Here is a 72,089-nt window from a genome sequence, read left to right as displayed (position 1 = left end):
TTAATTGGTTCAGCGATGTGAGACAGTTGACATTGTTTGACAAAAACCCTTGGTTGGTGTTCCGCCTTGACATTGCTGGAATATTGCTAAACCTAAACTCATTTATTTACTCATTGTACGGTAGATGTTTTAAAGGATGACTTTAAACAATGACCAGTGATTGTAACGAGTGATAATGACATGTGACTTGAGATACTTGTAATGAGGTAAAATGACCTGTATTGGGGTAATGTGTAGTGTCAACACTTCCGCTATTTAACATATGTTATATTTGGGATTACACTTCAGGTAGTGTACTTCAAGAAGTGTAATCCCCAAATATAACATATGTTACATTTCACCACTTTCTAAATGGCATTGTGTACTTCCGCTATTAAATATTGTTACTTAGTTTGCCGATGAATACGTTCAAGGGACATCAATTAGTGTCATGGAAATTAGTGCTCATTTGTCAATTATTTTTATGCAAGATGTCTAAACTGTTGTTATATTCTGTATTGTTATGATGAATGCTAACCTGAACACAATAAAGACGACAAAGATTTACGTTTTCTGTCTTTTATCAAGTTCTCAAAAGTAGACATGGTCAGACTGAAATGCGTCATTATAATAATGCGAGAAGAGTACAGACGCATTTTTCGCATTAATAATATGCTCGCATTAATGTCATGATCTACAGTATTTAGAGCGTTATGGCAGCTGTCTGAAACAAACGATTACGTGACACCATGAACATCCACGCAATTGGGATGATATTGCAATGAAATCATGCCACCGACACCCGCTCCATGTAGTGGGCATTTACAAGCATTGTTTGTTGAGTTCAAGGTTCTTCTCGCGTTCTTTGCATTTTCCATACCCGTGAAGGTCCCGGTTAGAACATTGGTCTTCAGTAACCCATGGTGGTCGTAAGAGGCGACTAATGGGATCGGGTGGTCAGGCCCGCTGACTTGGTTGACACATGCCATTGGTTCCCAATTCCGCAGATCGATGCTCATGCTGTTGATCACTGGATTGTCTGGTCCAGACTCGATTATTTACAGACCGACGCCATATAGTTGGAATATTGCTGAGTGCAGCGTAAAACTAAACTCACTCACCCACTCACTCACTCCATTTTCCATATGTCATTTTAGTTAATACGAGTACGTTTGAAGAAGCAGGGTATTCATTTGACAAAATATAAAATATCTTCTCCGAAAGTAGCCTCAGCTTAAGGCCTCTATTTGTTACAAAACATACTTTACAAGATATCTTACATGTCCTGCAATTAAATTAAACTATGTTTTGGGGGTAAAACCTGAGTCAACGGGGTTTTTTTTCAAATTAATTTTTGTAATCCAAAGCGTCCACGCGTGCCAAATGATCGTCCACAAAAGACAATATTCTCGTCGGAAACCTCTGGTGTTGTCTGCGTATCATGTTCAAGCTCTCCACAGGGTACAGTTCAGACCGCCCCAACAGTGATAATATAAATTTCAATGCTATTGGCGTAAACTGAGAGTTTCAACACGTCCTGTATATTTCCTGACATGACATAACAAGGACACGAACACATGTTCTTGTGTTCATGGAATAATTGTCCATGACTCATATATAACTGTGATGGTATCTCCTCACAAACAACTGCACTTTCTATACGTATGCTATCTCAACCTGCAATCTATAAGGTATCTTACGTATATAGTTGTATGTCGCTCCATGTAAATAAGTGTAGAAAATGAGCTATTCGTTGGCTGCATTCGAAATTGCACTACTATCACTCGTGATCAGAAAGAACGTTATTCTCATGCGGCATGTTTACTAAGTTTTTTAAGTACATATCTTTACGAGTTTTTTTTATAAAATTGGGTGGCATGCTTTGCTACCGGATTTGAAAGTTTCGCCAACAAGTAAAACCTTAAGTTGCATTCCAAGTAGGCACTTAAACGTATTGCTCAAAGAACATGAAGAGAGCAAGAGCAAGCTGCTTGCACTGGACTTGTGCAAATTGACTTCAGACATGCGAGACTGTATGCAGGCGCGTGTTCTCTTATACATTCGAAGCACTTTGTTACCATTGAATCGTGCATGTATGTAAAGCAATTTGCAGTTTGATCATTAGGGGGTATATAGCCTGCTAATTAAAGATGGTGAAAGTAAGAGGGGCTACTGAAATGTTGTCCTTAGATAGCAAACAGTCTCATTTGTGGAATACACATTTATCCATTGGATTCGCTGGTCGAGATTACATTTGATTTAGACCAGGTCTCAGCAGTGCTACTATTTATGTATACCGCGTAGAGTGGTTCGGTTTCCCCGCATACACGAACAATACACTTACCATAAAAGGAAAACTTTTCAGCGAAGATGATGAACCCACATGTGCTGTATTGATATCGATAGTCTATTGAAATTGAAGAACTCGGCGAACAGCTCTACTGCCTGAACTTGAAGTATGTCCATATCGATCGATGTCGGGTTTAGGAAAAAAAACTTTGCAGCTTGAAATATTAACTGTGTCATGTCAGATATCTCAAAGTGGAACCACCTGTGAAGATCCGGGATAGAATATTGATCTTCAGTAACCCATGCTTGTCGTAAGAGGCGACTAACGGGATCGGGTGGTCAGGCTCGCTGACTTGGTTGACACATGTCATCGGTTCCCAACGTCGTAGATCGATGCTCATGCTGTTGATCACTGGATTGTCTGGTCCAGACCCGATTATTTACAGACCGCCGCCATATAGCTGGACTATTGCTGAGTGCGGCGTAAAACTAAACTCACTCACTCAAAGTCGAACAACGTTCCGTGGTCTGGTACGTTATTTTCTGGACTAATACCTCATACATAGCGCCATTGTGTAACTTAAACATTGCCCTTGGGGATAATGACATTCATTAGTATGATAGTCATCAAGTTGGACCTTAAGGCTGGCAGACCTAAGTTATTGAGCTGTCTAAAGACATCAAAATAGAACCCCCTTTCTACTCCAGGGCCTCGTTCCTCAAAGCGATCGTAGCGCTACGGCAGTCGTAAGTGTATGTTAAAGTATGGGAGTTACGATCATCTTAGCGCTAAGATCGCTCTGCGGAACGGGTTCCAGGATTGTACATTTGATACAAAACAATTGAGTAAGGTTTGATGCTGCGTAGCAATATTTCATCAATATCGCGTCAGAAAAAGGCTTCATGCGTTGTATCCATTTGGGTATTCGAAGTTACCCAAACGCAACTGAAGCAATATTGTCGAGTAACTCTATAGTGTCCAGTGTTGTTACACGAAGCCAAAGTCGCAGCTGCAAACGGGCTACCGTAACACACATGCGTGCGTAGCATGTTTTAAATCAAACACGCTGCATTACCAAATCTCGTGATCCTATGGCCATTTATTTATTTGACAGGATTCTTCATTGATTTTAACCCGCGGGGCTTCCGGATCAGAATAAGTCTGCAGCAGCATAAATAAGAGCCGACTTGTTACAGACGAGTGTCAGACTCCTTGACTTGGTTGACGATTGTCATCGTTTCCCACTGGCGTTCATCGCTGCCCCCAATATCAATCTCCATACTCTGTTGTCCAGCCTTGATATTTAGAAGTCATTTACTGCTGCGTTAACAAACAGAATTAGCTGAGTTAATCTACTTTCCAGCCTAAATATCACTAGCCTGGAGACAGCAGGCAGGCTCTTTTCGAATAATGGTATAAATTTATTTCATGTAGGAAACGTACTGGAATGAAAACAGCTCTTTGTCTCATCCCTGTAGAATTAATTTAATGCACAGACAAGCTGCTATATATATCCTCAAACAGCATGGATTAAATGACTTTTTTCTAAGAAGAGCTCTTAAGAAACATGCCCAGGGCAGAGATTTATTACATACGCATCCTTTTTCCATACAAACTAAATTACCATATGACGGAAACACACGAAAACATACCCCCAGCGATGTCTCGTGTCATTTGGTACAACACTCACGTGACAAAAAAGCGGTTTAGCTGCCTTGACCTTTTCAGAAGTTATGGCGGTAATTAAGTTACCTTTGACCTTAATCGACCTAACGGCTCAAGGTCAAACTGAGCAAATGTCAAACAGTTATCGGTGTTGTCACATAGACACGAGCATTAATACAATGCGTTCGTGACGTCTGGACGAGGTTCCGTGACGTCAGAACGGCTGTGGGGTTCAAGAACTCGGATGCGTTAGGCCGAACTTTTCTTTGCTGAGGAAGCCGTGTAAATAGGCTTCATCGCGGGGTTAATTTCAACGTTACATGAACGGTTACGCGGATTGACATTGTAAAATTGCCATCACATGTATAAATATTTGGCCAGACTGCACCGTGTGCCCTTGTCTGTCTGGGGCAGCGTGGCTGAAGCCAGTGTTGTATTGACTTCGAGAGTAAACTCATTATAACATAAAGACAGGCTGAGACACAATTTCAACACGTCAAAACGTCGAATATGGAATTTTGCGTGAACCTTCACATATAATGAATCTGCGTTATAGTCCGTTTGGCTCAAAAGCGGACAGATGAACTGCAATCTAACTCGAAAACTAATAACCATAAAATACTCAATGAAACGCTGCTCATAATCAAAACATCATACCCACTCTGTGAGGTTTTTGCAGAATTTTTGTCCTAAAAATAAAAAAAGTTGTTTAACAATCTATCATTAAGATATTGACACAGTTCACTATTTGTTACGAGGGAGGAGTGCAGAGAAAGGGACAGCCAGGTGTTCGAGATTGCAATTCATCGGTCCGCTTTTGAGCCAAACGGACTGTAGATTCCGATGACAAAACCTAACATCAAATGTGTCCTTATATGTGAGCAAGGTACTTCCATGAAAATGCCAAAACTTTCACTCCCCACCAGATAAGGCTGCGTGAAATAATAATGAAAATATAAACAAAAGAAAATGGGAATATGATTTAAGAACGTCAGACATGCGGAAAGAGGATATACTGTAAATCATAATATGAAACGTGTTAAATTCTACTAAGCGTCAGTGACTTTAGTTTTACGCCGCATTTAGCAATATTCCAGCAATATGTTGTATAAGGGAAAAATATGTTGTATAAGGGAAAAAAGGGAAGTAAAATATTCTATACTACACTATCTAAATTATATACTTCGCAAGGAAAATTACGTAATCAAATCAAATGGGTACGAGACATAAACAAAATTATACCAGAAAGCCAGACTGAGTGGAAAATGTATAACCACATACCTTTTAGAGCAACACTTATACACAACTTCCATGGCTACAATTTAAAATTATCCAGAGAATTCTGCCAACAAATAAAGACATATTGAACTTAATATTATATCACATTTAATTGTGTTCTTTCTGTGATAAGGAATCAGAAACCATTATTCACATGTTTTATGAGCGCAAACATATTAAAACGTCGTGGAAGCAATTAACAAATTGGATAGACATTGTAGCTGGCACACAATTAGAATTGAATGTAAAACACATTTTTATGGACATAAAGAAAGAAGAAATGACGTCTTAAATCTAATTTTAATGTCCACAAAACAATTCATCTATTCAAACAGACGTTTAAAATCTATCTAAAACGGACTAAAGTGCCATCTAAATATTTGATATCAGGTAGATAAATGTGCAGCATACTGAAGATGGCAATACACGAGTTTTTGGTCTTTTTGGTCATAACCTCTTCATATGATAAATTCAAATTACTCTTCAATCCTTGGTTGCCATGTGAAAAACTTGACATTAAAGAAATTACTTATTGTTTGTTTTTGTGTTTTTGTCATTCGATGTTCGCCAAATGTACAAATGAAATTATATCATATACAATATATTATATTATATTATATTATATTATATTATATTATATTATATTATTCACTTGATTGTGCCTATAATACCCTCTACCTTTCGAAAAGAAATAAAGTGACCCAAAAAACAAAGGAATTCCAGAAATATGACGGAGTTGGACACCAGAAATGGGCTTCACACATGGTACCCATGTTGGGAATGAAACCCGGGTCTTCGGCGTGACGAGCAAACGCTTCAACCATTAGACTACCCCACCGCCCCTACCAAATGTAATCCCCGAATGGCCCTTTTTGTAAAAAAATAATAGAACTACTCTGATGCACAGAACGATTGTTTTACTGAAATGTTCCTAGAACCAATGGGATATTTGAATCAATTAATTCGCTCGGAATTATATTCGTACATTCATAAGCCGTAAGACATCAAAACTATTCATATTTCTCCATGGCCATGTGTTCGAACATGTTCCTATATTTGGTATACACTAACATGTTTTCGAGGTGACATTGGTCTAGTTGTCCATGTGGTGCAATTCACCGTATAAAGTCGAGTCCTTTAGTCGCTCCAGGACTCACTGTCGCGGGTTCGAATCCCAGATTTGTTAGGTTCTGGCTGAGTTCAGGTTAACAGCTTACAACTGTATTTCTTCTTGAGAAAAGGACAGTTCTCACTAATATTTAGTCAGTTTCAAAACACACTGGAGAAGAACTACGAGCACTCCGTCCATCAGAATAGTTCATTGACACCACGAGATGAGGTAATTTTACGGCGATGTCGTATTGGCCACAGTCGGTTTACTCATGACTATCTGCTGAAAACGGATGGGGATAGACCTCCCATGTGTGTCTCTTGCGATGAAGTGATCACCATCAAGCATATTCTGCTTGACTGTGCGGACTTTTCAACTGCAAGAAATCTGAAAGATCTGTCTTCCTGCGTGAGCGGACATCTCATTGTTAACTACATGAAGGAAGTTGACCTTTATCACAAATTGTAGTTATGTAATGTGAATAACGAATTGCTTGCGTTTGATCTTGGTGCTATGACATTTTCTGTTTTTAAATAACAATCTAATGAATATATATGCTTTTAAAAGAAAAGTCATCTGGACTTTGCACTTAAAATGTTTACTAATTCAGACTTGATCTCGTCCCTATATGGCTGGAATTATGCCGATGTGACGTAAAACCCAAATCAACTCAACTCAGTAATTTAACTGTTATTAGATATTTGTAGTAGTTATTGGGAATTTGAGTTCAATTTCACGTGAATCGTTGTTAATCCACCAGCATAGGACAGCAACCCAAACGAACTTCATGATTGGTAACTAGGATACAAGAAAGTATTCAGATTGGTTTAGTGAATCTTGAGTTAAGCATAGTTGCGTGTAGTTTAGGAAAGACAGAATATAATTTTTGTCAAACATAACTTCAGTTTAATATTATAACATTCATTTTCATAAATTCGTTTATTTTCATTGCATGAATAAATGTGTCAAATAATACATCAATGAAAATGATGCAATAACATCTATCACAGGGGCAAATATATCACAGTGACATATCACAGAACCTTCAGAGGTTATAACACCAACCGTAAATAGTCTATAAACAAACATCTCCTAACACCACACCAAACACAAGGGTATTTGAACATTTGGAGAAAGAAATAACTACTATGGTGGTAAAAACACAAATAGGAACGAAGGAACCTCAACAATATCTCAATACCTCAAAATATAGTTGGGTATGGATATGGCCATAGATTTGTATTGCAAAGTAAAGCCCTGGAATCCTGGAATCTTTTAACAAGGAATTAATCAAGGCGCCTTCATTCTACGCTCCCTAGACGGCAACGGCTGCCGTCACCTTTCGTTGGCCTGTCCGAGGAAGTCAAGGCCGCTTGTGACGTTTCCTGAAACAAATTGTTGTGAGACATCAAACTGCAGAGTGGTGATGTACAATAATATTTACACACTGAGTTCATTCGTATTTTATTTCATGAAAATATCTCACATGATATCTATACTGCTCACCCAGTAATCACTGATATCGTTTTTCTTTTGCAAGGGCGCAAGTGTATGCACAGGGAAGGGTTCAATAACACGTTTTGCCTTGAGGCCAGATGAAAACGATGTCAAGTGTCCGAGGCCAGTATATGGGTCATCCGTACAAGGCTGTAGCCCGTCGATAACACTCCGTGAAGATGTCCGTATCGGGATTCCATACTTGAGGTGTATTAATGCTGCTTTTTTACACATAACGCACGGTGACTTGTTTTCACGGGATAGCTCAGAAATAGGCTGATCAGTTAGCTATCTGCTAACCGAACGTCTCTCGCCTTTGGTGGCGTTCTTGAACTTAATCAAGATGAGGGGAGCATCATAGCGATGAATCTAATGTTTACACATCAATATCAATAATCATACATCGTCACGACGACGGAAAAATGACGCTTTTGAAGGTTTTATTGTATTTCTTGTGTACTAAAGGTGTTAAGACTTAGAATCATAGACCTGTCAACTAACATGTCAATAACTGGGAGAAAAATATACAAGTGCATTTACACAAACAGAATAGCTAAATATAGCTTATATAGAAAGGTTGGTGGCTTTGGAATGTGTTGTTCAAACCAATAACTTACTGTTTCAGACTTATGGCTCTGTAAACAGTGTGCGACGCTGGCGTTATCAGTACTTGTGACGATGTTGTTATGTCATAATACCATTATCGGAGTACATGCGCCCTGGTGGTGGTGGTGAGAGTTCACAGGCCAAGGGGAACCCGCCTTGGGTCGGTTCGAGGTTATAGTGCAAGGGTACTAATAGTGCTGGAATAGTTCGGGTACTACTGGTGTTCGCAGTGTAATGGTAATACACAGTTATCCTGGGCTGGCGGGAGATCACGGTATAAGGATGGTATTAATTGTGGGTAGACGTTAGATCACAGCCCATGATGTATTAGTTCTGGGTTGGCGTTAGATCACAGTCGAAAGGTGTACTAGTTCTGGGCTTATATTAGATCACAGTGCCATTAACGGTGTACTAGTTCTAGGTTGTCGTCAGATCACAGTACAAGGACGGTACTAATGTGGGTTGACGTCAGATCGCAGAGCAACGGTGGTACTAGCCATGAGACGGTGTGAACATTCACACTGTACTACCCCATACCAAGAGTCGCCTCTTGAGCCAAACATTGAGCTGCTGAAAACTGATATTCTAACCCAGATGTTTATGTTGCAGCGGACTCCTCGTCCCACTTTGTTATTATTGTGTAATCACATATATTATGAGAAATTACTGATCGCCACATACAGGCATGTGGATTGCAAGAAACCCAGCCAGGAATCCTTGATGGGAAAACTTCGCTGTAAAGAGTTCATTCGACAACAGATTAGTATTATCCAGGAATGCCACGGATATGTCACAATGGCTTAAAGAGGCATGCAAATACCGTATTACCTTAAGTGTGTGTACAGCGTTGCCTGTAGCGGCTGCTGATGCGCGGACACAGATCATCTCTTCGTGGTATGTTTGTAATCAGCAAAGGTAACGCGGTGGAGGACTGACATCTCCGAGATTATTGTTGTAAACTGTGAGTGAGTGAGTGAGTTTAGTTTTACGCCGCACTCAGCAATAGTCCAGCTATATGGCGGCGGTGTGTAAATAATCGAGTCTGGACCAGACAATCCAGTGATCAACAGCATTATATATATCGATCTACGCAATTGGGATACGATGACATGTGTCAACCAAGTCAGCGAGCCTGACCACCCGATCCCGTTAGTCGCCTCTTACGACAAGCATGGGTTACTGAAGATCAGTTCTAACCCGGACCTTCACGGGTCTGAAACTAGGATATGAGTACTAAATGTAATCATTAAGGTCAACAGGCTTGAAAAATAACACCTCGTGTACATTATATCTGCATGTAGTCATATACCTACAGCTGTTCTGTTGCCATGTACTGGACTGTAATCAAGAACAGACACGTTGTTATGAACGTACACAATCCGTAAAGATCTGGGTTAGAATTGGTCTTCAGCAACCCATGCTTGTCGTAAGAGGCGTCTAACGGGATCGAGTGGCCAGGCTCGTTGATTTGGTTGCCGCCTGTCATCGTATCCCAATTGCGTAGATCGATGCTCATGTTTTTTTATCACTGGATTGTCTGGTCCAGACTCGATTATTTACAGACCTCCGTCATATAGCTGAAATATTGCTGGGTGCTCACTCACTCACTCATGAACGCTTGTGTTGTGTACTTGTGCATGTAAGTATAAGCCAGTAGAACAATTTACAGTAGCCATCAACTGGATTGTAGGTATGAATACATGCATAGCCGTGCACCTTCAGAGCACTTGTACTTGATTGCAGGTGTAAATCGTGTAGACGTGAATACAGATGCAGTCATGTACCTTAAGAGCTCCTGCAATGTTTCTATAAAGCTGATAGTAGCCGAGAATACACTTGCAGTCATGTACTTATACACACGTATTAAACACCTTCACAGCTCTTGTATTGTAGCCTTTGAAAACACTATTAGTCACGTACCCATAAAATACATCAACTGTTGCACTGTGAGATAAGGACAAAGTTTATGGATGAACAACTTCTTTATTCAGGTGATGCGACGTTTCAATACAGATTCTTGTATCGTTGTCAAGCAGGTTGCACTGTGCTGGATTGTAGTCGTGAATACACACACTGACATGTACCTAAAGAGAACGTGTTATGTTGCTGTGTACTAATACTGAAAGCAGCGTCAAAGTGAACACCCTCACTGACTCACTACAATGGTTGCGTTCAAATACACAGATACAGTTGGAAGCAGCGTCAAAGTGAACACCCTCACTGACTCACCAGAATGGTTGCGTTCAAATACACAGATACAGTTGGAAGCAGCGTCAAAGTGAACACCCTCACTGACTCACTACAATGGTTGCGTTCAAATACACAGATACAGTTGGAAGCAGCGTCAAAGTGAACACCCTCACTGACTCACCAGAATGGTTGCGTTCAAATACACAGATACAGTTACAGTTGATACAGTTGGAAGCAGCGTCAGTGCGACTCACCAGAATGGTTGCGTTCAAATACACAGATACAGTTGGAAGCAGCGTCAAAGTGAACACCCTCACTGACTCACTACAATTGTTGCGTTCAAATACACAGATACAGTTGGAAGCAGCGTCAAAGTGAACACCCTCACTGACTCACCAGAATGGTTGCGTTCAAATACACAGATACAGTTGGAAGCAGCGTCAAAGTGAACACCCTCACTGACTCACTACAATGGTTGCGTTCAAATACACAGATACAGTTGGAAGCAGCGTCAAAGTGAACACCCTCACTGACTCACCAGAATGGTTGCGTTCAAATACACAGATACAGTTGGAAGCAGCGTCAAAGTGAACACCCTCACTGACTCACTACAATTGTTGCGTTCAAATACACAGATACAGTTGGAAGCAGCGTCAAAGTGAACACCCTCACTGACTCACCAGAATGGTTGCGTTCAAATACACAGATACAGTTGGAAGCAGCGTCAAAGTGAACACCCTCACTGACTCACTACAATTGTTGCGTTCAAATACACAGATACAGTTGGAAGCAGCGTCAAAGTGAACACCCTCACTAACTCACTACAATGGTTGCGTTCAAATACACAGATACAGTTGGAAGCAGCGTCAAAGTGAACACCCTCACTAACTCACTACAATGGTTGCGTTCAAATACACAGATACAGTTGGAAGCAGCGTCAAAGTGAACACCCTCACTGACTCACCAGAATGGTTGCGTTCAAATACACAGATACAGTTGGAAGCAGCGTCAAAGTGAACACCCTCACTGACTCACTACAATGGTTGCGTTCAAATACACATATACAGTTGGAAGCAGCGTCAAAGTGAACACCCTCACTGACTCACCAGAATGGTTGCGTTCAAATACACAGATACAGTTGGAAGCAGCGACGACATACTAAATAGTGCATGGAAATCAAACTAAATCGTCACATATTCATTGTCAAAACATGACTTCGTGTTACTCTTAATCATATTTAGGCTGAGTCAACTCATACTTAAGCCAAGTGGTTATTCAGAATACATTCAACATAAGTCAGCATACTTATCATTAGAACGCATGTATGCATAAACATGTAGATAGTCTTGAAATAGATCTCCTCTGGCTATGGATATGTAAATCTGCATGCACGTATGTTTGATGGCACGTACTCATATTGACATGTGATAATGATCGCATATAATTAAGTTTATGGATCGCATTTAATATAGTTCATGTTAGTCACATAAGGCAGTACTATAAGGCGACATGGTATGAAGGTTCACATGTTTGAAATGTTCTGTTACATGGTTTATAGGTCGAATTTCTGTTTGGTGATGAGATATTTCATATGCAGTTATCAGTTTGCTTCTTTATTGTTAAACGCTACCCCCAGCAATAGGCAGCTATATATCTGTGGTCTGTAATTAATCGAGTCTGGACCAGACAACCCAGTGATTGACATCATGAGCATCGATCTACGCCGTTGGCATAAGATACTCTGCATCAAAAGCAAGTCAGCGAATCTGACTTCTTGATCTCGCTAGTCGCCTCTAAGGACATCCGTCGGTTGCTTGAAGAGAGTGGTTAAAGCGTTGGCTCGAAGACCCGGGTTCGAATCCCCACATGGGTACAATGTGTGAAGCCCATTTCTGGTGTCCCCCGCCGTGATGTTGCTGGAATATTGCTAAAAGCGGCGTAAAACCAAACTCAGTCAGTCAGTCTTAGGACATTCGTCGGTTGCTTGAAGAGCATTCGACCTTGCTGAAGACCACTGGTATAGTCACTCCTAAGGTAGCTCGCATTCAACACAACTGCATCACGCATTACCAAATATATGTGATATTGTCATCCTACTCTCATCACCTCTGTCCACACATCCAACGCCGCATCACTCTCCACATCCCCATGAACTCTCAAGACCACAACCTCATCAACCCTAACACCTGACATTCCGCTCTCCATAAATCCTCTCCACACGCTACCCTACACATACGAAGCCTGATGATTGACATCCTCTTTTCACATTATCCACATCCCACTAAACCACCACTTGGCATCCAACTCGCCACATCCCTTGAACTCACTCGCTTATACAAACACCCTAACTCACACTATATGCCATCATCCAAGCCACACCCCACTCCTTCCACCAGTACATCTTTCTCCACAACCCTACCTCTCGCTCTACCACACACTCCAACCTCTAAACCCCCTACCACACACTCAACCCACACCCCGCTCCTTCCACCAGTACATCTTTCTCCACAACCCTACCTTTCGCTCTACCACACGCTCCAAGGTCTAAACCCGTACCACACACTCAACCCACACCCCGCTCCTTCCACCAGTACATCTTTCTCCACAACCCTACCTCTCGCTCTACCACACGCTCTAAGCTCTAAACCCTCTACCACACGCTCTAAGCTCTAAACCCCCTACCATACACTCATAACCAACACACCACTCCTTCCACCATTACATCTTTCTCCACAACCCTACCTCTCGCTCTACCACACGCTCCAAGGTCTAAACCCGTACCACACACTCAACCCACACCCCGCTCCTTCCACCAGTACATCTTTCTCCACAACCCTACCTTTCGCTCTACCGCACGCTCCAAGGTCTAAACCCGTACCACACACTCAACCCACACCCCGCTCCTTCCACCAGTACATCTTTCTCCACAACCCTGCCACTTGCTCTACCACACACTCCAAGGTCTAAACCCGTACCACACACTCATAACCCACACACCATTCCTTCCACCAGTACATCTTTCTCCACAACCCTGCCACTTGCTCTACCACACACTCCAAGGTCTAAACCCGTACCACACACTCATAACCCACACACCACTCCTTCCACCAGTGCATCTTTCTCCACAACCCTACCTCTCGCTCTACCACCACACACAACACATCACAACCCGTCACGAAGTCATCGACCCTACACCCTCGACCCGAAGTCATCGAAAACAAACCCAAACAGTTATATCTAGATACCACACTAACACACAGCCCATGAAACAAACTTGAAATCTCATATTTTTTTAAGAATGCTGATTCAGCTAGACCTACCTAATTATATCATCGGTTTAGGTTCTAAATATTTTAATGCAGATAGTCCGCCATGCCATGAATCGCTAGCTGCAGCACACATTCATAACACACACAGTTGCACCTTGAGCATAAAGTGAACACATTAAGAATAACACAAACATGACGTTATACACGTAGTCTTGAGAGTGTCCTTCTCAGAGTGTCATGAATGGAACGGTGTAGGTAACTGGAACCATGTGAGATGACACAGTGTCACCAGATGTAGGTTATCGGACCAGGCACCTGATACACCGTGTCAATACATGTGTACGTGTGACAGGTGCTCCTACTCTACACACGTTCACACCTCGTGCTTCCTGTATGTTCATTCACAGGCTGACTCTCACATTTCAAAATAACAAACAAAGGCTTACACAATTCGGCTAGGAGTGTCGAGCGAAAGTACTTCACACAAATTATAAATTATCAACCACTGTTTCAAGTTTCTCTTACTAATTTAAAAAATATTTAAAAAACTGAACACGTGCCAATTTTTATATTCAAATACTAGTATCATGTTGCACTGAGTGGTATACATAACTAAAAAAGCTGTATGCATATGTTACGATGGACATTTCACGTGTGTGAGATATGTGGCTGAAAACAGGGCGGAAAATACCATGAATGAATATCAAATATCATCTCCAACCCTCCTCCCCCAATTCTATCTTTGACAGACCATGAGGGATCAAGACAGGGACTCTGCCATGTTAACTGACCATCACCAGATTCTGTTACTGCTAAAGGACGTATCAGAAATACCCTCGAACCCTCACACTCCCATACCATCTCCCCATTTGAATCGAAAATAGACCTTTTTAGGACATGGCAATAACTCCGGTAAGAAACAAGAAACAGGCATTAAGCACCCCAACCCTTACTCTACTTTCATACTGCAGCCTGGAATTCAAATTGTCACAATACACCCTCTCATATACCATTATTCAGGAATACCTCTTCCCATATATTCAACAATACTCACTGCAATCATTTGCAAAATCAACAATCTGCCTCTGTTAGGAGCACACAAAAACACCTCTGGTATTATACACTTTTTCATGACCTACGTGAGAGTTTCTTTAGTGGCTCCGTTGGACGTTCTAATTATCTGTAATATACACAGACTCCCCACTCAGCCACAGTACAGACAACGTAACGTCAGGTTACTCGGGTCAAAGATCGCCAGCGTGAACTAGGTTTGCTAGGATACTGTCGTAGCTGGCACACCTTGCGATCCAGAGTCACCAGTCCAGACAATCTGTATATCTAAAATACCGTTACACTCACACGGTCAAGTATGGACAAAACAATACCATTTTAGATTATTAGTAATTCGACGGGGCCATATGCCATGTCTACAATGATTTCACAATCCAAAGAAATATGAATTTTGTGATAATGTTTTTGATGTTTCAACATATTGGTATCTTACAAAAGTCGTTTTGCTATCAACCACGGAACAGAGACTAAATTATTCATAGAACGACGTTCTCGAATGTTGCTGACGTAGAACAAATAACAAAGAGCCGTTACACCGTAAAAATATCAGTGTGCACACGAAGACCGCTAAAATTGAAAATAGTGTCGTCTATCCGGATTTAAAAAAGTAACTGTATTTTAGAACAATTCTTGTCATATTTCTTTCGGCAGGCTTGAGATTGGCCCAATTCCTTGTGTACGTATCGCATTTATCGGTGTCAACATATCAACGTTTTTCGTCAAGGATAAAAATGCATTATACTGATGAGGTGAGGTGAGGTGAAATGGGGTTTACTTGAGAATATTTCGCTAATATGACGATGTGCATGCGTGTGTATGTGTGGCTGCTTGTACTAGCCCAGACTTAAGCTGGTTTTATAGTGCTAGCCCACTGAGATACCATGCCGCAGTTAAGCATGAATACCCCACTCAGACACATTATACTGACTCCGAGCCGACCAGTCCTTGTTGTACCCATTAATGCCGAGAGCCAGGCAGGGACCAACAAGTACCATATTTTAACGTCTTTTGGTATGACGCGGCCGGGGATCGAACCCGCGAACTTCCGCTCTCCGGGCGGACTCTCTTACCACTACACCACGGAGGCGGTCGGAACGTGTTTGACAGTATACTGGACTTTCCACAATGATGAATTGAGTAACAGTTACAGATAATTGCAAATCCTGCAGTATTTGGATTTTACAAACGTCTTTTATCAATTAACTTTTCAAACTCAAACTCAAACTCTGTATTATCGAGAAACCACCAACGACGGCACATGAGATAAACGCATATACATTTACATCATACGCAAGATAGCAGCTTATAAATAACAGCAATACTTCATTTTTGAAATGCATTAAATACGTGATTCATTAATTTAGAAAGGCCATTAAGATCGCTTATGTTGGTAGTTGATAAAGATGGACACATTTGGAAATTCTCTAAGTATTTTGCGTTCAGAGACTGATGTCGCAGATGGAGGAAACCTTCACATCTAAACAAGTTGTGAAACTCGTCTCCAACAGCGTTTGAAACACAAAATGGACATTGTCGTAAGGCAGGGGTAACCATGGCTTAGTCTATGCTATATTCTTGTTTGGACGGGATTATCTGCACACAACGAAAATAGGATGTCGTGACTGAAGTAATCTCCTGCAACACCAGGAGGCGTGTTGTAAGACATAGAGAGTCTGGTCCTAACTAAATATTGTCATTAAATCTAAGAGTGAGTGAATGTCACGCCGCTTTGGACAATTTCATATTTATAATGGCGTGCAGTGGGTGTGCAGCTGTGCTAAATGAGGGATCATGATAAGGGCCATGTTAACTGACCAACACCGGAATCCGATTTTTTTACTGCTAAAAGACGTGTTGGAACTGAAAAAAATCTACATTTAAGAAAATGTTATCCATCGTAAAGGACATCGAAAGACTATCAACCTGTGCCACTAGAACGGGGTTTGAGCTTCAGCGGAAATGCGTGTCCATACCTATCTATTCTATTTGCACGATCTTCTCCTTGTACGTAATTACACACTCCCCCTTTAGAAGAAATGTTATTCAATTAGATACTACTTAGCATATGCTAGGGACATATACTATATGTTTTGCCTACCAATGGCAACCACAGAGATTCATAAGGTTTCTCCAAATGGTTTCACATCACCGATGTTTTTGTGAAATATTTTTGAGAACTGAACATACAGCGATGACAAAGAACAAACATAAATCACATATATATGCGGCGGAAAATAACACATCTCCTAATTCCGTTACATACGTGCTTCATGTTACATCAAGCTTCAAAACCTTATCCCATCAAGAGTTAGTTAATACACTTACTCTCCACCTACCCTTTTCCTGTATATAATCCAGTCTGGACTCTGGAGTAACCAGAAAACCAATGGTTGACAATATGAGCAAGTGCCTACGCCACAGGGCACGATGACACAGGTCACCCAATGTAATCAGCTGATCCTCGTTAAGGAACAGTTCAATCTTGAGAACAAACAAACCCCGAACTAATTCTTCAGGTTTGTGTTTCGGATTTGATATACAAATACAGACATCGGGAAGAAAGACGGGCTGAAGCACTCAGAGGAGTGCTTGCCTTACTTAGGATATTGTGATCTCCTGAAAGATGGGGAGGCGTGTTGGTGGACTTTCAGTGTCTGAGCCAAACTAAACATTGCCTATATTTGGCAATCCGTTTAACGCCTCTTTGAACTCAGCTCACAATGTTTCAGTTATATCATGGCTTCTAAGATTGTGGAAACATTCTTCAGGTTTTACAATATTCCATGAACGATCGATATCGACTTTTGAGCTGAACACTAACAAGTTGGTCCAATTTATCCAAACATGTCATGACAAGCTTAATGACTGTTTGTTTGCAGGTTTGTGCTACATCTTCATTTGTCGACAAGAAGGAATCGATCAATCACTGGCTGACAGATATGTCCACGTAATTGCTGAGCAAGACACAACCTTTACATACACAAATAGAAATCAACATGGCTTGGTCTCTTTGTCGTCAAAAACAATTTTGTTAAATACAATGAGGATTTTGAGGAATTGTGCATGTGATGAGTGAGTGAGTTTGGTTTTACGCCGCACTCAACATTATTCCAACTATATGGCGGCGGTATGTAAATAATTTAGTCTGGACCAGACAATCCAGTGATCAACAGAATGAGCATCGATCTGCGCAATTGGGAACCGATGACATGTGTCAACCAAGCCAGCGAGCCTGACCACCCGATCCCGTTAGTCGCCTCTTACGACAAGCATGGGTTACTGAAGGTTCATTCTAACCAGGACCTTCACAAGAACGGACATGGTGAAGAAATGACGGTGTTGGTGGATGTCTTAACGGGAGTAATATAGTACTGGTGCATTTGACAGGAATTTGTAGTCGTCAAAATCAGTTTTGTTAAAGAGAACGAGGATTTTGAAAAACTGTAAACGTAACAAGAACGAACATGGTGTAGAAATGGTGGTCTTGGTACATGACGAGCTTGACCATCCAATCCTCAAAGAAGGGTTACTGGAGACACTTTTCCCCCTTGGTTGGAATGGGATAGTTTAGTTGTTACAGCGTTCACGTGTCGCACCGGACGCTCAGGCTCAATTCGATACATTGATATTATATAATCTGTGACACCAATTTCTTTCGTCATCCGTCTCTACGCCTAGCTGGCATTAATCTAAAGCGGCGTAAACCCAACTAACTCACTCACTGTAGGTACGGTAATAGTATGAGTAATTTTGGTAGAAGTACTATCAGCAGCAGAAGGTATATCAATAGCAAGCGATAGTGACCCCGCTGCAGTCACTCCCTTATTTATCTAATACATTTATGGAACAGTGGGTTAGCCTAGCGGTTAAAACGTCACACCAAAGCCCCGGGTTCGATTCCCCACAAGGCGTAAAGCCAATTTCTGGTGTCCCCGCCATGGTATTGCTGGAATATTGCTAATATATATAAAACGAATATAAAACGTTGTAAAACCTAACTCACTCACTAACACGAGTGGAACGAACCCTACCGTGTACCAACCTGTTTCAACTTCAATGTACTCGGACACCCTGTCTTACCACCATCGCAGGCTGTTATGAATAATTCATGTACTGAGCCATCTAACGCGTCAAAGAGTGCTTCCGTCACTTGGCACGTCAGCCTCCATGAATAACATCGGGTCAATGTATACAGATGGATCACAGGAAGTGTTTTGTCGTCTTTCGTAACTTTCTCGTTACGGACAAGACACAAGGAGGCAATATCTTACTGGTGGCGGAAATTGGTAGCAATTATTCACTCGTAGATAAATCATTCCACCATTTCTGATGAATGGTTTCTGGGTTAAAGAGGGATCTTAATGTGCTCTCCGCTTCAATGTTCCTCCAATACTGTGTGACAGGCGGATTAATGTTACATTTACAGTGGACTGTCATGGTTTTAATTAACATACGTGCAAGTTTGACATAAAGAGACCGGCGTGAAAGGGTTAAAGTTTTACGATTTTGTATGCATCGGTAAGGCCGATGACAGTAAATCTGTGAAGTGTGTGAAAATAGAGTTTATGAAATGTTATGAAACGAAATGCTGAATCGGCGAAAATGCAAAACGTGATTGCAGGTGTTTAGCTTGTGGCATGAACATGAGTGACGGGAGCGGGACATGGTGTGTTTCTGCTGCATTGATGTCTCCAATTGTTCTGGCTTAGTCACCTGGGGTAATGAAGGAGGTTAGACGAGGGGTAGCGCCCAGGGTGGGGGATGAGGCCGTGTGAACGATAAACAGGCCCGGGGATACACGTGCAGCCTTTGAACAAGGGTCAATAACCTTCACCTCGTGATCAGAAGCCACTGAAGTGGATTTGATTTGCGAAATATTGGTTTTTCGTTAATACTCTTTGCATACATCCGCACTATGATTACATAAAACTACGATCCCGTAGATACGCGTATTGCTAAGTCCATTTGCACTTAAATTCGGGGACCGGCTGGCGACCAAGGGAGCGATTTTGTTGGAACAAAGGGTCAATAACCTTTTCTTGGAACAAAATGCGGAAATGCGGACGAAATCGCATTACCGGTGGTCCATATTGGGAAAAGGGGGTCACTCTAATTACAGTTTGGAGCTGACTCCGATGCTTTTGTATTTGCGAAGATGGCGTCAGTCACGTCGCACGTTGTGGTTGGTCAAAATATTTATTCTCCATTTACTTCCTCACGGAAACAATATTTTTAATAAAATGAGTAATATATTGTAATTCCATCTTTCCACCGTCATTTGCAGTTAATTAAACCATTTTTCAGTGCAGTATACGTGAATATTGTCCCTAAATGTCGTTGGACTGATATTTTCTGAAAAGTGATTCCTGCATGTTGGCCATTAGGTGTTGTTAGTCAGTTGTTGTAGTGTTGTTGAGATACGCTCATTATCTTTCAGTGCTGATTATCATGTGAACCAGCATTTGCCCGTGATATGTGGCGATGGATACCAGTGGGATCTTCATGGGCTGATGTGAGAAGAAATGGAGTTTAACCTGGCGTTCAAGCTTACTGCACTTTGATCCAGACATACGTACGTGCCGGCGTGCGAGCGTATACGGATACCAGGACCAATGACGATATTACAGTGCTAACTCAGATACCATGACGCTGTTCAGCATGGAACCTTCAGACACTCTATACTGACTCCTTGTTTTATCCCCTTAATATTAGCAGAGTATTAGGTAGGGCACCACGTTCTATATTTAAACGATTGGGTATGATGCTGAGTATGGAACCTCCGCCCTTCCGCTCGGGGCAAACACTCTATCCGCTGGAACACGGGGATGACGCTTCCTTTGGTTGGTTTAGTGCTGAAAATCGATACCTAAACATCGACTGAAAATTATATTGAATCAATATGCCCCATATTTTCTTCATTTCATCATATTTTAAGCTCCTTCTTTACTTCAGCTTAGGCAGAGGCTGAAGTAGCTTCCTTATTGAATCCAAAATAAACCTCGACGAAATATTATCTTTCTACAATAGATGCCAAAATCTGACATTTAGGAACATTAAGTATGTTTACAAGAAGTTTCTTCGTTTCTTAAAAGCTTCTAACAATTTTGAAATATTACACACATATGGCCTTAAGTTATTAAGAGCAGTAACTATGTTCTCAAAATAATACTTTCCTTTAGATGCGTACTATAAATAGTCCAACTTAACTGCAGAACGGAGAGAAAATTATTCGCATTTAAAGCAGAGCATAAACGTATGATTGAGTGTATAAAATGTGTCTCTGTGCACAGCCACATTACGACAAGTCACGCTCTCCCACAGCATGTGTTGTATTCTGTCTCCGAACCACATTATTTTCCCTACTGCCTTGCTCTCCCTGCAATGCAAAAGCTCTAAATGAAGCAAGTCTAGATTTCCCCAGGTTCAGGAATCCCCCAGCTCACTAAAGCTCCTTTTCAATTTAAATGGGCTTATTTGTTACTATCAAAATTACATATTTTCAGGGACAAGCGTTAGTCTACATGTGTGGTAGAAAACTGCCTATGTGACAGCCTCAGCCATGTCTGTTTTACACTGCAAGTGTAACAGCTGAACCCTGCATGCAACCCAACTTGTGATAAGGCTCTCTTTGTCACCGGGCGGAAATTAGCTATCTGTCTGACCTTGCCGCAAACCACCTGGATATAGAAAGGTCACGACCTGAAATGACCTTGCAGCGCTGGAGAATCCACCGATGGGTATGGAGTTGTCACATTATTCTCTAGGGAAATCACACAAATACCTGACCCCTGAGAACTGTTACTGGCAATATCGGAATTACGTAAAGAGCTTGATAGCTTATTCAGGGCCGTTGGCGTTTCAATGGACGCCTACAAATGAATTTCTGTCTTTTCTAAATATTAACAAATCCTCCAGTACACATACATCAACCTATAACTGAATCGGCGGATTTCGACTTATCGGCATTCTATATCAAATCTAGACTAATGTTTAGTTTCTGAATATATATAATTTTGATAGTAACAAATAAACCCATTTAAAGGGTTAAAGAAAGGAGCCCCAGTGAGCTGGGAGATTCCTGAACCTGATGAAATCTAGACTTGCTTCATTTAGGACTTTACCATTGCAGGGAGGGCAAGGCAGTAGGGAAATAATGTGGTTGAGGGACCGTGAATATATCAGACCAGAAAAGGTCGTATAGATGACGGTAGGTTGTTAGAATAGCTAATAAGCGCGTTAGGTTTTAGTTTTGTTTGAGTTTTACTCAATTATATGTTAATGGGAGTGACATAGCGTTTGTTTGTTGTTTTCTGCCGCAGTGTTTCAATTACACGACGGCTGCTAGTGCATATCTGAGTGTGGACCAAACGTTTGGACTAACATTTAGTCCAAGATATAAAGTAATCTTATTTGAAAATATATTTATTTTAAAAATTACCGACAAAACAAATCCAAATTGTGCCAAGAACAGTCCTTAAATTCCTACAGCTGAGGCCGTCTAGACTTGCCAAATCATTCTCGGCTCGAGTAGCACTCCTATTTAATCTATCTCTAGAGTGTGGAAGACAGACTACGAGACAATCAGTGGTGGATGTTGTGAGCACTGATACACGCTGGCGGGGAACGATGGCACGCCGTCGACAAAGACGCCACCGGATCCTTTTGGTCGCCTATTACGACTAATTGCTCGGTACCTCTTCTATCCAGGAATCACCCTGTGGGGTGTGGGCGCCCGGGGATCAGGGGCCTCGTGAGTATGCATCTGCGTTTCAGTGCTACAGTTTCTACCAACGCTCTTTTACTCTGCGAGATTCAGAACCTGGGGAAATTTAGACTTCATTAAGAGCTTTTGAACTGCAGACTGAGCGGAAGGGAACATATTGTGGATCAGTGAGTGTGAGACTAATATGCTTGTCGTAAGTGGCGAGTAACGGAATCGAGTGGTCAGGCTCGCTGACTTTGTAGATGCATGTCATCGCATCACAGTGGCGTAGATCGATGCTCATGACCAGTCAAAGAATTGTCTGGACCAGACTCAACTATTTACAGACCGCAGTGTAATGGCTGGGGCATTCAATTGATTAAACAAGTAACAGCAATGATGCAGGACTTCGACCAGACTTGATCAGCAACATACAAAACACACACACACACACACACAGATATATATATAAAATATATATATATATATATATATATATATATATATATATATATAAATGTCTTATACAAATGCTCTGAAACGCGGCCTTAAACGATTGGTTATATAGTACTCCATGGTTTGGGTGATGTTTAACGTCGGACCCAGCAATATTCCAGCTATATGGCGGCGGTGTGTATATAATCGAGTCTGGACGCAATTGAGATACGATATGTGTCAACCAAGTCAGCGAGCCTGACCCCCGATCCCGTTAGTCGCCTCTTACGACAAGCATGGGTTGCTGATGATCCATTCAAACCCGGATCTTCACGTCCTTAAAACATTAGCTCAATAATATTCCGTGGAGATGGATAAATGTGTGTTGGGACACAACGTATGTTGACGGTCACAACTTCCACCCAAACAAATATTTTTCTCACTTAGAATCATGAAAATATCCTAATAACATTTATCTCTGATAAATCATTGCATTATCGTTGTGCTGGAGTGTCCAAGGCGTAATTATAACACTCAGAAATTCAATCAAACATGTTACAACTGTCACAAGGATTCCCAAATACGTCATTAATACGGTTCCGTGTCCACCTGTCGATAGTGAAACGAGGTCATGTTATGATGGTGTTTACAATGTATAACAGGCCAGCTGTTTCCACACACAGCGGCCATGACTAGTCATATGCAGCATGAGGGTTTCATGCTACTGCTTTATAGCCGACAGACCAAGGACACAAGCAGACTGTCAACGGGAGACTTGCAATTACTGTAAATCATAACGCGCTGATGTAGGTAAAACAGTGTTCCACGCTCTAGAGATTTTATAATGAAGTTAGATATGACTATTAGGCAGAACACACACTTTTCTGTTTATTAAATCAAACAGGCCTTGGGTAGGTTTGATTTCGTTCTTTATTTGATTTTCAATAATTATTATTGTTATAGGTAGTATAGTCATTACAAGCTACGGGTCCACAGACCTCACCAAGGATGAAATTGGTAAAAAAACTCAAATACAGAGATTTTTGGTGTTCCTAGGTTTCGTTGGCGCAGAGACCCGTGAAGATCCGGGGTAGAATAGGTCTTCAGCAATCCATGCTTGCCACAAAAGGCGACGCGACAATGTTTGTCGTAAGAGGCGACTAACGGGATCGTGTGGTCAGGTTCGCTGACTTGGTTGACACATGTCATCGGTTCCAAATTGCGCAGATCATGCTGTTGATCAATGGATTGTTTGGTCCAGACTCGATTATTTACAGACCGCCGCCATATAGTTGGAATATTGCTGAGTGTGGCGTAAAACTAAACTCACTCACTCGTTGGTGCAAAGGACAACAAAAGTGTGATTGCTGCGTATTATAAATGCATATCATCATCATCATCATCATCATCATCATAAGTGGGCTTTTACACATCGAGTCCACATTGCGTTTAGTCTATGTCTATAGCAGTAGCAGCGCAGGTATAAACCCATTGTTCGGAACAGAGCAAAACTAACGAGCAGTCACTAGTAACTATCACCAGCTTCACGAGGACCTTCAACATCCATCAGAACCACGTGATCGGCAATACCTTGGTGCAGAAACATGCATTCTTTTCTATTTTATGTTTTCACATGACTATTACTAGTGCAGTTCTTTAAGGTGATATCCGTGTTTCAGATCCAACGCATTACGTTACAAAAGCCCCTCGATCAAAAGCCCCACAGGACAAAAGCCACTTGGTACAAGAGCCCCTCGATCAAAAGCCCCTCAGGACAATAGCCCCTCGAAAAATGGACCAAAGCCCCTCACTTGACGTATTAATGGGAAAATAAGATTAAAGACAAGATATGATTAACAACATGAACCATTTTATTGCTTGATAACATAATGACCCTAAATACTATATAACTTATTATGTAATTAGCCAATATTTTTAGAGAATAAGAAATATATATAATCAAACAAATGAAAAAACAAATCAACAAGAATTATAAATGACATGACATAATAAGTCTGGAGCTAAACCTGACATGATTAACCATATACCCATTTCCTCCTTGGGAAAGCCTGAGATTGGCTATGAGAAATGTTTGTTTGTCAAGTATTATTATGAAATATTTGAAACAAGTGTTTTATTATGAAGTACATGAATCGAGGGGCTTTTGACAGGGGTGCTCAAATTAGCGAGGGGCTATTATCCAGAAGGCTTTTGGTCGAGGGCTTTTGTACCAAGGGGCTTTTGTCCTGAGGGGCTTTTGGCCGTTCCCCCGTTAGAACATGTCTAGTTGACCATGATAAACCAAGTCGGACTACAATAACTACACTGAGATATTATGTCACGAGATACATATGTACACATATTTTGTTTGTTTGTTGTTTAACACCGTACTCAATAATATCCCAATACAGGCGGTGGTCCGTAAATAATCACCAGACAATCTAGTGATTAACATCATGAGCAACGATCTTCGCAATTGGGATGCGATGACATGTGTCAACCAAGTTAACGTTACCATTCAAATCCGTTAAACAGCATTCACTTACTCATTTGGTTGAATTCGCAGGCTGAAATCACCCGCTCAAAGAAACCAGTATGAGTGAGTGAGTGGGTTTTTAGTGGTTTTACTCCGCTTTTATTCCAGCAAAATCATCACAGGGACACCAGAAATGGGCTTCACGCATTGTACTTATGTGGGGAATCGAACTCGGGTTTTCGACGTGACGAGCGAACCCTTTAACCACAAGGCTACCCAAACCCTGAAACCAATATGATATATATATATATATATATATATATATATATATATATATGTATATATATATCTTTATATAAGGAAATTACTTAAAAATTACGTGGATCATGTCATATTATAAATCTCTACCGGATCACCCCCTCACAATATGTAGATATTATCATAGGTCTGTCAATCAGACACACACATGTTGATGAATGAAACATACACATAAGCGAGGGCTGTTACATCTGTCTCTGTCGGGTCGTGACGTCACAACACCAGCGCAATCAAGGTCACATACTACGTGCGGCACGTAACGTCAGCAGCACGCGAGCAGCACGTGGTGTAGCAGATCGCAACTCATTGAGCGTCGTGGGAGTGACATCGAGGCTGATTGCCGCAATTTGATCTGGCAGATGTGTTGTTGTCACAATAGACATCTGGCACAGGAATTGAGGCGTGGGTGGAGATGGGAGACGCAGGGTGGGGGAGGGAACGATACTGGGGTGTGGTTAAGCTTGTTTGTTTGTGGAACGCCATGCTGAGCAGTATTTCTGGTATATGGCGGCGGTCTGTATAAATATTGGTGTCTGGTCCAGCCTATATCCAGCCTATTCAGTAACTTGCAACATCAGATTCGATCTACGCAGTTGGGATAATATGAGCTATTTTAACTAGGTCAGCGAGCCTGACCATCCGATCTCCACTAAGCTTTAATACAAACCCAGATGTCTGGGTGTAGGTAGGTGGTGGGGATGGGTGAGTGGGGCTTGGGAGAGTGGCTCTTGTCTGCGACATTTTAAGCAAGATCATTAATGATAATTTGTGATAGCGATGCAGTTGCCCCTACTTGTCACTCTTTCGTCTTTTATGTACATTATTAGCCTATTTGCAAATGATATGTCTTGTCGATCGCCTTCCTTCCCTCCGTCAGCAAAGATGAATATTAAACATATATTTCTAAAATCTGAATAAGATATTTCAAACTAAATATTCAATAAACAGTGATGTAATTCTTTCTAAGACATTCCAGCCACAGAGAATCAGACTCCATTAACGAAGCTATTAAATCTGTAGTCTGTCTCACAGTCCCTGAACCATATTATTTTCCCTACAGCCTAGCCCTCCCTAAATGAAGCAAGTCTAGATTTCCCCAGGTTCAGGAATTTCTGGTCTCCCTGGGACTCCTTTTCAATCTAAATGGTTTTATTTGTTACAACTAAAATTATATATGTTCAGAGACTAAGCGTTAGTCTAGGAGTGGAACACAAACCAAGGGAGTGGTGGTGATAGATGGGGGTCAGCTTGCGGGAAGTGTGTTTGTGTGCAAGGCCTAGGGGGGAGCGGTAAGTGGAGTGGGGAGGTCAAGGAGGGAGTAAAAAGAATGCCCGATGGGGGAAGGAGCGTGCCACTTCATGACATCCAGTAATCTGTGTTTTCTCATCGTTTTTTAGACCGATGTACACTGAGCCTGGCATTTATGTTCTAATTGCTTTACGCCCTAATCAACAAAACTCTGCAATGAAAATGAAGAACTCTCATCCCATTTCAGAACATCCATCTGGTATATATATTCAGAGACTAAGCGTTAGTCTATTAAATCTGATGCACAGGCCCGGGGACCAGGTAGATTGCGTCTGTCTCACCCAACACCAACGACATGGGCTGTCGCTCATAACAATAATCACTTGATTGTCCGATCCAGCCTCGATTATTTCCAAGGTAGGGTATAGAGGCGCTTCATAGGAATTAGTTACGGTATAATGTTGTAGAATAACAACACTTTGTAAGCAAACAGTAAAATTACGTTGCTCTGTTCCGGTTTTATATAGATAATCACCTATCATAACAGGCTTTCCACCCGTGAATATCCAGGTTAGAATTTATCTTCACTAACCCATGCTTGTCGTAAGGTGCGACTAACGGGATTGCTTCTCAATTGCGTAGATCGATGCCCATGCTGTTGATCACTGGATCGTCTGATCCAGACTCGATTATTTACAGGCTGCCACCATATAGCTGGAATATTGCTGAGTTCGGCGAAAAACTAAACTCGCTCCCTCACTCACTCATACCAAGCTTTCATTGTGACCATCCGATCCACAAATGTAAAGGTGAGGTGAGGTGAAATTGGGTTTAACGTCGTGCCTGAGAATATTTCGCTCATAAGACGATGTGCATGCGTGTGTATGTATATGTGCGGCTGCTTGTACTAGCCCAGACTGAAGCTGGTTTTATAGTGCTAGCCCACAGAGTTACCATGCCGCAGTGAAGCATGAATACCCCACTCAGACAGATTATACTTACTCCGAGCCGACCAGTCCTTGTTGTACCTGTTAATGCCGAGCGCCAGGCAGGGACCAACAAGTACCATAGTTTAACGTCTTTTGGTATGACGCGGTCGGGGATCGAAAGCGCGACCTTCCGCTCTCCGGGCGGACCACAAATGTAAAGACCCAAGTTTATATAAACTATTTTCGATCCAACTCCAGCCCTGAAGAGAATCGGCATCGATTTATAAACATCAGCCACAAGGCTCTGCAGCTCACCAAACCCTTTATGGATTATCCTATTGAAGGCCAGACATAAATGTTCATCATCACAACCAAAGTGTTATTGGAAGCCACGGTTAAAACAATACACACAGAACGCAGACGTATGGTACTGCATGACATGTTAAATTGATACGTGCAAAAATAGCTCAGAAAAACTTAGTCTACAAATAAACGGTGTTATATAAGTGAGTGAGTGAATTTAGTTTTAAGCCACACTCAGCAATAGTCCAGCTATATGGCGGCGGTCTGTAAATAATCGAGTCTGGACCAGACAATCCAGGGATCAACAGCATGAGCATCGATCTGCGCAATTGGGAACTGACGACATGTGTCAACCAAGTCAGCGAGCCTGACCACACGATCCCGTTAGTCGCCTCTTACGACAAGCATTGTCGCCTTTTGTGGCAAGCATGGGTTGCTGAAGACCTATTCTATCCCGGATCTTCACGGGTCGGGGTTATATAAAGTGTAGGCATCACAAAGTGCATGCCAGCACCGCGTCAACAAACACAGCTAGTCTCTGAAATGAACATATTTTTACAGCAAAGAAGTTTTTAGATTAAAATAAAATGCAACAAAAAGGAGCCCAGAGACTTTCTTCATTTTCAGAAACTGTGGAAATCTAGACTTGCCACACATTCTAGACTTGCATGGGCTACATTGGGTATATTTATTTCAGGGTCTGTACGACAGACTAAGGGGCGAGCAGTTGACACAGTTATTGCGACTGTGTTTAAAATGATCAGACAACTATGACATCACAGTTTATCTTCAAGGGATTTGTGGTTTCATTCCAAAAATGTATATAGACGGACTTACCGAGTGTTATATTTGGAATTACACATTCTCGGTAAAGTTTTGGGCGGTTGGGTAGCCTAGTCGTTAAAGCGTTCGCTCGTCACGCCGAAGACCCGGGTTCGAATCCCCACATGGGTACAATGTGTGAAGCCCATTTCTGGTGTCCCCCGCCGTGATGTTGCTGGAATATTGCTAAAAGCGGCGTAAAACGAAACTCAGTCAGTGAGTAAAGTTTTAGATTTTGTTGGGTTGAGTCGCATTTAATTCGAACCCACACCCCCTGAGTCAGGCACCACATCGCCAGCACACAAAGTCAGCCGCCTAACCCGCTCAGCCACCGCAGTTTCCACACAAATGGAAGTCGGACAACTGATAGTCTAGACCACGGATTTTGTGTACCCCTCTGATGTGTGAATAATCCCAAATATAACATGTTACATTTGACCACTTTCTACATGGCACTGTGTGTTCAGAGACGTCGGGTGAGACAACACAAACACCGACATATAAATGTTGCTGATGTCCATCCAGACGAAGTAAGATCCGGGTATATGAAGTAAGATCCGGGTATATGGACCATTCAGATAAACTATGTCCAGGTGATATTATCAAAATAGAATAACCATACCCAGCCCGTTTGGAATTCAACTGGACCGACGACTGAAACAGCTGAAAAACATCAAAAGAAAAACGTAAGGAACTGACGCGATTTGATCCTACTCTTAAACTGCAAGTAAGACAAGCGTGTTTGACCTGTTCTGACACTGGCGCAACGCTTTAGCTAAATGAGCTAACATGCTTGTTATCAAACGAGACCACTACGATAAGATACAAACCACACCTGTCCATGATCTAACAGTTACCAGGGCTTATGGTTCTCTGTGGCATCTATTTCTACTTTTAACTAGGTAATAAACGTACACTTATAACAGCCACACGCAGTGGTGACGCATAGCCATCATAAGGACACATGCACTCCCCGAATGAGAATGGTTATTGCAAACGACTGGGCTCTGTCTATAAACCAGAACGATGCGGTATTAGCGTCAAGGCGTTATCGTGCAGATTTGCCGTTATCAAATTAGTATGGGTTTCACTGTACTCGAAAAAGTGCACGGCCTACAAAAACAGTGTTGTTTTACGCTGCAGTAGACGACTTGGCTAAATACACCAGTGTGATCCAGCACAACGGTAGTCAACAGCAACTACCCCAACCTTCACTTCACAACACAGTTAGCACGTCGGGCATTTTAAACACCAGATCCTAAATGTTCGGGTTCTTACAAAACAAATCGAGCACAAAGGGCATATTTCTAACAGAATCTCCACAATGTTATGGGCATTAGGGTAGTCTAGTGCTTAAAGCGTTCGCTCGTCACGCCGAAGACCCGGGTTCGAGTCCCCATATGGGTGCAATGTGTGAAGATATTTCTGGAGTATTGCTAAAAGCAGCGTATAACACCTCACTCACTCACTCACTCACCGAGCAAGGTTGTATTAACTCGTGTATTCTTATATCTGCAATTAATAAACTGTAGCCATGATGGAAAAAACACAGGTCTTAACACGGTTGGTTGGTTGTTGTTTAACGCCGCCGTCAGCAATATTCCAGCTATATGGGGCCGGTCTGTGAATAATCGAGTCTGAACCAGACAATCCAGTGATAAACAACATGAGCATCGATCTACGCAACTGGGATAGGATGACATGTGTCGTCTTAAAAAGAGAGTCTTTGTCGTCGACTGTATTGGTATTCACAAGGGTGCGACAGATCGTGGTTCACACGGTCACTAGATAGCAGATATCCATATGCTTCTAGGCATGTGCCTGTGACTTGTAACAGGCTGAATTTATTCCATACGCTACATCTATTTTTGCACAAGTCTCCAATGATATAATCATATAAAACAAACCCTAGACTACATTAGGTAATAACAAGTTGTCCCTCCAAGTGGCTGGTGCCGTTACACGCAATGCCCGCTTACCTAAACTCGCCTGTTATAAGGATAGAATTATTTTACATCTATGAACATATTTTGTTCACCCTTGGAGCAAGGCTCGCCTACAACCTACTTTAACTGACTAGAGACTGCATCCGTCGTCTAATATCAGCCTAGCATGGGTACACAGTCAGTACAACAACTCCTTTACCAGATGGACATCTGCGTATGGTTTGACACAGAGTAAATAGATTCTCACCAGTGACGAGTTAGTGAATGAGTTGGGTATACCACCACTTTGAACCGTACTTCAGTTATATCGCAACGTATCAACTTAACATTTGAGTGAGTGCGTGAGTTCAGTTTAATATTCCAGCAATATCACGGCGGGGGACACCAAAAATGGGCTTCACACATTTTACCCATTTGGGGAATCGAACCAGGGTGTTCGGCGTGACGAGCGAACGCTTTAACCACTAGGCTACCCCACAGTTCGAGAGAAGCTGCAGTGACACATGTCTCAGGTGTTTACCAAAAGTCTTGAAGCATGGGAATTGGAACCCAGTCACAAAATCATGGCAAACCTTGGAGTCAAAGCCACTGGTCTAGATTTTGGTAGCTCGAGGGCCGCAACTCTGCCAAAAATGCCTTTTGCAAAGTTCGACAACAAACCGCACGTATGAACTCAAATTACAAAAAAGGTTCACGTTAACCAGATAAAATGTTTTGACAGGTTGATATATCTGGCGTTGTATATTCAATGCATGCTTTCAGAGACATTGATTTGGTGTCGAAGTCTGTAGTGGTGAAACCCTGTTGTGAATATAGATCACAACATAACATGACAATAACAAGCCACTGCACCTGGCTCCGACGACCTTTGACTTTCCTCATCCTTTTGACCGATTTCTTCAGAAAAAAATCCCGAAACGACAAACACAACAAGTTCATAACGTCCTGTGCCCTTTGCAACGGGGTGACGCAGATAAGTAACGAACAGCGACGTATAAAAAATCATTTGTGATTGCAGTATTACTGGGTGAGATCATTAAAAGTCTGCTGACTCAGTAATGCAAAATAAAGTATATTGATAATCACTAACCCACCTAGACTTGCACAAGTCTATAAGTTAATCATTAATACATGTAGTTTAAATGATAATTTCTGAAAAATATAAATATCCTCCTAACAGACTGGCGTCCTGAGACTTAGACGTCCGCTTATCTAGATGTTAGCCCTTCAGAATATAGCTTATAGATTTTTCCGGAATTTTAAGCTAAAACTACGTTAAATCAGGTATCCCATAAAAGTTTTTGTAAGTTATCGATCTGGGTTACGTACCTGTTATAGTAATAACTAGTCGTGTCTTATCATCACAAGATATGACGTCACAGGATGACGTCAGATGCTTTATTCACCTACGCCATTTTGTGTAGGAATTAAAACGTTATGCGATAGACTAAGACAACTTAGATTTATTCATTCAGTCACCTCTGAATGGGTGCAACATAGACTTGCCTCGTTAGAATTACTATACATCCATGGCCTTTACATTCAATATAGGACTGCCTACGTTGTGTAGTGGCTAGAGCGTCCGCCCGGAGAGCGGAAGGTTGCGGGTTCGATCCCCGGCCGCGTCATACCAAATAAGACATTTATGGATACAACAAGGACTGGTCGACTCGGAGTCAGTATAATGTGTCTGAGTGGGGTATTCATGCGGCATGGTATCTCAGTGAGCTAGCACTATAAAACCAGCTTAAGTCTGGGCTAGTTCAAGCAGCAACACATACACACGCATGCACGTCGTCATGTGAGCGAAGTTTTCTTCAGCGCGACCTTAAACTCCATTTCACCTCACCTCACCTTCAGTATAGCCTTAGAGAAAGACTATAACTCACCCTACTCATAACATACCCGTTTCACGGAGACAATTTCTAAGAGTAAAATCAAATTTTGTTGAGATTATGTTATGAGTTCTACAACCTTGACCACATCTGATTAATTTATTGCTTGACTTTATCGTCCGCTTATCATGGAGTGACTCTCAGTTACAAGTGAGAGATTACTGCGCTGCATTTGGCCACATTACGCCTTCATCGTCAGGGGTCATCGTATGATCCACACAACACGCCACCAACAAAATAGTCACGCATTACATACAGTTGTGGCGCGGTGGGGTAGCCTTGTTGTTAAAGACCCGGGTTCGATTCCCCATATGGGTACAATGTCTGAAGTCCATTTCTGGTGTGCCCCGCATTGATATTGCTGGAATATTGCTAAAAACTCAATCACTCACTACATACAGTTGAGAGTGGATATGTGGACAATCGGTGTAAAAGTGACAGAAATGTTGTCAAGAAAGCGCTCTATCAACCATGTTTACATTATCACTGTCTGTCCACACTCGGGTACTCCTTAAGGATGACGTAAACAACATGGTAAAGTGGACCACATTTCATTCTAGGCACCGGTTAACGTAGTAAATGATATATAAATAGATTCATGGCTATTTGTTTACATGATATATTTATATGGCACTAGTAAATACTGTAACAAGCAGACAACCAGATAGGACAGGTCTAAATGTTTGTGTAATTGTCGGGGGAGAGTATGAGAGTATACGGTGCTAATTATGGCCGGCTGGTTCAACATGCAAGAAGAACCGTGTCCAGTTGAGCAAGGACAGCATTATCTCCATATCATAAAGTCCATGTAAAAAGACTACTACAAACCACATCGACCTCTCCACTCTAATATTGGTTGTTGTTTGACGCCGCTCTCAAAAATATCCCAGCTGTATGACGGTGTCTTTAATTCATCGAATCTGGACCAGACAATCCAGTGATCAACAGCATGGGCATCGATCCACGCAATTGGGATACGATTTATATGTGTCACCCAAATCAGCGACCCTGACCACCCGATCCCATTAGTCGCCTCTATTACAAGCATGAGTTGCTGAAAACCAATTCTAACCGGATCCTCACGGGTTTCTCAACCCTAATAACCATGGTCGAACATTGCCCAACACATTTTCCAAGTCGCGACCTTTCTGCAAACCGATGCCATCACAACACGATGAATTCCACTCTGCTTGAGCCACACGGCTTCCCGAAACGCATTCGTTGAGAAAATAACATGGACACTTCAAACTCAGAACAAGCGCATGGATTGTCCCCCAGGGAACCATTCCACTCCAGTAACCAAGACACATGTAAGACCTGCAACTATATATTACTCATGCTTGATGCTGAGCGCTGTCTGCCAATAACTTCATTATACCCATCAAGTCGTAAATACCGTCTTCTGACCTTTTCCTGCTACATTTCATTTGTTCCGGGCAGTATTACGGGTTACTATTGCATAGATACAGGGAAGAGTATGGATAAGTAGCCTCACCTTCCTTGGCAAATGTCATCCTGACTCGTTATGCAGACTCTTCTCACAGAAAGTGGACGTTGTTTCCGTTTTTAGTCATGTTATGTAATCGAAATGAATTCACAAGTGTTTTTGGTTTCTTGAAGAAGTACAGTTGAATATAAAAATGTGTATTACACGGTGAGTTTAATCAGTAATTAGTATAAAGATGCAAAGTGTCATCGTTATAATGCTGCAATAAACTAATATACTCATGGCAACGAATAAGGGAACACATGAAAGTTCCTTTATTCTTTTCCAGGTTTCTTAACAAGGTATGTATTGCACTGTGAGTGAAATTCTGAACTTAGTAAAGGAACACTTGTACTTTCATGTGTTCCCTTATTCGTTTCCATGAGTATATGATCCTTAAGCGTTATGGAGAGTCGTAAGATCTTCATGCAGAGGAGTACGTGTCAGAGTAGTCTGATTTGAAAGATTGTTATGTGGAACTAAGAGTAAGTAAGGCTTAACCCTGCTTTTGACAGTATTTCAATTATATATAACGGCATGCATCTTGATGGAGGAAAGCCCGAAATTAGGCTTTAGGTGAAAACCCAGAAGTACGGGTATGCAACACATAAACTGAATCAGAGCGAATCCGGAGAGAAAATTCCGGCGCCTTAGACGACTGAGTCACTGGGACGAGCAGGCAACCACTGTCAATTACTGGATTGTTTGGTCTCAGTACGATTGTTTACAGAATGTCAAAAGATAGTTGGAACATTACCGAGTGCGGCGTTAAACAGCAAACAAAGAAATGCTTCATCGTATCATGTATTTTAACATTACCGGTTTCCCTACAACTTCAGAATCAAATCAATTTTAGCTTATTGAAATACCTTCACGTCTAAATTCTTTCTTTGATATTATAATGTCTACCTTCCACCTCAGTGGGCTTGCTGTTATCAGTTGCGGTCATACAGATACCAGAGGATGGAGAACAACACAAACCATGGTCGACTAGTATCTGCTACGGGGCATGACGTGACAAATACTACCACCACTATCGGTGATGATTATCTTGTTCACAGGCAGCCCTATCACACTGTCAGTAACCGTTATCAGAGACACAGATACCAACAAGAAGAAACTCGTTTGTCTCTCATCAAAACATTTACGAAAATATGCAATGTTCACAGCATTAGGATTATACTCCACGTATATCAACACAGAACAAATAATACGAGAGGACCGATGAACCAGAACAGATTCAAGGGTCACTTGTCCAACCACACTGCCGGCCCATCCCACCCATCCACGTGCCTACCCGATCCCAAGTAAAAACATTCCGTGTCAACCGTCACGTATGCAAGTCTCTATCACAACTCTCCGACTAGTCCTCACTCGTTGGCCTCTGATCCAGATTACACAAATCTCACCTTGACCCAGTTTCACGTTGAAGTAGACAACAGGTAAACTCACTTGGCCATCCTGTTGAAGATGCACCTGATTACCTGCCTTCCTTCTAACTGGACCCGTCTTCTCGGAATTTCTTAGCTGAGAGTGACATTTCCTTAATCACGATGTAAGATTAGGCATCGTGGCAAGCCACGGATGGTGCAATACGAGTTAAAATATTTTCAAATCTTAAAGGACATATTGTAGTTGTCATAGTTATGACACCAGTCTCTGTACGAAGAGAATGTTTTGTTTGTTTGTTCAACACAAATGAGCTCTTTTTCCAGTCTATAATTCAACTTGTTTCATCGAAATATACACATAGACAAAAGTACCGCAACACGATAATTTTCTATCCCTATATAGCCATTTACATTTATATCATAATCATATTGACTCTTCGGTTGCACCATACATTGATTTCCGATATGCACGTGCTACAATAAAAGGCAAGCATCAAGTGCAGCACGTGTAACCGCCATTAAGTAAATACCAAGCTTCAGTAAACTGTCCTTTCAGCGAGGTAACTTGGAAAAGCAATTGATTTTGTTGTTAATAAGCAAATATAGGGCTTCCTCGGCTGATAGCTGCTCAAAGATGACAAGTTATTGGTTAACGGAATGCTGGCATGAGATTTTGGTTGTCATCCATCGACTCGGAAGACTTCATTCGTTCATGTCAAGCGGCATGTTACAACAGAGTGGCTCTTTGTCCAGAGAGGTCATCGAAATCGCCTAAAATCGACCGAGTATTGAGTCAGACGACCTATCTGACATATCCTCAGAGCACAAAGCAGTACGACTACCTTAATGTCAATGGTATTTAAGAGTACACTAGTCAGTCGAGAGTCGATTTCTTATGTTCATGACTGATGGCCGAGCTCGTGTTTGGCGCCGCAGAAACACTGCATATGCACAACGAATATCTTGGAGCAAGTACCTTTTGGCAAGGGTTCATTGATAAAGTGGGGGTCCTCTCACATGACTGTAAACTTGACCTTGCCACGATCAAACAAAAGGAACTCTGCACTCCAGATTTCAATCCCATAGATCATGTTTGGGGCATTATGGGTGGCAGAATACGCCAGAGACTCAGTCGAGTACAAAATCTTGGTGTATTGGAACAAGCCCTCAATAAGAATGGAACACTCTATCTCAACGTCAAAGTCAACGTCTGATACAGTTAACGAGGAGGAGGATCAGGGATGTTATTGCAGTTGGCAGAGGTTATACCAGATATTGACATCGTTCTCGGCTATTGATACGTGTGAGCACTATAAAATGAGTCAATATATGCCATAGTTGCTTCTCGACATAAAACTACAGGTTTCTGGTCTTTTGCGGTTAGATTTCCCATTTAGTGTCAACTTATCCAGATAGTAAATTAAATTGAGTTTTAGATACGTTCCTTTTCTATGGTTAATGGTGACATACACTTGATACTAGTATGAAACATAAGTGAATATTTCTCAAAGGCTTACCTTTCCTGAAATAATTACCTTAGCGCTACGGTTTATTCCTATGGGTTTAGACAATCAGTACATATGCATTCACTACATAGACGCAATCAACAGTGGTCACTGTGTGTTAGACAGGTATGACCAGCAGTAAGCAGTACGCCTAACCTGATAAAGGTAATAAAGGAATCGAATCGACCTTAGTGACAGGTGTTTGCTGTTTGTTTGTATATAGTTTAACGGCGCACTCGGCACATTTCTTGTTACTTGTTATTGTAAAGTTTCTGCATTTATCTCTGACATTAACATGTTAAATTTATGTACACTAGGATTCATATAATATACGGCATTTTTATTATTTAAGACAGAAGTCTGTATCACCATTTGGCAGTAAATAATAACCCAGATGGGCATGTTTAAAATTGTCATTTCAAAAGTCATCTCACAGACACCAGTTTGTCACCAGGGGCGTCTTTTCAGTATCTCGTATGAGCACCACGCGCTGCAATCACTGCACGGCATCACCTTGGACAAGAACGGATAAGACGCCGGATTCTTTCCTGGGGAATGGCTCTCCACTCTCCTGCAGTGCAACGGCGAGCTGTTGCAGCGTCTGTGGCGGCGGCTGACGTTGACGTACGCGTCGATCCAGAGTATCCCACAGGTGTTCAATAGGGTTGAGGTCTGGTGATTTAGAGGGTCATGGCAAGACATTGACGTTGGAATTCTGCAGAAAGTTCATTGTTGCACGTGCAGTATGAGGCCGGGCGTTGTCCCGTTGAAAAATCTGTGTCTGTTGGTCAATAATCGGGAGAAGGTGAAGCTCTAACACGTGGTTGATGTAACGTTGGGCTGTCAGGTTTCCTGGAACGATCACCAAGTCTGATTTCTGGTTGTATGAGATGGTTCCCCAAACCATGACGCTTTCTCCGCCAAATCTGTCCACCTGTCGGACGCAGATGGGCGCAAAACGTTTATGACGTCTCCTATACAGACGCTGTCTTCCGTCGTGACGTTGCAAAAGAAAACGTGATTCATCAGAAAACCAGATTCGCCTCCAGTTTTGTAAAGTCCGTATCCTTACGTTGTTGCACCACCTGAGTCGTCGGCGTCGATGTAGGGGGCGTAGTACAGGTCCAACAACTGGTCTACAGGCACGTAAACCCGCTTCTTTCAGACGGTTCCTAATCGTTTGAGCTGACACTCTCCTCAAACCTGGTATTTGTGTGGCAGTCACGGTTGGTAGGGCATGCCGATTACGCAGGTGATGGACCCGGATGTACCGATCTTGAAGGGGTCGTGATTCTTGGCCTTCACTTCTCGGGCGATCGTTGGTCAAATTGAAGTTGTTGTAGCGGCTCCAAAGTCGGGATATCGTTGTTTTGTGAACATTTAGGTGCCGTGCAACAGTTCCAAAACTTTCTCCGGCTTGAACACGACCAATGGCGATATTTCGGTCGGCAGCACTCAATCGTGGCATTTTAACACAGCTTTTCGGCGACAAATGAATGAATATAATACGGAAGCACATGGGCTTTTATACACCCCTACATTAACCGCCATTTTCATGATTTGCATGTGTTTTTGTGCGAAGTCACCATGAGGGTCATTTCATGCGTTGTGACGGAATAAGCAATAAAATACACTTATGCGTACAAATGCAGTTGTTTGATGGTAATCTTCATTAATTACGTGTATCATTTCAATACATTCGAATAAAATTTAGTTTGAAGCAATAACTTCATTCAAACGAATTTTTCATATCTGAGGACAGGGTTGCGTTTCTTTTGACAGAGTTTATATATAGTAAACTACTCCGTAGCACCCCGTTTCTTGGTTTGCAGTTGCTTTTTCGGCTAACATCACTGGTGGAAACATTGCGTTTATGTTTTCGACGGATATAATGTCTCAGTTCGACTCACAATTAAACAGCGACACGGCAACGTTCTCGATTCTTACATTCCCACAATGCATTTAAGTTGTAGAATGAATGAATTCACGTGTTTGTTATGAATGAAAATATAGTTACGTAAGAATGTGACCTAATTGAGAGGTCATCGGTTATCCAATCAAATCGTTGGAATCTCAGGTCAAGGCGTTACGACACAGGTCAACGCGATACGACACACGTGTGACGTACGAGATTAGTATGCAACTACCCATACGTTGACCACGTGGGTAATAAATATATATATGTGTGTACCTCTCCTTCAATCCCTGTCTCCCTCTCCCTCTCCCTCTCTCCCGCGTTCGATTTAGTTTTAATGCTAAAGTCTGAGGCTGCGAATAGGTTAAATACATCAGATCGAACGATGTGAATAATTAAAGCAAAGTGCCTCTTAATGCATTCACCGGAGACACAATGTCAGATACCCAAAAGACTTATTGAATAAATCCCTCGCAACAAAATTTGGATGAAAGTACGTTGTTGTCTAAAGGAAGAAATGACTCGTTGTGAAACTGCTCATGCACACAAGCTTGCTGGGTCGTGACATTCATGGTTATTTCAGTAGGAGTTATCGACCTCGAAGTCCGGACGGCGATATAGACACTTCACAATTTGGCGACATATAATTATCACCATTTAAGAATCTTCTTCAAGCACTCGCAAGTCTGAAGGAAATGGAAATGTGTCTGAGATTGATTGCAAGCCGATCTAAAAGCTTCCTGAAGTACCTCGTTACCAGCGAGGAAATGACAGGGTGCATGTGCACCACAATGTAAAGAGGTTTGATGACTGATTGTCTGACATGCTCACACAACTGTACGAAATGGCGCATGTATGTAGGCAACGTAATGAGTTTTATCATTATGACAACAACAACAGCTTTATCCCACTGCGGAATAACACACTTAACCTACATTTGCCGTCTTCTGAAAGTATGCGTGGTTTAAACGTAACGGTGACGTAAGGGTCAGACCAGCTTTGTCAGCATCCAGCAGCTATAAACGCTTCAGTGTGACCATGATAATGTTACATGTGGCTCGATCCATAACCTGAATTACGAAAATGAACGTCTTATACCTCTATTCTATAATAGTAATGCCAAAGGTCCGTTCAACAAAGACATCTTTGCACTATGACGATCGTATCTGATATCTTTTGTAAATGGTTTACGAGGAGCGTAGGAGTTATATCTTCAACAATACGTACCTGCAGGGTTAGCTAGAGATATCCTTGTACTTGCCGCTCTAAAAATAGTCAGTTCGTTTTCTCCTATCAAATACAAGTTATAATTTAGGATGCAGAAAGGTTATAGTTTTCAACGAGTGAGTGAGTGAGTTTAGTTTTACGCCGCCCTTTACAATGTTCCAGCTATATGGAGGCAGTCTGTAAATAATCAAGTCTGGACCAGATTATCCAGTGATCAACACCATGAGCAATTGGGATACGATGTGTCAACCAAGTCAGCGAACCTGACCACCCGACCCCGTTAGTCGCCTCTTACGACAAGTATGGGCTACTGAAGATCTACTGAATTCTAACCTGAATATTCACGGGTAGTTGTCAACGAGGTTAATCCAGTTACTGAAGTTTAATCTGAGTCAATGTCTCTGTTTATGTCACAAGCAGAACTAGTGACAAGCGACCAGTACGGCATGACAAATCTACATCCGAGTACTACACAGATACACCATTTAAACCCTTTGACCATTTTTTCTGGTATTTCCTTATTCAGCTGTCATTTCTGACAGTTAAATAACAGTATAACAGCTTCCTGGACCGAAAATTAAGCTAGCCAGTCGTGCTACTTAGAATATTTGTACTAGTTGAACGAAAACAAAGCAGTGTCTGGCAAGTGTCATTTCATTCAACTCTTCCGACATTCGTAGCGCTATGGTAGTTATGTATAGCCGGATCCAAGGATCCGGGTCGACGCTAGGAATAGCCGTCCAATCCAACACACTCAAATCCGAGATAAATTATGAGGGACGTTACTGATAAGAGAAATGGAAATGATGACATCATATACCAACCGGAGCTATGGCAGCGAACCAATCGGCAAAATTCGACTCTTTCCGTAGCCTATTTTTTCATGGAATTTGCCAATCGGGCTCAGAGAGGTAACGAACTGGTACAGGTTATACATGGTGATAAGGTATCGGCTAGACCGGAACATACTTGTACAACTGTTTAAATCAAGTCTAAGCAACCCTGACCAGTGAAGGTCCGGGTGAGAATTGGTCTTCAGCAACCCATGATTGTTCTTACATAGCTGTAAGAACATCGGAGTGTGCAGTGTCCGAGTGAACCTGCATAATAACGAACCTCCTGATAAGCAACAGGACTGTGAAATGAGGGCCTAACCTGACTCCAACTTCGATCACTACACGCCCGAGCGCGCGAGAACACACAAACACATCACACACAATTCAATATTACACGTAGGTGACATGTCAACAAGAATCAAGGCTTCAAAATGCTAGTGAGAGGTGTTTTTAAACATCAGACAGTCAGTGATTTTGGTTTTTGCACATTGTATTGATCTTCCTCTAGTAGTTTCTTTGATTGAATGTTCAGAGGATTATAGAAATATTTTCGTTGTAAAACGAACCTCTGATATGTTTTGGAAAGATCAGACAGTCAATCATTTGGTTCTTGTACAGAGCATTGATCTTGCTTCAGTACCTGCTTTGATTGAACGTTCACTGGGCTATATAAATATTTATCATTGTAAAATGAACCCCCTGATTCCATCTGTCTCACCGTCGGTAAACCAGAGAAGGGGTGGAATTACCTACGCCTTTGGGACATCGTGAAGATGTTGCTTTGAAATTGAGATAGTACAAGAGTATTAACCTCAAGAATATTGCTTGGTGCTGTATGAGAAAAACTCTAATATATGACTGTTTTAACAAATTTTAAATGAAGTATTTAAAGTGCAGTTGTTTGATACAGATGATGAAATTATAATTTAACTAAAATTAACTGAAACCTTTACTGTCAGACACAATAGAGGTGATTGTGTTATGATTTTTAATATACACTTTTCAATGATTCGTTTACCACTGCACCTGTGAAGGTCCGGGGTAGAATTGATCTTCAGTAACCCATGCTTGTCGTAAGAAGCGACTAACGGATCGGGTGGTCAGGCTCGCTGACATGGCTGACACGTCAGCATATCCCAGTTGCGTAGATTGATGCTCATGATGTTGATCACTGGATTGTCTGGTCCAGACTCGATTATTGACAGACCACCGCCATATACTGGAATATTGCTGAGAGCGGCGTAAAACTAAACTCACTCACTCACACTCGTTCACCACGAGTGAGCTGTTCAATAAGGGAATGCATGTACATTCCGTTATCTTTCAATTCTGTGTAATGTCCATACGTTTGACATTAAAATATCACTGTTTGTATTTACATATTTTGCTCATCTCACCTCTCATTGCTGATAAATCAACTGCATGTTTACACACGAGACTATATCATGAACATTTATGAACTTTGACTCCCTTCCTTCCTTCCATTCAAGAGCTCAATTAAGATTTCAAAAGGTGTTGAGAGGCCATTTCTAAATAAGAAGCGTCAGTGATGTTTGAGTGGTTCGTAAGGTTACGACCTGTCGTAACTCTATAGTTTATCATAGGCAAATGAATGTTGTAGCGCTAAGAACGCTTTGTGGATCGGGACCCTGTTCTTGAATTTGACTCGTAACATATGTTCCCTTTTTCCTGGTGAACAGTTGACGTGCCTTTGCATGTGTTGGTGACGAGAACTTCTAAACAGGAGGATGCGCTCCCATCTTCGCGAATACCTGGCATTATCAGTGTTTGTATGTTCATGATACAGTCGGAATCGTATGATCGACTCAGCATTTAGAGGAGTTTTCTTGAGGCTGTGGAAAACGGTTTTATCTCTGTTAGATAACGATGCATCAACTGGGGATTCAGTAAAGAAAGTAGGATGTTGTACAAATTAAGATGAGACATTTCATCCATAACTGCATTCGGATTCTGGATCAGATTGGAAAGAACAACAATTTTAATACAAAGAACATCCTACGATTAAAACAATATCATAATCATGTGTTTATCAAGTGCTATCACACAGCGTGGTGTCCGACCGCCACAAAAAAGTACTTTTCTTCACGTTTACCAAATCCGGTATAAATGTAATCTCGATTTTAAATCCAAAAGTGTTGAGAGACTTGACAAAGATTTAGCAAAGCTTCCCATTTTTTAAAACGTGCTTTCATTTGCTGCGCTTGTCATGACGATCGCCATTGTCATCATCTGTCTATTGGTAAAATACTGTGATATAGTGAGTGAGTAGTTTTACGCAGCTTTTAGCAATATTCCGGCAATGTCACGTCGGGGTACCCCAGAAATGAGCTTCACACATTGTACTCCAACCCACTTCCCCACCCCACCTGTGATACAGATGAAACAGAGAAGAACACGTAGAACGAAACGTTAGTTTCACGATATTGAATAAGGACATTGGATTTGTCTGGAAATTGTAGGAACGATATCAAATGATATTTTACATACGTCATGACTAATGTTTGACATCATGTTAAACTATTTACGTCAATGGTCTGACCGGAAAATGAGATCTTTTCTCGATATCGATACAGTAGTGAGACTCCCTACGCAACCTAAACAGGATATTTACAATTTTGAAAACGACAAGTTCACAGAAGACACCCTGAGAAATCTTTCCATTAAACTATGTCAGCAATGCCCTTCCGGGTTAGAATTGATCTTCAGTAAGCCATGCTTGTCGTAAGATGCGACTAACTGGGTCGGGTGGTCAGGCTCGCTGATTAGGTTGACACATGTCATTGTATCCCAATTGCGTTGATCGATGTTTATGCTGTTGATCATTGGATTGTCTGGTCCAGATCCCATTATTTTCAAACCGCCGCCATGTAACTGGGATATTGCTGAGTGCGGTGTAAAACTAAACTCACTCACTCACTTCAACACCTAGTTTCAGTTAAAACTAAATATCAGTGCTAAGGGGCATTCATACTTGTATGTTTGTTTGATGAGTAGAAACAAACAGAAAGAAGATGTATTTCACGAATCATTACGTTTCACAGCGGTATGAACGGATCTTCACAAGACGAGGCGAGGTGACGTGTTCTGTCTTACACCATGACGTTAAGGCTATTTATTATACAGTTGGCCGAAGAACATGTCCAACTGACGGCTGTTGAACCAAGTAGATACGGGTTAGTGCACATTAAAAGCTTGGGTCTTTCTTTGGTTACTGTATACAGTAGACTCTTTAAAGTCAGACATGTGTATGACCATGTGGTCCTTGAACTCAGTGGCAAGAAATGGGCAATATGGCAGATTCGAAAACAACATCTATGATTACGCAGCGAAAATAAGGTAGTTTCCAGCTACAGTAACACGAATTAGCACAATGCTATTTTCAGATACCCGATAAGATGTGTGAAACTTTAAACCAGATTAGGTAGCATTAATAACACGATCAAATAGGCATTACTTCCTCAATTTTAGTAATGAATGCAAACAGAGTTTACATAAAATATGAACGTATAGTTAATTCGGAAACGTAAGTTTGCTCTTGACACAGATCCGGATTCGTCATATGCCGATTTTGACAATTCCACTGTCCCACGATAAACACAATACTGTGTATCAGTAAACGATTAAACGTTAAACGTTAAAGTGGTCGTCCTGTCTTCTGAAAATAGAGACAGCTATATATATATATATATATTGATTATATATACTGTATTATATATATATATATATATATATATATATATATATATATATTCTATATAATATATAGATAGAATATATATATATACTACTTCAACTAAAGCGTCATATTTACGTGATATTAAAAAATGAAGATACTGACTTAAATGACGATTGGTTTGTTTGTTTGTTGTTTAAAGCAGCACACAGCAGTATTACATCTAGTCTGTAAATAACCGAGTCTGCAACAGACAATCCAGTGATCGACAGCATGAGCATCTAATTACGCAACTGGGATACGATGACGCGTGTCAACCAGCCTGATCACCCGATCCCGTTAGTCGCCTCTTACGACAAGCATGGGTTGCTGAAAAAACATTGTAAACCGGATCTTCACGGGTCCAAATGGCGTGAAACTAACGATGCGTTGTAACTGTCCTCTGACCCGATGTTTATGACTGTTATCAGTCAACAACGATGTGTCACTACACTACACCACACCACACCACACCACACCACACCACACCACACCACACCACACCACACCACACCACACCACACCACACCACACCACACCACACCACACCGCCTCCGTGGTGTAGTGGTTAGAGCGTCCGCCCGGAGAGCGGAAGTTCGCGGGTTCGATGCCCGACCGCGTCATACCAAAAGACGTTAAAATATGGTACTTGTTGGTCCCTGCCTGGCGTTCGGCATTAATGGGTACAACAAGGACTGGTCGGCTCGGAGTCAGTATAATGTGTCTGAGTGGGGTATTCATGCTTCACTGCGGCATGGTAGTGCGCTAGCACTATAAAACCAGCTTAAGTCTGTGCTAGTACAAGCAGCCGCACATACACATACACACGCATGCACATCGTCATATGAGCGAAATATTCTCAAGCACGACGTTAAACCCAATTTCACCTCACCTCACCTCAGCACACCACACTACTCCACACCACACCACTCCACACACCACATTACACTACTCCACACCACCTCACACCACACTACACAACACTCACACATCACCTCACACACACCACACTACTCCACACCACACTACACTACACCACACCACACCAGGCTACACCACACTACACCACACTACACTACACACACACCACACTACACTACACCACACTACACCACACTACAACACAACACACTACACACCACACTACACCACACCACACCACACCACACCACACCACACCACACTACACTACACTACACTACACTACACTACACTACACTACACTACACTACACTACACAACACTACACTACACCACACCACACCACACGTAATGACAGCAATCTGTATCAGATCAATCATCAGTATACATTTATGGTGTTTTGCTTTCTTTTCTTCAAAACAGTTGCTGCGGGCATTATGCCAAAATTCAAAAGACGGTTGGATTGGTTGGTTGGTGGTAACAAGCAAACGTTTAGTCATCGTTAACATATTTAACATAATATCGTATAAATCTCTAATTTATCAACTCAATCGAAGAAACCTTCCTGGAAACGTTGAACATGTTTAACGTTGGCCGGTCAAACATTGAGCTTTTGTCTCATCTCACACGTTTTATATACAACGAAAACACTCAAATTATCATTAAACAAATCAGAATGTTTTGATATTTTGCAACTACAATGCCGTTAGAAGCTGCTGGATGTTACATTCTGAAAAATCGTCGAAAGTACAAGTCATTTGATAATGACACTTTGTCTGCAGGTGAGCTAAAATGTTCTCAACTCCGCTCAGACCCTCGAGTCCATACAGGGAACAGGTCTAGTGAAACTGCATAATTATAACTACAAAATAATAAATTCAGCTCATTTGATAACTAAAACTAAAAAATGAACTAAAAACAAAGCATTTTTGCATTGTCTTTTAAAAATTCTGTCGAAAACATCTCTGCAAAAACTTGATGTGGCGCAGTCGAATTACACACCAAATCTGACCATGTGCTTGAAGACAGACTCCTTCAAAGGAAATAGCATAGTGCGGAGGATATCGATTTAATCCTTTTCCTGTTTCTATTTTTCTGCATTTTCTCTCCAAGGATTACTTTGAGACATCAGACGGTTTTCTGCAGGTGGGCACAATTTCTTGTTTCTCTTTGAAGTTTTGACATCAGCTTAACAGTATATCATTTCAAAAGTTAAAAGAAGAAGTTCGATTTTGCATGTTAAGGCAGAAGACTACTATGATAGTGACATTTAGTATCAATGCGATATATGACTTCGGACTGGAGTTTGACATACTGTGTTTCGATATTTCGTCATGATGACGTTTACGATCCACGCCGTCAAAGTGCGATTGGACGTACTTTTGACACCAGAGTCCCGTTTCACAAAGCGATCGTAGCGCTACGACTGTCTTAAGTATACGTTAAACAATATGAGTTACGACGGTCGTAACGCTACGACTGTCGAAAGAATATGTTAAACTATGAGTTATGGCGGTCGTTAAGTTAGGATCGCTTTGTGAAACGGGTCGCTGGGCCGTTCTGTTTGTAATATTGACACCGGGGCCGTTGTTCTGACTTCTGGTACAGCCATATTTAATGGAATACGTAAGTGCATTGACGTAGACCACTGTCATACCGACGTGATACGTCATGGTCGTTGTATCGAAGTAAACAATTCGCTTTGCCGTACTGATGGTAGATCAGCGCCGACGAGGTATTTTTTTTCTGACTGAATAGCTGTAATATAATCGTAATACATTATACTGCAAGGCTGCAGAATAGAGACTCACTTATGTCAACAGATGTATGGCTTTCGCGTTGTCACACTGACGTCAGCCGTCATAAAGGCACAACAGACCCGCCGTTACAATGTTGTTAAACAATAGTGTCGTCTTACTGACGTACGACGTTCACGCTCTTATACTGACGCTCTTATAACACCCGCCGTCAAACTGGGATTTTTACCTCTGCATAGTTAATGCTGATGTTAGACACCTGAGTAATTACATTGACAAAAGACGTCAACGCCGCCGCAATGACGGTATAGAAACGCTCACTGATAATGTCACATAAAACTACACCGGGCTATATTTAAGCAAGTATATATAAATGAATACCGCCATGGCCTCTTGAATCATGACAAGACGTCACAACACATGCTTATTTTGTATAATCACGGTCATATTCCAATCCTCATGCCGGGAATCTATGTCACATAGCTGTTAACAAGGATTCAGTGTGAAGAAAATCGACTGCAAACAAGTTATATGCGTTTGTCCATGTATCGTTCGAAATATTAATGTCTGTCCAGACATAAAGTGTGGTTCAGTGGCTAATCAGATTACTGAGTGAGTGAGTGAGTATGGTTTTTCGCCGTTTTTAGCAATATTCCAACAACATCACAGCGGTGGACACCCGAAATGGGCTTCACACATTGTATCTATTTGGGGAATTGAACCCGGGACTTTGGCGTGACGAGCAAACACTTTAACCACTAGACTACCCCACCGCCTCTCAGATTACTAATCAGCGACATGCTAACATAGAGTACTTTATGAATGAAGAGCGATCCGCGTAGTACATTAGCGTATTAGATGTATAGGGACTTAGATATTACAGGCATATGATGTGGCTGGATTTACAAGGGGCGGTGGGGTAGCCTAGTGGTTAAAGCGTTTGCTCGTCACGCTGAAGACCCGGGTTCGATTACCCACAATGGTACAATGTGTGAAGCCCATTTCTGGTGTTCCCCGACGTAATATTGCTGGAATATTGCTGCAAGCGGCGTTAAACCATACTCTGTAAGTAAGAAAGAAAAGTAGTATTGAACAGTGGTGGCATTGCTAAAAGCAGCGTAAAACTAAACTCACTTACTCTTTAACTTGTTTTGAGATATGATTCATATGATATGCATTATCCCATTATACTTTCACCAATCAAACCCCATTATCCTTCCACTAATCAATAAAAGTAGCTAACCCCGTTTTTTCAGTCAACAAAACCATGCCTCATGTTACTTCATAATGCACTTTAAGTAATGAAAGTATGGAAAGGGACGCCCGGCATCTGGGTCGAAGGCCATGCAGGATAAAGTCTGTCAAGATCACATCAGACTCCCAGGGATGAACATATTCTGGGATGCTTTAATTAAGCATGAAGGGCCCCTGTAGTTAAATCACGCAATCGATAAAGATTCATCTCTGTTTAATGATGTAACTCCACGAGACGCAATTCACACTTGATCTATGCAGGGGACCAGCTGAAATTTGTACCTTCCTTTCCAGTTTATACTTGGTAATGACCTTGGATGGCCAAGCCTGAGATCGATTTGGGGCTGATATGTTTACAGAATTTACAGATACATTAGAGTTAGGAGAAAAAGGCACTTACTGTAGTCTAGTTACAGAAGATGTGTGTATTTACTCTGGTGATTTCCTGCGGGATTGGGAGTGGCTGTTTGTCAAACGTAAAAGTGCCACTAGATGGGCGATATATTGGGACGTTGCCTCGTATGTATAATTAATTTTGTTATTCGAGAAACATATTTGTGAGTTCCGCGTATCGTTTTGCTAATGAAGTTAATTTGCTTCTTGTTTGGTCTGAAGTGATTGCACGTAGATATACAGAAATACACTGTATAGATAGAAAATGGAGTATAAATTAACAATTAAAAAGTATGGAAATAAACCACAGAAAGAATATTTTGATTAGATAACATTTTCGTTAACAGGTTGTTTTTTTGTAACCTGTGGGCATGATATGTCATGTTAAATAAAAACTTCAAAGAAATAAACTATCAAAGGAAGTATAATTTGATTAAAAAACATTTCCATTAATAGATTTTTGTAACCTGTTGGCATGGCACGTCACGTCAAATTATCATGACGAGCATTCCTTAGTTTACTCAGACCTCTCGTCAGCTTCTCCTTGATGTGTTTCCTCCTGTGCCGGAGTACTGCGAGTTCCGTTTCGATCTTGTAGATAGTCTTTAGCACCTGGAGTCGCACCTACAACACAGCAGCGTAAGAAATCACGACCTTAGCTTCATGTGGGCCAGCGGTTAATTAAAATTGCTTCAAATCGCAGTAAGCAATACCGCTGTTATGTTAAAATCGAATCAGGAGCAAACAAGCTGTCGTCGGAAAGCAAGATTTGTGTTTGTTTGTTGTTTAACGCCGCACTCAGCAATATTCAAGCTATATGGAGGCGGTCTGTAAATAATCAAGTCTGGACCAGATTATCCAGTGATCAACACCATGAGCATCATTCTACGCGATTTGGATACGATGTGTCAACCAAGTCAGCGAGCCCGACAACCTGATCCCGTTAGTCGCCTTTTACGACAAACATGGGTTGCTGGAGACCAATTCTAATCCGCATATTCACGGGTCCGAATGCATGAACTGATTCTTAATGGGCATTGTGGCCGGTGGTCTTTGTTATCTGCTTTCACGTTGTGGTGATTGTGATAATAACCCTTCAATTTGTGGGCTAAATTTCATTTTCTATGAGATTGAAATTGCAAGGATTCGCTACGTTAAAACACCCTGTTTGTCAAAATTAGGTGACACGAATTTCAATAATTGCACAGCATCATACTGAAGAAGCCTTGAAATTTCACAGCCAAATGGGTCCTTAGTAACTATTTGAAACAGTCTATCGTAAGTGGAAAACAACCAAGCTTTCATTTCTGAGGACTGTCATGAAACCTTTGCAAACATAAGTCACCGTTGATCTGGCATGAAACCTTTGCAAACATAAGCCACCGTTGATCTGGCACTTATGGTCTAGAAGAACACTTGTCTGACGATGCTGTACTGCATATGTCATCGATCGAGAGATAAAATGTAATAATGTAATAAAACATGCTTACAGGTGTATTACGAAACACTGCATACGACCTTAAAACGTATTTGCTGCAATATATATAACATATATACATGCATTTGTGCATGATTTGTTGAAATAGTTCATAATCTAGCTATTTGAAAAGAAATATATCTTATGTCATATTCCTCAATAAATTTGGACAATTACCCAAGAACGTCATGTTGGAATCTTATCCCACACTCAGCGGCAGTGTCAATGAAAAACTGTTCAAGTGATATAGGACGGTTTAACCAACTCAGTCGAAGAAACAAATCTAATTTACAAATGTCAGTTTCTGTCTCCAGTTCACTTTGTTTAATCTGCTACCTGTTCCTTTCTCCTGTTTTCTCTGACTCTGGTTGTCTGAGCAATGTTCTTCTCTGGTGATGAAGGGATGAAGTCATACGCATCCCTCATCCTCCCTGGAGGCCAGTCAGCATCTCTATAGACGTAATCATCCTGATTTACCAAAACAATCTGATCCGTTTCCCTGTGTGACTTCTTTAAATCGTTTTTCTTTGGTGAATGTCCTGATTTTGTACAATGTGTGTACGTCTTGAAATACTTGTCAAGGACAGTCTTGGTTCTGACTGTGTCCTTGGTAACATGTTTTGGTCTCTTAGCTGTGACGTCTTTGGAAGCCAAAGCCGCCTGTTTTCTTTTCTTCATAGCTGCTTGTGGTAAAGAGTTCCTGACACTGTGTAATTTCTCTCTATATCCTGGCTTGTTATTTCCTCCGATAGCATCGACAGCTGCGGAGCTGTTTGAAAACCCTTTCCCTGCATCATGACAACAATGAGCCTTTTGGCTTATATTATCCATGCAAGTTATTGCCACATCGACTCCTGAATGCGTATCGGTTTCCCCAGACAGAACCGTTTCGGCAAGACTCCCAATCCCTCCTCCATCAGGAGATGAAGTCACCCGAGACACATTTCCTTTACTCTGTTCCATGCTTTGTCGATACGTAATAGGTTTGGGGATCGTTTGTTTCTTTATCAGATGACCATTATCAAGCTTTATGCTAAAACCTGCCTTGCTGCCACGTCTTCCCGACGATTTTTTTCTGATAGCCTGCAGGTCGTCGACGGTGATGCCGGGAGTGGACACCTGTGAACACGTCATTGTGAAGCTGGGGTCGTAGCTTGAATGGGGTCCGGACAATGAGACCATGTTGCTGGTGGCGATATCGAGGTAGATGTGGGCGCTCTGTATGGCGTCTTAAACTGAGAAGACTGAGGGGTCTTCGGAAGCATATTTCTGTAATATAAGAATGAGTGAGTGAGTGAGTGAGTTTAGTTTTACGCCGCACTCAGCAATATTCCAGCTATATGGCGGCGGTCTGTAAATAATCGAGTCTGGACCAGACAATCCAGGGATCAACAGCATGAACATCGATCTACGCAATTGGCTCGAATATAAGAAGGCATAATAATTTATTGAATTAAATTTTAACAAATAGACGCCAAAGATAACTAAAAATGGTAGTGATAAAGATTAAATACTCGGTTAATAAATTGAGTCGTCTTACTAAGGAATTTAAAACTAAATTCATGACACATACAATCAAACTTTAAGCTACGGTGATATGCTATCTGACCCAGAGTGACCAGACATTCTTGGGTCAAAGTACGTATTTGCCGTCAGTATTGCTGCTCAAACTCGATACTCGATACTCGAACAAAGCCAGGCAATCTACAATATCAGCAAATATTGTTGGCAAGGTCGAATTTCTAACCAGGACTACAGCTAGTAATGTTCCCACCTAATAAACAGAGAAAACAAAGTAACCGTGGTGTGAAAAATGATGCTAACATGTATATATAAGGGACTGTCGAAACAAATACCTGCGCCGATGAAAAATCCAGAAGGCAACAGACATGTGATCTTAACCGGAATTAATATATGTATATTATTATCTTTATGAAATTTAACCTTGACGTCAACGCGTTGACTCCCTTGATCGATGTGTATCGCTTGGTATGTACTCACTCACTGACAAATTCAAGCGACGTAGCCTTAGAGAATCTAGGATTCGAAAGCTTGGTCATAGAACTCTGGCGCGCCTTAGAGGCAAACGAGAATTTAGAGAAGACATTATAAGAAAAGGAGCCAAGCGAACAAGGATAACTCCATCATCATCCCTCCCCGTTATTCCCCAAATGGAACCAAGGAGCCTACTCGTGATGTCTTCCGATTCATGCTGTGGCATAAATTGTTTGAAACAGTCGTTAATAAAAGCTCGTTACCTGAAACAGATTACATGATGTGATTTTAACAAACTTACATCTTAACCTTCTCTTTTTCTTTTGTTTGAAATAGCTCAATCAGTTCCCGCGTCTTTGTTTGCTTTCAGAGCCTCTTAATGCCGCAGTGTATACGTTCAAAGAAAGGAAAGGTTTACTTGTTCTCAATGTATTTCTCAGTCACCGTCTGACGTCAATGCTGACCTACACTGCTCTAGGTTACGTTGACATGACCTTCACCTTTTGGACTTGGTACGTGTTTCAACCGGTATCAATTACATTCTGTACACGCATGAGTGTTTCAAAATATTGCAGTTCTCATCTTCCAACTGCATATCAATGGAAGTCACATTTGTGCCATAGACATTATTTTCATCCAAGGGCTAATGCTGAATGGGTTAAATTCGTTGAAACAGAATAAGAACAAAATTAATTCGCTGTGTGATTTACCTGTTTACGTGTATCATTAAAAACAAGTATGTAAGTCAATACCAGCTTAGGGCAGTGCGCGGCTGCCTGACTTCAAGATGTGGTTCTACAAGATCAATATGGCAGAGTCCTTGTCAAATACCCTAACAAAGGTTAATGACGGGGCATGCGTGTAACATTTCACTGAAATCACCATGTCTTGTCAACGTTTACACCCAAAACCTCAACCTTCACAGACGTCCGTCTCCTACACCTGTTAAACTGACAAGCCATTGTCGTAGGGAATATAGCCAGGCGACACAACCAGATTTGGTTCGCCCATAGCCTGCCACTGCTACTGTGCACGTATTGTCTCTGTGGGAGTTAATGTCATAACATCAACCTGCCACGAATATGTATGAGATGGACTGTGTTGTTCTGCAAACAACGAGTGTTTGAAGAGCACAGTGGTTATATTGTGAATATTTTTAATTATACTGTTAATATTTTATGATACTCATATTCAACTCGATGCTTATATTTCAATTAGTTTAAAGGGAATACAGTTATATCTAAATACAGAAAACTACGTTGTGTAACGAACTACGGTTATAACGAACTCAAGTTGGTGGTCCCTTTGAGTTCGTTTTAACCGTCGTTTACTGTAAATGGAAAGATATTCATCGGATTCAAATTTTTAAAGAAAAGCACCGCGTAGGTTTCAGGGAATGCTGTGGTTACTTTGGTACAATCGTACAAATACATCGTTTAAAAACAGTGACTGGTCCGATAATGCCTGGATGTACATGTATATTCTGTCATCAAACGATAAGAAATAGCGAGTGGAGTTGAGCACAGGAACGTTACGAAGGTTACGAAGGTTACGGAGATATTTTCGTTCGTTTGGAAACGCATCACTGAAGAGTCAATAAACCTGATACTGCTTCATCAAATGTCCATCACATTTAAGGTGCCTGCTGTCAATTGACCATTAAAGGAACACGGAACAGCATGTGAGCTTTGCGAGTAGCGTTACTTGGAGCTACTTAATGCTGTTCCTGGCCACACGGAGTATTTGGAGCATGTTTGGAATACACCTGCATTAAAGCAAAGGTCGGAATGATAATCTCAAATGATAGTACATGTATATATCTTTGAGCGAGTGAGTGAGTGAGTGAGTGCCAGTTATATAATAGCGTGGAATACCGTACATTAAAAGCATGGAAAGTTACTCAGATCTAAGACGCTTCCACTTTTGTGATACCCACGATCGCGGGTATGACATCTACACATCTAATCGGCGCCAACTGGGAGTCGAACCCAGAATACCTTTATGTGTGGCTTGCCAAAGGGACGAAACTCTGCACAGATAGCTGATGTGCCCGTTCCACCCATTTTAAGTGAAATAGCATTCCGTTTTAGCTATGAAACACACGACTTCACACAATATATAATCGTCATCCTTGTTTACATACACAAGCACGTCATAACCAACATAGAAGGTTAAAATATCACCAAACAAACAATCTCACATAAAAAGAGGCGTGAAACTGTTTGTTGTGGACTGGTATTTGCACACCGGATTCCGTAACTAGGCCATTTACGTGCATAGTGACTGGAGGTCAGATGCTGCTGCTGTTATCGTGTATTGCTGCGCCACCCAGCCAATGAAAGACACCAGCTTGTCTGGTAGAGATATCAGGAACCAGACCAATGTATTGAGTATCGCCGTGCTGCTAATTACCCGGAATGGTGAATATGTGCTTGGTAAGGGACCAGCTAGATCATTAAATAATGCAATTTGTTCCAGAATGTACGAAAAAGAATATTTCAGTGCAAACCCGAAGTGATTACACTAAATGAAAATGAATGAATGAATGAATGAATGGATGAATGAATGAATGAATGAATGAATGAATGAATGGATGAATGAATGAATGAATGAATGAATGAATGAATGAATGAATGAATGAATGAATGCTGGACATATTGGGTGACCTGTAAAATTATATCGAGTTAACGTCTTCGGTTACTTTCTATTCATTGAAAATTGTATTTGTTTGCTTGTTGTGTAACACCACACTCAACACTATTCCAACTAAAGGACGGTCTGTAAATAATTCAGCCTGGAACAGACAATCCAGTGCTTCACATCATGCTCGTCGATTTAAGGGTACGACGGCATGCGTCAACCAGCAAGAATGATCACCCGATCCTGTTAGTCGCCTCTAACGGCAAGCATGGGTTGCTGAAGACCAGTTCTAACCCGGATCTTCACGGAGTCACAGAAAAGAATCACACATCAAGATGCAACTGACATAAACATGTTTGCCAGACCCACCCCAAGATATATAAAGTAGTATGAAGTTAGTTCAGCAAAGCATCTACAAATGTAACCAGCCTATCAGTTTTGCGGTCATGGCCATGCCCTGTTTGTATTTATTTTTCAGTTTGAAAACATGTTTACTGAAGATGGTGGTTTACGATACGCCGGTTTGTTTTTGTTTAATTCTTCATATCGCGATATGGTGATGTTCAGTGTTCGTCATGTACAGGGAACAGTAACCTGTTTGCACACAGGCTTCAGTACACAACATATCAAACAAACAAGTTGTACTGTGAAGGCTGGCATGCAGGAAAACAACATCCATGTTAATCTATGGAGACCTGGTTAATGTTGCTGAACGATGGATACACACCATCAGTGTGGGTGAGTTCTATACTTGGTGCACATACAATGAACATTTAGATTTCAAGCACATGACTATTCTGAGCTGTATACATCGAGTGAGTGAGTGAGTTTAGTTTTACACCGCATTTAGCAATATTCCAGCAATATCACGACGGGGGTCACAAGCAATGGGCTTCACATATTGTGGGGAATCGAACCGGGTCTGTCTTCAGCGTGATGAGCGAAACTTCAACCACTAGGCTACCCCACCGCCCCTTTGTATGCATAAAACCGAACATAACTGCTAACAATATAGCCGAATCAGATAAACATCGGTCCAATGGCCTTGTGTCACCACAACACAGTCTTGACGTATATACAGCTATGACAGCATTTAAAGTGGAAGCTATATCAGTGTGTGCATATTTCCAGCGATTCTCTCAAAGAAAATCAGAGGCATTACAATACCACTGCGTAAAATTCATCTAAACATAAGGCTACCGTGTTGATGTGCATTGTAGAAATATAACGATTACAGACGCTAATTATTTGACAGAAAAAGACAGGAACTGTTGATTTAAAGGACGGAAAACTTGCGGCCGAATTACCGTCAGTTTTGGAACTGCTCCCTAAGGAGGCACAAACCGCCAACTGTAATATATATTACAAAATTATAGCCATTTTATTTACTACATACCACTGTGGTCCCCACTCGTTTTCAAGTAATGATGAAGTGTCAGATTCTCATGAATCATTTCGGGTATCGTATTTCCACCTTACAGTAGTAGTAGTGAGGTGAGATGAGGTGAATTGGGTTTAACGTCGTCCTTGAAAATATTTCGCTCCTATGACGACGTGCATGCGTGTGTATGTGTATGTGCGGCTGCTTGTACTAGCCCAGACTGAAGCTGGTTTTATAGTGCTAGCCCACTGAGATACCATGCCGCAGTGAAGCATGAATACCCCACTCAGACACAGTATACTGACTCCGAGCCGACCAGTCCTTGTTGTACCTATTAATGCCGAGCGCCAGGCAGGGACCAACAAGTACCATATTTTAACGTCTTTTGGTATGACGCGGTCGGGGATCGAACCCGCGACCTTTCCGCTCCCCGGGCGGACGCTGTAACCACTATACCACGGAGGCGTTCTACAGTAGTAGTAGTAGTAGTAGTAGTAGTAGTAGTAGTAGTAGTAGTAGTAGTAGTAGTAGTAGTATGGCGACGACACACAATCAACCAGATCACCGAGCCTGACCAACCTATCCATTCAGCCACCATCGATCAGCATACGCTGTGGACCTGTTATTCCGAGATAAAGATGCTCTGTAGGACGGATCCTTACAGTAGTGCAATGAGTGTTCTACAGCCATCCATGGCTTTAGATGGTGATTTAACGTATAAGTCGCATTATCAGTATTTCAGTCAAAGATCTTCGCATTGGGACTGAAACTGGCTTGTAAAGGACAATGAGATACAATCCCTTTGAAACTAAAAATCCCTGAAGAGAAGCAATCAGCAGTGTGTAACCACGACCAAGATACCATAAATAATTGATTCATTAATACTAGGAGTAATGAACATCGGTACAGATGGGTCGCGTTACACTGTCGTGGCTATTGGAAATATACACGCAGATGATGGTTCGCGGGCAATGTGCCGATATCATTTGTGTTACTTGTGGTACTTGTGTACACTGAGTGTGTGAGTGAGTGAGTGAGTAAATGTTTTGCATGGTCACAGTCAGCAAACACCCAGCTGTATCACGGAGGTTTGACTGACTGACTGAGTTTAGTTTTCGCCGCTTTTAGCAATATTCCAGCAATATCACGGCGGGGGACACCAGAAATGGGCTTAACACATTGTGCCCATGTGGGGAATCGAACCCGGGTCTTCAGCGTGACGAGCCAACGCTTTAACCACTAGGCTACCCCACCGCCCCCACGGAGGTTTGAACTTAATCGAGTCTAAGATAGACAAATCAGTAACCGATGTTATGAGCATCATCAATGCTGTCGTAAAACAGCCTCATTTGCCAAGCAATATCATCTTTTGGCCCGCATAACCCTAGTGACCTCTTCGATGCCGATATGCCCTCATGGAAACCCATGGCCACCACTGCTCAAAACTACTTTCTTCTTACTGAGTGAGTATGGTTTTACGCCGCTTGTAGCAATATTCCAGCAATATTACACCAAAACAAAATGGGCTTCACACATTGTACTCATATGGGGACGCGAACACGGGTCAACGGCTTGACGACGGAACGCTTTAACCAGTAGGCTACACAATCGCAAACGCAAACCTATCGCGGTAATTTCGCACTACACAGCATCTGCTCGCCAACGTACCCGCGTTCACTCTGCAACATTTCCGTGCCAATGTGACTGTCGGTGGATCCTTTGGGTGATATTATTTTGGGGGCTTCATTAAATTTTGATAAGGCTTTCTTCCAGACCATCACTAAAATGAACAATAATATATCTAAGGCGTGGGTTCACAATTTGACAGTGTCTGAGACACTGAAACGATCTTGCGTATCATAGAGCGTTGTTTTTATCGAGTTATTTCAGAAATGCCACATCGTCAGATACCACGTAATGTTTCTCACATTGGACCCATGCAGTAACTCGAACAAGGCCTTCTGACAAGCAAACCCTTACAAAATTTTGATTGATACAACACTAGGCTCACGCCCGGGTTGCGTTCGAGAAGGCAGATGTTGTCCAACAGCTACATGTATCAGTGTTTACAACGACAGCGCATCGGAGACCTAGCCGTTCTGACATGCTGACATATTTACAACCTCATCCTATATCAGGACCAAAAAATAGAGGCGTTCCTCAACATTGATGACCAACTGTGATAGCCCCTGGTGTCAAATTATTGAATCTCTGACACTGACAGTAATTACCCAGAATAAAACTACTGTTTCTCTATTGGGTTTGGACTAAATATTAACGTGTAAACAGACGAATGTAGATAAGGAAAGGATAGAGACGCGATTGAGATGTCAGAGCTTGGGTGTAAGTATAGGATCTGGCCAAGTCTTGAACTATTTAAAGAAGTTGTTTTTGCTTCTAGAACGATGGCTCAATTTCCACCACGATTTTGCGTTTGATGTGATCATGTACAAGTATGGTGACATATGTGAGTATGTGAGCTGTTTTTACCCATTTTTGAGAAGCATCCTGCCATATCATATTATTGAACACTAGGTACGGCTACATACATTTAACGTTTTAGGATTCAACACCGTGTCCTCGAAGAGACGAGCGTATGCTTCATTCACCAGAGTACTCTACATCCTAAAAATTCGGGTTTGGTCACTTTCAACAGTCCAAATTATTGGAGTGAGTGAATGAGTTGCGTTTTACGCCGCTTTTAGCAATCCTCCACCAATATCACGGCGGGGGACACCAGAAATGGGCTTCACACATAGTAGCAATTTTGGGAATCGAACACAAGACTTCGGCATGACGAGCAAACACTTAACCACTAGGCTACCTCACCGCTCCCATATTATTGGAAAGGAAGAAAGGACAATGTTAACAGGGGTGGTGTCAAGCCATCATACTTTATGACTCCAGGCCATCTGTTCTCTACGTAGCCTATGCTTAACACTATTATCCACAACGGTCTCTAAGGTAATAATTAACAGTTTAAATGATACTATCTAAAAATATAAATAACAAGTGTTTGCCACTGATATGGCAATGTCCCCCGCCGCTAAAGAATGGAATATCTATATTTACTACTTTTTATTTTTTGGTCACATACAAGATGCCTGCAATGACTGGTGTCTGCATAATCACCCAATGTAGGCTGTCAACATAATTGAAAACATTGGGTGCAATATTTTATGAGATATCGCGTTTAAATAAGTTTGAAATGCGGTCAGAGTGTCGTGGTGACCTTGAAGATAAGGTTAAGGTCACCCAAATGAAGTGGTGTCTGCGTAATCACCCAATGTAGGCTGTCACCAAATTTGAAGACATTGGGTACAACAGTCTATGAGATATCGCGTCAACAAGAGTTAAAAGTGTGCAAAGTGTTGTGGTGACCTTGAAGATAAGGTCAAGGTCACCTAAATCAACTGGTTTCTGCGTAATCCCCCAATGTAGGCTGTCATCAAATTTGAAGACATTGGGCACAACAGTCCATGAGATATCACGTTAACCAGAGTTTGAAAAGTGGTCAAAGTGTCGTGGTGTGACCTTGTAATAAGGTCGAGGTCAAGGCTTAGCATTCAGTACAGCCTTGGATACGGTCACACTGTTCTTGTCTGTCATACCGACCCAGAGACAAGCATCTGTAATACATCACATGCAACACTATAACATTTGGCAAATCTAGATTACTGCAGTTTAAAAAACTGAAGAGTCTCTTGTCTCCTTTTAACTGCATTGTTCAAGATAAAAACAGTTTACAGAAAAGAATCTCTTACATTTATAGAAAAGAATCTCTTACATTAAATGTAAGAGATTCTTTTCTGTAAATAGTTTTCGTTGACAAGATTTTAGTCTCACATAGTTCATATTGCTCGTACAATCTTCGTGGCATGCCACTCTGCTTAATTTGTGCACATCTGTTGTGAGAGACACATGACATAGGACAACTGCGCTCAATCAATGATAACGAGAAGCAATCCTCAAGTAGTTGGTATTCACCCAGAGGGTCATTAAGTATTCGAGAAAACACTTGACATTTCACAAATAGAAGCGTCCTTGAGTGGCATTTCAGAAGGAGATAAACTTGGTTTTAATATAGAGAGGAATTTCCACTGAAACACAAATCCCATTAACAAATTTCTCCCTCTTTTATGACACGTACAACGCACCGAGTGCAAAGGACTTAATCGGTTCACGTAATGCAACGGTTCAGTTCTTGCAATACAGATCGCTTGTTATGCAACCATGGAGAAAGCAACGTTATTGAACCGAAGATATAAACTGTCGTTCTTATTTCAGGTTAAATCAGAGATCTTATTATATGGTCTCTGGTTATATGAATGTTATGTGATTAAGTGTTCCATGGACATAACCCGTTGTCCTCTGTGGCGCCTTGCCCAAACAAGTCCAAAAGTCAACAGGTTTAAGTTCAGTTTCTTGCCACTCAAGCATATCGCATTATGCAATACACAATGCCTTGGAGATGTGATGCTAATAGCACTGCCCCGAGACAGGTCGTGATAGGATCTCAATGAAGCTGTAAAACAGGGTTAGTTAGTGCATAACAAGAATAGCATCTCATTGGTGGCACTTGGTATAATTACAACAGCACAACCAAGTAGTCTTGGCGCCCATCGGATCTGGTAGCAGTGAAGTGTGATTATGACTGATTGGGTAGTTCGTAATATCTGACTTACATTGCTAATGGACGTGTGGGCAGATATATCATATTAACATAGCTACAATAACTCATGTTTAACAGGTTTATATATAACCTATTCTTATATGATCTAATCATAATGCCTTCACTGGATTTACATATGTCATATTCGTCATGCGTCCGATGATTGGGAAGAAAGCGCCTTGAAATGGTGGTTGTGTGTGAATAATATAGAAGTTCCAATCCATAATATTCCTTGTCATTGCCTGTTCTTCTAAGATACTGATGGCTCAATGGATAAGGTTTCTCTCTAAGCCAACAATGGCTCAGTTACTAGTCTCTCAATATTCGTGTCTGGACCAGGTAATTGTGTGGTTCAATGCTTGAGCAACGATCCACGTCGTCTGGTTTCAACGACACGCCATACGATAGGGCAACACCATCCACCGCAATCAGCCTAAGCACACTATCGCACATCGACAAGTAATACACGAAATTGGCAATACAAAAAAGCCCATGGGAACTCCGGCTTAGAAAAGTTCACCGGTATCCTGTACAGGTCGTAGGATGCATGGACCAGGCGGCCAGGCTCTGTGACATTGCTGATTTCCTGTCATCGTATCCTGTCATCAGCCGTTGCTCACATAATAGTTGCTCAGAACTAGTTTATCTTGTCCAGACTCGACTGTTTTCAAGCAGCATGCAGCTGATATAGTGTGCGATGCTACACCGTCAAACAGACTAGTGAGTGAGAGAGTTTAGTTTTACGCCGCACTCAGCAATATTCCAGCTATATGTCTGCGGTCTGTAAATAATCGAATCTAGACAAGACAATCCAGTGATCAACAGCATGAGCATCGATCGACGTGTGTCAACCAAGTCAGCGTGCCTGACCGCCCGATCCCTTTAGTTGCCTCTTAAGGCAAGCATGGTTACTGAAGACCAATCATTACCTAGATCTTCACGAGTTTAACAGACTAGTTGCAACAAGAAAGAATACCTGTGCATGCAGATCCGGGATAGAAGTGGTCTTCAGTAAACCATGCCTGTCGTAGAAGGCGACAGGGTGGTCAGGCTCACATGCATTTCAAGGTAAAAAAAACTCATAGGTCGATGTTCATGATGTCAATCACTGGATTGTCTGTTCCAGGCTCGATTATTTACACACCGCGGCCATAAAGCCGGAACATTACTGATTGCAGCGTTAAATAACATACAAACATGGTAACCCAACATATGTCATACTTTCAGATTACACTTTCTTAGTAAGAAAAAGAAACCAGACAACAGAGCAGCCATTACTTCTCGGTTAGACGGTCACGTCACACGTAAATGTATCGGATGATTATTTGATGGCGATTAATAAATATAGCACATGATTAAATTATAGACGCCATCGTTCAATCGACTCTACATTCTTATCCTTTGACAATGGAAAGGGTTTTGTCAATGCTCCAGCATGTTCGCAATAAATATGTCAGCACATCAATTAGCTAGGAGGAAATACCTATCAACGAGTACGCCTCGTCAGAATGGCGGTAATTGATGGATGGTTAGCGGTGTCAATGTGACCTTATGCTATTTGTGACTTATATGTCTGGTAGAGTATCGACTTGAAGTCATAAGTTGCCGAAGGAAATCGCTATTAGATCCAGAATACGTCCCTGCTGCTTGCTTCCCACGGTAGACAATAACATGGGTGTGTTTGATGGCTATCTAGTGTCTGGATGAAACTGAATCAATGACTTTTTTTCACAGATGACAATGTCTTGTATTCTCTGTAACGACGTTTCAGAGCCTATTCTTGCCCGCCCATCAGGTGAATACCGAGTAAGGAGTAAAGGTATAAATTTAGTCAAAAGATTATATGTGTGTGCGTGTGAGTGAGTGAGTTTAGTTTTACGCCGCACTCATCAATATTCCAGCTATATGGTGGCGGTCTGTAAATAATCGAGTCTGGACCAGACAATCCAGTGATCAACAGCATGAGCATCGATCGATAGGGGAGGTAAACGTGAGGTCTCCATATGGCTATGAAGAAACAGTGAATGAGTGGGTTTGGTTTAATCGCTTCATACATTATTTCAGTTAAAACACAGTAATAGGTAATGATACACATTGACACTTGAAATCATGACCGAACCCACCACTATTGATTTCCTCGTTCGTCTGAGGGTCAAAACAGTGCACAACAACGCCCCCCACCCCCACCCCCTCGTAAACAGCGTGCATCATTTTGAAATCATAATCTCATTATTCCTTTATACATAACTGCTTATCCTTTGTATATGATTGCTTCTAAAGATAATTACCCTAACTGTCGGGTGAGATGAGACTTCCTTGATATGTCTACGGCTGCCAACAGGACTACCAGTCTTTGCGTATCTTAATACTTAACATTACCACTCTTACATGTATCTGAGTTATATTTCCACATTATATGAACCGCTCCTCGGTGTGTTATTTGAACACTCCCTCTCCCACCCAACTGTACAAGGCACCACAGAACATAGTGCTGTCTCACAGTCCCTGAACCACATAATTTTCCCTACTGCCAAGCCCTCATTGCACTGCCAAATTCCTAAATGGGTTCAGGTTCAGGTTCTAAATTTGGGCTCCTTTCCAATTTAAATTCGATTATTTGTTACTATAATCAGTGTATGAATTAAGGCCCGTTCGACCGCCCGAGACGGGCTAGATTTCTGACGGTCGGTCTAAATTTACAGCTAGCCAGCCCGATGGCCTGGTACAAATTTTAGATGTTCCATACATCTGAGTAAATTCACCATATTTGGTCTGGTTAAATCCATTTGGGGCTGGTAACATTTTGAAGTTACCAGTCCTGATGTCTGGCTGGATTTATGGCTTATTTCATACACTGCTATAATATATATATATTCAGAGACTAATCTTCACAGAACACTGTATCATCCGACCAAGCATCGTTCACTAACTGCCCTGCCTCTCCTGAGATGTGTGTCTTGGTTCACCTTTATAACTTGGAAAGCCCAGCGAATATCTTTGACTTTTTACGCACTGATATCAATCGCTACTGCAATAATGAACAGCAGCGAGGCACTCTCCTCATCTAATCCAATTCATTATGACAGATCTTATGGTTTTAAATATATCAGTTTGACCTATATGTCTGTCAGTTATTAAAACGTTGTCGAAGTAGGGGGTTGTATATATATGAAGACAAATAACAGTTCCTCTCGGGAATGTGAAATTTGATAACAGAACGTAACATGAAAGAGTTACGCGTGAAACAGAATGTTCCATCCGGTGAATGCCCGCTTTGTTGGGAAGGGTTACGCACTTGAAAATAAACAGGTCAGCTCTACCTCTCATAGGCTTGGACCGATTGTGGATAAAAGTAATGCAAGAGGTATTTTTAGTAGGATTAGGTATCCAGGCTATTTTACCTATTTAAAGGGTGCTGATCATGACAAAATAGGATACCAAGCTGAAAAAAAGTGTTTTTGACCCTCAAAATTGAAAAACAAAATGGCTGCCAAAATCACCTAAAATAGTGGAAGGTGTGCACAGAATGTTCCCCTGGTGACCGTATCTCTATTTCGTAAATTTTGGAAACGTGACCTTTTATGACATTTAAAGAATGCTGATCATGAATAAATAGGATTCCAAGCTGAAAAATGTTTTTTGGGACCTCAAATTTGAAAAACAAAATGACCGCCATAGTCACCTCAAGTAGTGGTAGGTGTGCACCGTATGCCATCATCACCTGTGACTGTATATCTATTTTCTAATTTGTTTAAACCTGACTCTTTTTGACATTTAAAGGGTGCTGATTACGAAAAATAGAATACTAACTGAAAAGGAATTGATTATGAACCTCAAAATTGAAAAACAAAATGGCCGCAAAAGTAGCTGATTTTGTGCTAATTACATCATTGTTACCTTGACGGTATTGAGACTGTGAGGAAACAAATAGTATTCAAAGTTATACCAATACACAACTACATATTTTTCATGAACAGTTTTAATCATTTCGGATGAAAACAATACAGATAATCAATGAAATTTTAACAAACAATTCTCAACACGATATATCAGCTGAACCATACCAACGTCATAACAATAATGTTATTCACACTTGATTCTCATATACATAAGAATTCCAATTTCTCATGTTATGTTTAATAACAGAACCATAAACAAGTTTCAATTCAACATTTCATAATATTCAAAAAATCATTGAATAAGCATCTTTGTGACCAACCCATCTCTGTGAATTCGGGAAGTGATGTAATAGCTTCCCAGACTTTCCTCCAGATCATGATTTGGTAATGGACACGCTGGATGTGGTGGCATAGGGCATCACTTGTTGGTGGCATCAACTCAGGTTTAATATTAATAATAATAATCCACTTGTAACGCGCTGAATCCATGCACAGTACATGCTCTAAGCGCACATGTCTGAGAGGAGATGAGAGAAGTTATACAGAGAAGACAAGTCTGAACAGGAAGGTTTTGGGTTGGGTCTTAAACGATGACAATGATTCACAGTCTTTCAGGTACTGGGGCAGAGAGTTCCAGGCTTTAGTGGCTGAATATGCTCTCTCTACCCATAGTGGGATGTTTTTCCCCATGGCAACATGTAGCAGGGTTTTGGTTTGGGAACGTAGAGTTCTTGCTGGTGATCAGATATGTAGGGAGGAGCCTGACCGGACAGAGACTGGAAGACAAGACAAAGGAGCTTGTAGCTGATACGCTGTTCCACAGGGAGCCAGTGAAGGCTGTGGAGAACAGGAGTGATGTGCTCTGATTTCCTAGTCAGTGTAACAATCCTTGCTGCAGTATCTTGAACTCGTTGTAGTTTGTTAAGCTGCTGTATAGTTGCCCCAGACAGAAGGGAATTGCAATAGTCGAGCCGTGACCAATGTGGCAATAGAGTGCTTTGTCAGGCACTTGCGAACATCACCAATATTCCCGAGGACAAGAAAGCGGGTTTTGGTAAGATTATTGACATGAGAGTCAAGCGAAAGATCTGAGTCGTGAGTGACCCCAAGATTCTTGACCCCAGACGACAGAGGAACACGACTGTCTCCAAAGTGGAATTCGCTGATTCCTGCCTCAGCCCTTCAATGCTGAGAACCTACGAGAAGACATTCACTCTTTGACTCATTCAGCTTCAGTTTGTTCTGAAAGATCCAAGCTTTTATATCCTCACAGTAGCCAGCTACCTGTGACACTGCATCGTCAGCATCTGTAGCATTGGGAGAGAAAACCTTGTTCAGCTGTGTGTCGTCTGCATACTGCTGTCGGCAGACAGAGACATGTCTATTACTGATCCCAGGTGTGGATGGTTTCTCTAACAAAACCCTACGCACTGTGTTCACACTTTGAACATTATGAACACTATATACCTGGCACACACATTCTTTAGCGGATCTGGTCTTGTCTTGGTTCAGGTTTTCAGCGCCCAAATCCTTTGGGAGATGATGATGGTTGAGAAAAACCTCCCAGGCTGATCTCTTAGTATGACCACAGAGGTAGGATGTGGAATCACAGCCCGTTAGTGCATGAAATGGCAACAGCGATGCAACAGAATATGCTGGAAGTTTCTCGTAGACTTTACCAACTGGAATGTACTTTCTTTTCTGAGCAGTTCCTGTCAACATCCAGATGTTGTCAGCTTTAAGAGATGGAAAGTGTGCCAGGAGAAGCAGGCATGTTAGCTGAACTGACTTTTGACATGACATCTGGAATATCTAAAGTTTTGATAGTTTCAATGTGTAAAAAATCACATCAGGGGCTGGTCCACGCTGCCATTCTGCTACTTGTGTTGCATGGAAGGTGTTTTTTCATCCAAGGTTTCATCCAGGATATCAATATTGTCTGCTGTGAAGAAAACAAATCTGTTTGGTATGAGGTTAAGTGGTATCACAGAACCAGCGTATGATTCATGGATGTGTCAAGTCGCATGACCTGTCTGTAACTTAAAGTATGTCCTGCTTTGTGAAACAACTGAACAAGATCTTTGGATATCGTTACTGGATGAAGTGTACGTACAAATGTTTAAGGAACATGTAGACACTGTCTGGTATGCAATTGACGGCACTTTGTTCATCAACCTCAACACCAGTATGAGATGGTGCATCTATCATTTGGTTTTGACGTATTTGTTTTAAAGGCACTAAGACAGGGTAAATGACATTTAGCCTCGGCAGCAATTAGGTCCCATACACGAGCAAGTTTACAATCCAAGTCCTGGTCAAGTCGAGAAGCTTCCAGAATATCAGAGCTGGTGTTAAATGTCATGACGGAATAGAGAAAGTTGATGTTGTTTCAAGTTAACTTCTTGACAAAACACATTTTTTCCAGTCAATAGGATTTGCACATGAGGGTTTCACTTACATTTTGTAACTGAAAATGCAGTATATTATTCATTCTATTGTTTATAATTGCCCTTATCGAAAGTAGATACACTATATAAAAAAGGAGGAATGCTTACAATAATTGCACCAGCAACTTGACATGTATTAGAAAGGCTGTCATCAAAAGTAAAGGGGCCGTTCATTATTTTGAATTATCAAATTACCACCTTTTTAAAAAACATTCAAAACAATTACAACTGTGCTCAGTAATGTTTCATAATGTGTTGCTAACTATCCGAACTATGTAACAACTACAACGTTTTGTTAACAACTTTTCCCCAACAATTTATGGCAATTTTGATAAAAATATTATTGAACAAATTTTGGGGTGAAATAATATTTTCAACAAAATCCGATTCATTTATTGTTTTTGATGAAAGGCCGTTCTACATCTTGTCGTGACAACAATATTAACATTTTAATTGTACAGTGGTCATATATGTTTCATCATATACCAATCTAAGCATTCAGTATTTTTGTCCACTGAAAAGGTAATTTGGCGGCCATTTTGTTTTCAGTTTTGAGGGTCAAAAACACTTTTTTTTCAGCTTGGTATCCTATTTTTTCGTGATCAGCACCCTTTAAATAGGTAAAATAGCCCGGATACCGAATCCTACTAAAAAATGCCTCAACATCTTTTATTTGAGCCTTTTCCCAGAATCGGCCCTAGTCTATCAGTGTTGTGATAGAACTCTGAATTATACGGTTAACTCGGAATATAACGAATTCATAAGAGGTAACTGAAAAGATCGGCGTCCAGGATCGGAAATTGTATGCCACTGTTCCCCACGCTGATCGTTGATCAAACTTTCAATCACTGGTTTGTCTGGTCCATACTTGACTAAGTGCGGCAATAATCTGGGTGGTCTTGTAACTAGGCAACTATACCTACAATTCGATAGTCAAAATGATGTGCTCTTTAAAATACAGTATACTCAATAACTTTTAGAGCCAGTTTTCGGCTACTCACTTCGGTACTGGCAATATTTCGTTAAGGCGAACTCGTACCTAAACTAATCTCTCGTAACATGAATTATACGTCGTTCCCCGTTTGGTTACAAGATTAAAATCACCTGACGTAATATACTTGAGGTCGATCTCACCGACTACAGAGGCAAGTCAAGATGTGTTATGTTGTCTAACATGACATCATCACATCACTTCATGCACCACGACTGAGTGAGCATCTACCTCCCAGAGAGAGACCACAGAGTGCAGGAAACACACAACACTGTGATGTTTATAGCATTGACAGAAAAGCAGATGGTGAGGGTAGAGCGGGTGCGTTGAGTGAATAAGGTTGAGTACATGATGGGTACAGGGTGACTTTGATGGCGTGAGTAAGTGGGTAAGAGTGTAAAGGTTGATTTGGTGTGTAAGAATGTATTTGTCGGTTTATGTAAGTGAGGATATGATAGTTGGTGCAAGGGTGAATTTGGTGATGGATGTAATTGTGGATTTGATGGTGGATGTAAGGGTGGGTTTGATGGTGGATGTAAGGGTGGATTTGATAGTGCATGTAAGTGTGAATTTGGTAATGATATAGTAGTGGATGTAAGAGTGGATATGGTGGTGGATGTGGTGGCGTATGTAAAGGGTGGATTTGATAGTGGATGTAAGTGTGAATTTGGTGGTGGATGTAAGTGTTGATTTGATGGTGGATGTAAGTGTAGATTCAATGGTGGATGTAAGTGTGGATTTGGTGGTGGATATAAGTGTGGATTTGATGGTGGATGTAAGTGTGGATTTGAAGGTGGATGTAAGTGTGGATTTGATGGTGGATGTAAGTGTAAATTTGGTGGTGGATGTGGATTTGGTGGTGGATGTAAGTGTGGATTTGGTGGTGGATGTAAGTGTGGATTCAATGGTGGATGTAAGTGTGGATTCAATGGTGGATGTAAGTGTAGATTTGGTGGATGGATAAAGTGTGGATTTGGTGGTGGATGTAAGTGTGGATTTGATGGTGGATGTAAGTGAGGATTTGATGGTGGATGTAAGTGTGGATTTGGTGGTGGATGTAAGTGTAGATTTGGTGGTGGATGTAAGTGTGGATTTAATGGTGGATGTAAGTGTGGATTTGATGGTGGATGTAAGTGTGGATTCAATGGTGGATGTAAGTGTAGATTTGATGGTGGATGTAAGTGTGGATTTGTGGTGGATGTAAGTGTGGATGTAAGTGGGTGGATTTGATGGTGGATGTAAGTGTGGATTTGATGGTGGATGTAAGTGTGGATTTGATGGTGGATGTAAGATGGTGGTGGTGGATGTTGTGGATGGATATGGTGGATGTAAGTGTGGATTTGATGGTGGATGGTGGATGTAAGTGTGGATTTGGTGGTGGATGTGGAGTGTGTGGATATAAGTGGTGGATTTATGATGTAAGTGTGATTTGATGGTGGATGTAAGTGTGGATATTTGGTGGATGTAAGATGTAAGGATTTGGTGGTGGGATGTGTGAATTTGGTGGTGATGTAAGTGTGGAATTTGATAGTGGATGTAAGTGTGGATTTGATGGTGGATGTAAGTGTGGATTTAATGGTGGATGTAAGTGTGGATTTGATGGTGGATGTAAAGGTGTGGATTTGATGGTGGATGTAAGTGTGGATATGGTGGTGGATGTAAGTGTGGATTTGGTGGTGGATGTAAGTGTGGATATGGTGGTGGGATGTAAGTGTGGATTTGGTAGTGGATGTAAGTGTGAATTTGGTGGTGGATGTAAGTGTGAATTTGGTAGTCGATGTAGGTGTGAATTTGGTAGTGGATGTAAGTGTGGGTATATTGGCAGGTGCAACAGTTTGGTGGTACGCGTAGGGGTGAATAAGGTGTGAGGGTTAGACTGAGAGGTGCAGCAAATTAAGATTGACACATGAAGGTAGGGGGTCAACTAAAGAAGGGATGGTGAAAGAGTATTAGGAATTTAAAGTTACTTTGTGATGAATCATGAAGGGGGACCGAGTCCAAGATGTATCGTGGTGGATAATTAGGCATTGGTAAGCTGCCACAGGAGGTCCACAACAACGCAAGGTATATTCATACATGTAAGGATAAAGGGTTTTGTGAACGACGTCACAGTCACGGTTGACGTGGCGGGTACCAGACTTGTTTATCAGAGATCAACGAGGCAAAGGACTGTCGTCGAGTTCAGAACGACCACTGGGAAATGGTTCATTGGGACAAGCGGGTAAAGATGAAAGGCGTACAGGTCATGAACGGACCTGGGATTGTAACTGCGCATCTCATATATGGGTGATAGGTTATGGTCAGTGTGAGATCTTCATCATCAGTTGGGGTGAAGGTGAAGTTTAATTGTGGATCTCATATCTGATATACAGATGACCGGATACGGGGTCGATATTATCATATGAGTGGATCATGTATCAGATGCAGATTGTGATAAAGATATTTTGGATTATGGATTGTTCGGGGATGTATTTGAAAGGTACGGTGAGGTGATTACATTGAGGATGTGGATCTGTATCGGAGGTAAAGATGAAAGTACTGTTCAGACACATATATATTTACTAGGACAGGGATCAGTGAGTCACGACTAGACGCCTTGGTCAAATCAAACCACTCGACGGCCTCATGGCTCACGTAAAATAGGATCATTTTGACAGAAGACAACCAGTACCCTGCAGACCGCGTCTATCCTTTTCAGTATTATTCAAAATAGCCTGGAGATTTCGTTTCATTTCTGGCCAACAATGATTCATGCTGAAAAATGTGAACTACGTGAAACGGAAAGTCCAGAGCATATCGTCTTGTGTGGAAAAGGAAGTATGTCTCATAGTCCCTGAACCGCATCATTTTCCCTACTCCCTTCCCTCCCTGCAATGCTAACGCCCTAAATGAAACAAGGCTAGATTTCCTCAGGTTCTGAATTTCCCATCTCACTGGGGCTCTGTTTAACTTTCAATGTGTTTATTTCTTACTATCAAAATTATATTCAGAGACTAAGCGTTAGTGTGTTGAAAAGGGTGCGCATTTTTTTAAACGAACCATGGTATCCGAGGTGGAATGGGTTTAGGTTAAAGGAAGTCGCTGTCACTGGTGACACAGAGCGGATACAAAATAAATTACAGTGAAGAGTAATACAACC

At 41.4% G+C, this 72,089-nt stretch overlaps 1 protein-coding gene across 1 annotated transcript; it reads right to left on the bottom strand.

The window, feature by feature from the left end:
* Nucleotides 1-45,031: 45,031 nt before the first annotated feature.
* Nucleotides 45,032-52,191, bottom strand: LOC124279482. Its single transcript, XM_046715303.1, has 3 exons — nt 51,262-52,191; nt 49,976-50,072; nt 45,032-45,066 (listed from the first exon to the last, which is right to left on the bottom strand). Exons 1-3 carry the CDS (start codon nt 52,105-52,107, stop codon nt 45,032-45,034), a joined length of 978 nt encoding a protein of 325 aa, XP_046571259.1. The 5' UTR covers nt 52,108-52,191.
* Nucleotides 52,192-72,089: the final 19,898 nt, after the last annotated feature.

This window comes from Haliotis rubra, unplaced genomic scaffold, assembly GCF_003918875.1.
Source record: "Haliotis rubra isolate DU_JTF1 unplaced genomic scaffold, ASM391887v1 Scf250, whole genome shotgun sequence".
NCBI classification, from domain to species: domain Eukaryota; kingdom Metazoa; phylum Mollusca; class Gastropoda; order Lepetellida; family Haliotidae; genus Haliotis; species Haliotis rubra.
The sequence above is the reverse complement of the archived record's forward strand: the minus strand, read 5'-3'. Positions and strand labels throughout refer to the sequence as shown.

Coding starts and splice junctions, on each gene's coding strand:
- LOC124279482 (XM_046715303.1), bottom strand. CDS start 52,107: ATGGTCTCATTGTCCGGACCCCATTCAAGCTACGACCCCAGCTTCACA. Junction 50,073..51,261: donor AAAACAGGAGAAAGGAACAG/GTAGCAGATTAA, acceptor GCTGTGTTGTAG/GTGCGACTCCAGGTGCTAAA. Junction 45,067..49,975: donor CAAGGAGAAGCTGACGAGAG/GTCTGAGTAAAC, acceptor CTCTATTTTCAG/AAGACAGGACGACCACTTTA.